Below are 72,089 nucleotides of genomic sequence, written 5' to 3' on the forward strand. Positions count from 1 at the left end.
CCCCCCCGTCAGACCCGGCAACAAGAAAGCATCCTGGTTCACGACGAACTCATGAGCTCTAAGAAGAACTGCCGAGCCCTCGAGAAAGCCTGGCGCAGAGACCCGACACCCGACAACATGACCACCCTCAAGCTCGCCACTCGAAAACACCACCAGCTGATCCACCCCACCAAGAAAACCACATTCAAGGAACGACTAGACAACAACGCCCACAACAGCAAGGAACTCTTCAACATCGTCAAAGAGCTCTCGAACCCTAGCTCTGGTAACAACAACATCACCCCATCGCAAGACCTCTGCAATTCACTTGCCTCGTTCTTCCACAGCAAGATCGCAGATATACACAACAGTTTCAGCACACAGCCTACGCACCCTACGACCACACCAACGCCCACCACCACCACCACCACCCTCCGCGCCTGGACCCCCATCTACAACAAAGACACCATCCGCACTATGAACTCCATCCACGCCGGATAACCAACCGACCCCTGCCCTCACCACGTCTTCAAAAAGGCCGACTCCATCATCGCACCCCATCTCCGAGACATCATCAACGCCTCCTTCAACACCGCCACCTTCCCAGAGAGCTGGAAACACGCCGAACTCAGTGCCCTACTGAAGAAACCATCAGCGGACCCCACCGACCTCAAAAACTACCGCCCCATCTCGCTCCTTCCTTTTGCCGCCAAGTCATCGAGAAGACCGTCAACAGACATCTGGCTGCCTTCCTCTAGACGAATGGATCCCTCGACGACTCGCAGTCCGGTTTCAGAGCCAACCACAGCACCAGACCGCCCTCTTCGCAGCCACAGACGACATCCGAGCCCTGCTCGACAACGGGGAAACAGCGGCACTCATCCTCCTGGACCTCTCTGCGGCGTTCGACACGGTCTGCCACCGCACCCTAGAGCAGTGCCTCAGCAACATCGGAATCCAGGAGAAGGCACTGGAATGGATCTCCTCCTTCCTCGCCGGAAGAACCCAGAAAGTCCGCCTACCACCTTTCAGATCAGAGGCCACCGAAGTCATCTGCGGCGTACCACAAGGCTCATCGCTCAGCCCCATGCTGTTCAACATCTACATGAGCCCCCTCACGGCCATCGCACGCCAACACAACCTCAACATCATCTCCTACGCTGACGACACCCAGCTGATCCTCTCCCTCACCAACGACCCAGCAACCGCCAGAACCAACCTTCACGAAGGGATGAAAGACGTAGCTGAGTGGATGATGAACAGCCGCCTGAAACTGAACTCAGATAAGACGGAGGTCCTCATCCTGGGATCATCACCCTCTGCATGGGACGACTCCTGGTGGCCCCCTGCCCTGGGCAGCGCACCCAAACCAATAGAACACGCACGCAACCCGGGTTTCATCCTGGACTCCTCCCTGTTGATGACCAGACAAGTCAACGCCATCTCCTCGTCTTGCTTCAACATCCTACACATGCTACATAAGATCTTCCGGTGGATCCCCACCGAAACCAAGTAGACGGTCACCCAGGCGCTCGTCACCAGCCGTCTCGACTACGGGAACTCCCTCTATGCCGGAACCACAGCCAAACTTCAGAAGCGACTCCAGCGCATTCAGAACGCCTCAGCACGACTCATCCTGGACATCCCCCGTCACAGTCACATCTCCGGACACCTGAGAGACCTGCACTGGCTCCCCGTCAGCAAGAGAATCACATTCTGACTCCTCACCCACGCACACAAATCCCTTCACAACCAAGGCCCCAGATACCTCAACGACCGCCTGACCTTCTACACTCCAACCCGTCAGCTACAATCGACCAGCCACGCCCTCGCCGCCGTTCCCCGCATCCGAAAAGCCACAACGGGGAGGAAGATCCTTCTCCTACCTGGCGGCCAAGATGTGGAACTCCATCCCCATCCACCTCCGCCTGACACAAGACCACCTCTCCTTCAGGAAGCAACTCAAGACCTGGCTGTTCGAGCAGTAGCGGACCCCCCCCTCTCAAGCGCCTTGAGACCCTCTGGGTGAGTAGCGCACTATACAAATGCCTTGATTGATTGATTGATTGACTGGGTCCACCGGGCAACACCAGATGTTCACCAGAGCTGACACCCTTTAGCCAGAGTGCTCAGGCCCAGAGGCTAGGCGGGGATCTGGAGAGTTCGTCTTGGGGATTCAGAGTGCTCCTAAGGTGTGACCACCATCTTGACGGTCTAGGCCATGCCCCCAACAAATTATTAAAAAATGCATTATATGTACTTCCAAATGCCAAAGGCTCATATGTAGAGACCCAACACATATGGATGAAGAAAGGAAAAGTGAATGTTTTAGTGATAAGCTGGGGAAAACATTAGCAAATGGCTATACAATTGTTACGTGGAATATAGCCAGTCTATTAAGCAAAAAGGATGCACTAGGATGTATAGATTTCATTATTGAACATGACATAATTTGTCTACAAGAAACTTGGTGTATTGAGCACGTTTACATAGAAGGGTTTGCTTCATATGGTCTACTGGAGGTGCCTTGACCTGCTGGGGTGACTTGTCTGGCTCCCACCAGGTTCTGTTACCCAGAATCCCTTGCAAACCTCAAACTTTGTAAAACAAAAAACATATTTTACTCACATTTATTTGGTGGAACGTTCTGGATTCTGCATGGATTTACAAAATTTCACACACCCAGCATTCCCCAAAGTCTTCCGGGAAAAATGGTACCTCACTTTTGCAAAGAGCCTAGCTGTCGATTTTGAAACCTAGCTCTGCCAGCACCTGGGCAAACCAGCAAAACTATGCATTTTTTAAAACTAGTCACCTAAGGGAATACAGCATGGGGTGACTTGTCTCGCTCTAACCAGGTTCTGATACCCAAAATCCCTTGCAAACCTCAGACATTGTAAAAAAAAACACACACATTTTACTCAAATTTCTTTTTTGGAAAGTTCAGAAATCTGCGTGGATCCACAAAATTCCACCCTCCCCACATTCCCCAAAGTCTTCCAAGAAAAATGGTACACCACTTTTGTGCGTAGGCCTAGTGCCTGCGACGGGAAACGGCCCAAAACACAACTTGAACACACTACATTTTCACAGTAAAATCTGACAATATTTTTGCAAGGTGCCCAGCTGTAGATTTTGAACCTTAGCTCACCAAGGTAAACCTAGCAAACCTATACATTTTTTAAATCTACAGACCCAGGGGATTCCTGGATGGAGTGATTTCTCTGGCTCTCATCTGGTTCTGTTACCCAGAATCCTTTGCAAACCTCAAACCTTGTAAAAACTAATTCTCCTGACATTTCTGTGGTGGCTAGTTCTGAAATCTGCATGGATCCACAAAATTCCACCCACCCCGCATTCCCCAAAGTCTTCAGAGAAAAATGGAACCTCACCTGTGTGGGTAGGCCTACTGCCCGCAACAGGATATGGCCCACAACGCAACGCGGACAAACCACATTTTCACAGTGAAAACTGACCCTTTTTTTGCAAAGAGCCAAGCTGTAGATTTTTAACCCTAGCTCTGCTGGCATCCAGGGATACCTAGCAAACCTATACATTTTTGAGAACTAGACTCCCAGGGGAAAACAGGATGGGGTGACTTATCTGGCTCTCACCAGGTTCTGTTACCCAGAATCCCTTAAAAACCTCAAACTTTATAAAAAAAAACATATTTTACTCAAATTTCTGTTGTGGAAAGTTCTGGATTCTGCATGGATTTAGAAAATTTCACAACCCAACATTACCCAAAGTCTTCTGAGAAAAATGGTACCTCACTTGTGTGGGTAGGCCTAGTGCCCTGCGGCAGGAAATATGCCAAATCGCAACGTGTACACACCACATTTTCACAGTGAAAACTGATCCTTTTTTTGCAAAGTGCCTAGCTGTAGATTCTGAACGCTAGCTCTGCTGGCACCTAAAGAAACCTAGAAAACCTATACATTTTTTAAAACTAGACACCCAGGACAACACAGGATGGGGTGACTTGTCTGGCTCTCATCAGGTTCTGTTACCTAGAATCCTTTGCAAACTTCAAACTTTCTAAAACGAAAAACACATTTTTCACTCACATTTCTTTGGTGGAAAGCTCTGGATTCTGCATGAATTTACTAAATTGTACACCCCTAGCATTCCCCATAGTCTTCTGGGAATAATGGTACCTCACTTGTTTGGTTAGGCCTAGTGCCCTGGAACAGGAAATGGGCCAAATCACAACGTGGACACACCACATTTTCAAAGTGAAAACGGACCCTTTTTCTGCAAAGAGCCGAGCTGTAGATTTTGAACCCTAGCTCTGCTGCCATCTAATGATACCTGACAAACCTATACATTTTTGAAAACTGGACACCTGGGGAAATACAGTATGGGGTGTCTTGTCTGGCTCTCACCAGGTTTTGTTACCCAGAATCCCTTGCAAACCTCAAACTTTGTAAAAACAAAACCATATTTTACTCAAATTTCTGTTTTGGAAGGTTCTGAAATCTGTCTGGATCCACAAAATTCTAACCTCCCCGCATTTCCCAAAGTCTTCCGAGAAAAATGGTACACCACTTGTGTGGGTAGGCCTAGTGTCTGCAACAGGAAACGGACCAAAACGCAACATGAACACATCACATTCTCGCAGTGAAAATTGACACTTTTTTGCAAAGGGCCTAGCTGTAGATTTTGAAACCTAGCTCTGCTAGCACCTCGGCAACCCTAGCAAAACTATGCATTTTTAAAAAGTAGACACCCAAGGTAAATTTGGGTGAGATGACTTGTCTGGCTCTAACCAGGTTCTGTTACCCAGAATCCCTTGCAAACCTCAAACTTTGTAAAAAAACAACATATTTTGCTCAAATTTCTGTTTTGGAAAGTTCTGAAATCTGCATGGATCCATAAAATTCCACCCTCCTCGCAATCCCCAAAGTCTTCCAAGAAAAATGGTACACCATTTGTGTGGGTAGGCCTAGTGCCAGCGACAGGAAACAGCCTAAAATGCAACATGAACACACCACATTCTCACAGTAAAATCTGACAATATTTTTGCATGGTGCCTAGCTGTAGATTTTGAACCTTAGCTCTGCCGGCATCAAGGTAAACCTAGCAAACCTATACATTTTTTTAAATCTACAGACCCAAGGGATTCCAGGATAGATTGATTTTTATAGCTCTCGCCTGGTTCTGTTACCCAGAATCCTTTGCAAACCTCAAACTTTGTATAAAAAAACCATATTTTACTCACATTTCTTTGGTGGAAAGTTCTGGAATCTGCATGGATGCACAAAATTCTACCCGCCCCGCATTCCCCAAAGTCTTCTGAGAAAAATGGTCCCTCACTTGTGTGTGTAGGCCTTATGCCCTGCGACAGGAAATAGGTCAAATCGCACATTTTCAAAGTGAAAACTGACCCTTTTTTTGCAAAGTGCCTAGCTGTAGATTTTGACAGTGTCATATTGTTTTCAAAACAGTAACATGGCGTTTTGGTTGGCCACGGTTTATGAGAAGTGTTCGACACAATATTATATGTTTAGGTTTCTGAACATATTTCAGGCGCATGCTAGCTCTGTTATGTCATGTTTCACTGAAATTGTTTGGTACAGTGATTCATGCATAGGGTTTTAAATTGTTTTTATGTTTGGGGGCTTTAAGTTTGAAACATCCTCTTTGGAGTTGTCATGTTGTGTATGTACCATGAGTTTATTAGCACTTGGCCACAAGGTAGATATGGTTAATTGTAGTAGGTTTGTGCCAGTAATGAAACCCTCTGCAAAGTTCTTACTGCAGAAAATGTATACTTAATCCCTAACAAATAACAAACCTTGGAAGTGGAAATACACACACAACACCCTTTTAGCTGCTATCAAAAACAATTACATCAGAGGAAATTGAATGATAAAGATAAGAAATATAAAGCTATAGCAGTGTGTTTCTAGACCAAATGCACCCTTTGACAAATAACCTGTTCTTCATTATGCCTAAGTGGTCTTTCAACAGGGAACAACAAACAGAAACATGACAGTTACACCTCAATGTTTACTAACTGGAAAGGAAAAGCAAGTGTGTGAAACAGGCACCATTTAAATTATCCTCGCTTGAGCGAATTGGCAAGATTCAATCTGATAAAGTGGTCATTTGATCTGTGGTGTGAATCTCTGGGAGGAGATCGAGGAAATGCTTCCAGTATAAATGTAGGTGTCCTGCATTGGTAAATTCACCAAGAGCTTGAACATAGTATTGCAGTCAAATACTCACTACAGTCTCATCTCTCAGACATGAAGATCGCTGTGGTGTTCCTGCTGGTGGGCGTTAGCACTTGCTATGGTAACAAACTTTTATTTTACAGATTTGTATGTACTGCGTTTCTAAGGAAGATCGTTGTTTTATTGTCTGTCCATTTGTTAACTAACACCTTCATTCACTGACTCACACAACTACTTTTAGAGTTGATTAATTAGAAATTCAAGGCAGTGGAATAATGAAAATTGAATTAAGGGAATTCCATGCCCAATATGCTAAGATGCTTCCCATAGCCTTGAACTTCAACTCATATTTTATGGTGAAGACTGGCAGAGGAAGACAGTCATACGTAAATGTAAATATCTAACCTGTATGGAGATTCTAAGCATTTCGCCTTGTTATAACTCCATCAGCAGCAACAAGGAGACTATTAAAGTTTAAAAGGTAGGGTGGGGGTCAAAACTGTGATGTCAGGTGTCAAAAGGAATATGTCTGCACTTCCTTAACTGCTGATATTTTGTTGAATCAATATCAGTGAAAGAGTTGCACATGGAAATGAAAGAATTATTTAGCACTGGTGTGTGGCATTGAAAATACTAATGGTAGAAGCATAATTGAAGCATATTTAACTCGTATTGACCTCAATAACCTTAAGGTCCAGCATGGCACACATACCTAATTCTAAGCAAATAACATTGACTGGTATGGCATGATATAAGATCAACATGCTTCGTGACTCCATAAATGATAATGGGTAGTATATTCATGGAGCCCTCCTGTTAGTGTTTTGTTTCATTTATGCTACTCAAACATGTCATTAACCCCTGCTAGTGCACCAATAATTGTGGCTGGTTTTATAGGGATTTAGCTGAAGGTGGGTCTTCCAACTGAGGTTCCTGTTAACTATACATCAATAATATGGTATAGGCAATAAACAATATGCCAGCTGACTTGGGTCTGGTCATGGTCAAATTCACATAGACACTCTCTTTTCAATGACATTTCGACCTGTGAGAGGTCCCCCTGCTCTGCTGTTGTGTAACTGAACAGCAGATCAGAAATTATTGTGTAACTCGCTAATATTCAAAATTAGGACGTCTGGAGCACACATCTATGCTACTTTTCCATCTTCTCTTGTCTATGGTCCAAATCCACAAAACAGTGGGGATGATCCAGACCCAATTCTATCTTTTCCTTTAGGGATATTAGCCACCTATTTTCTAACTTGAGTACTGTTGGATGATGGACATGCTATTGAAGCATTTTTTCAGTGATAATGTAAATTCATATTTTAGGGTTTTGAATCATTATTTAAAAACTGACTCCCTTAATCTTTTTTAATACGTTTAAGTGAAATATTAAGGATATTCTACCAAAATCGGTCTTGCAATAATGCTTAACTGTGAGATTCCTCAAAATAAATTTGGGAGTTGTAATTCAGGATCAAATCCATCAAATGATCTCTTAAATGCGATGCTATCACTACAGGTAAAAACACAATGTCACTGCTATGCAATCATACATGTTTTTTACATTAAGAATAATATTTTACTACTAGATACTAGTGTTTTAAAATGAATCATGATTCTTCCAACTGATAATATATCTTAGCAGTTCATGGTTTTTAGAAAGTGTATGTCTTTTATGTTCTAGATCCTGTAGTTTATGTAGGAATTGATGCACCAAGTCTAAAACCGAATGTGTTTGTGAGTGGGTTAATGAGAGAGTAAATGATTGACTAGGTTTTTGAGTGAATTACAACCCATATACAGTTCATTCCACACTCCTATTTAACTTCAGATGTTTGTACGAAATCTTAAAAAGCATATTGCAGACTGTCATGTATTTTTGTTCTAGGTTTTGTTCACTCACATGGTGGTGATGATTATGTTCAATTAACCAGGGAGGGTACGTTCTATAGTACAAATTGTCTTGTAACGATTGTTTATTGCAAGGTTCCTCCAAATAAATACATGTATTTAACATAAAAGGCTAATCACTATAATAATCTCTTACAGTTACATTTGTCACTTTGGGCACTACAGAAAAACCTTAGTGATCTAATCATGCATGCTCTCTGTGCATTTTAGTATAATGTGAAGACTTAAAAATAGTACATCTGTTGTAAATTAATTCTTAATCCCAGCAACTGGCCCTAAATCTGGACATTTCATGATTTTATGAACATGATCCAGTTTTAATCTAGACACAGTCAAATATATGTGTACTGTTTTTATAAAGTTTAGAAATGGAGAGATTTCTGAGTAGTGTCAGAAGCTATTTTTTTTTAAATGGAGTACAAGAAAGGTTACAGACTTTTATAGCCGACCAACTGAGATGCCCTATTGAATAATCTGGGTTCCTTCTATATCTATGTAGCACAAGGTGTTAAACAAGGTGCTATTTATCATATCTCATACATAAAGATACTCTAAGGTACGGTATTTATTGGGTTTGATAAATATCGCTAATTAAGAGTTTTGTAGAATAACATGTGGATTTTTATGTTCTCTGGATATGGTATGGTGAATACTGTACACATTTCCCTGTTAAATTTAGGCAGGTTTTCCCTGTCAAAATTTAAGGAAAGTTGAGATATTTAATGTAATGTATGTTTAACGGATATGATACATACCTCCCAATTCAAAATTCCGACCAATACACAAACGGGACTTTACACACAGCTCGGAAAATACCAGCCGATTCAAAGTCAGGCCCTTAGCCTGCTAAACGATGTATGGTAATTAGCTGTAACAAGCTATTAGAGATGTGAGACTTTGAAGATTTAAGGATTTCAGTCAAATCCTGAGACTGAATAAGTTATTGGCCCAATTATGTGTGGGTGTGTGTATATATCTATATCTATCTATTTATCTATATATATACACACACACACACATATATATATATATATGTATATATGGAGTAAGAGAAAGCGTGTGGTGAAACGAAAATATATAAAGTGCAGACAGCAAATTTAACCGTCATTATTATTATTACAGGTATTGTGCACCAACATGAAGGTGGCGATTATGGTCGCCCACCCAGTGGTGTAAAGGTCCCCGAAACAAACTGTCTTGAAATAGTTCTGGTAAGTTCAACACATAAATTGCCTTTGCTTACAACATTACATGAGAGAATAGTACATAGTATATTAGCCTACAGTGAGTTAACTAATATGTAGCTTCTATTAGGATCCATTGTTGTGAGCATTTAAAATGCCCCTTATGATGCCTCAGTGTATAAGTACCTCCATGCAAAGAGGAGAGTGTTCAATGATGCCTGCAAATGGCTATGTCACTTGCTCTAACAGTAATCCCAATAAATAACCTTCACTGAAACTGAGATGACATATGTTCTGCTGTATCCCTTCAAGAGTGAGGTTTTACTGTGCATAGTGGTATGAAGCAAAAACCTATTTAAAGCTGTAGGAAGGGTGTTCTTGAACTAATGTTGTGTCAGACGTGCTGGCTAGGTATTGGATATGTCACAATTTGGTTCTCCATTGTGTTAATCGTATATTAAAATGACAATAAATAGGTTTTATTTAAACAATGTAGACAGGGCATTACGGAGGACAATTCACAGTCACAGTATTAACATACAGGGCGCATTAACTCCAACCTCTGAAATGTAATTGAGTCAAGCATCATTTGGGCATGAGAATTATGCATTAGTGATGATCTCTGGATTCAACATCAAACACTGGAGTATTTGTCCCAATAGAGAAATCCAGCTAGGACCAGGTAACTAATGCATGGTTAATGAATTATTTCTGATAAATGTACTTTAAATTTCTTTTAGAAAAAAGATGTGAAAAATCTTCTGACTGCCTTACAAAAACTATTCTGCTCCTACGAAAACTGCAAGGTAAAAATATTCTCTTCTCAATATATAGATTTACAGTTCATGTTGACATCAACGACCCCTCTGGGACTGTGCAGTCTGCATCTGAGGTATATATGTCTCTCACAGAGGGAACAGGATTGATCTCTTAACCTAGCTCACTGGGCTAGTTGCCTTTTCACAAAATCTGTGTGTACATTTTAGATTAAAGCCATTAAATACATCAATTCCATTCAAATGTTCATATCTCCAAGATGGTGAAATGGAGTACCCTTACACTAGGTTCTAGTAATATTTGCTATTTCCAGAACTATGAAATGTTAAATTGTTTGTCCACGCACTGTGGAAGAACACTGATTAGTATTATTCTCAGGCATTTCTGTAGCCAGAATCTAAAAATCACATCACTGCTTCCAGAAGAATTAGGGTGGTATGTATGCCTTATCACTTTCCACATAACCAACATTTCATCTAGAATTCACACAAATCTCTCTTAAATTACACTGAATGGTGTGTCTCGGTCCTCATATAAATCTCCTGTGAAGTCATCGTTTCAAGCTACAAATGTTCCCCAATCATGATTTTTGCTTTTAGTGCTGGTAGCCCAGTACACTGACCCACGCAGTAATGTTTGTCACTTGGTGTGACCTCTTATAAAATATATTTACAAGGCTGTATCACCTACAACTCCCTGTTTACCATGCTTAGTGCATTTCACCTACCTTCTACCACTGTGTTTTTGTGTGCCCGGCACCTCACTACTGAGCACTGTGTTCCCCATACTTATTGCTGATAGCATTTTATGTTCTGCACCTGGTTGCTGACCATTCTATGTGCTCTACACCCCATTTACACTCTACAGCAGTATGACTCCCACTATATATCAGGGGCGGTTCCTTCATTAGATTTTATAGTGTTTACCTCCCACCTCAGTTGCAAGCCCCCTCACGCATTGCCATTACCCAAAAGTATTAGATTTACTCCTCCATTGTGTTGTTAATGTATCTGGGTGGGATATGGCATGACTAATCCTGCTGATAGGTAGTCAGCAACTACAGCTTGATGCGCAGATCAGGTTTGACAGGTCTGTTACTGTGGTCAACCAGACATGATTACTTTTAGCTTCTAGAACCTGCGCTGCTAAGGAGCCAGAGGGAAACACAGCACAGCTGGCACAGTCTCATTTGAAGCACTGGGTTCATCTGGTCACACTAATTATTTGCTTTGTTCTCATTCTTAATAAAAACCACATGAAAGCAATGCATGTATTTGTTGTTTTTAAAGCTGACCTATCTGCACTGACGAGTGCTTAGAAGGCAGTGGAGGGTACAATACAATTAACAATACAATACAATACAATACAATCCCGTTTAAGAAGTGCACAGATAAACTCCAAGGGGGCATTACAGCACTAGAGATTACTACAGAACATGGCCCATCACTGTATGGCTTTATTTTTAAGCCTTACATTGATTGGTCATACTTTTGTTACTAGCAGAGTCAAGTGATTCATTTCCTCACAGAAGTTTGAAGAGGGCAGATTTTTTCTGTGTCTTCTCCAGCCCAGAGTGTGTGCTTGTAGGCCCCGATGGGTAGCTGTTTTCTGAATTCATATTATGCGTACTCTAGTTTCTCATGATTCTATCTGTCCCTGCGCTATATACTAGCTGCAGTATGCATTCCAACCTCTACAGAGTTGTAAATGTGTCAAAGATGCCTTTGTTTTGTCCTCTGTGTTTTCAGCTTATTCTGGGCTCAAGACATATATAAGGGTAACCATATTTGAGATATATTGATACGCTTTTTCTGGCCATACAACTTTTTAAATCTGTCTTTTCATTTCCAAGGAAGAACAGAAATAATGTGACCCAATTAACAAACGGAGCAGTCAGAACCCAGGGATCCAATTGTAGCAACTAGGAGGCATTGGAGTGGCAAAACATTCTTCATAGTGTATAAGTCCCCTCGCATTCTGCTTCATTGACAGGAGTTTCTCTTGCTCACACATGTTCTCAAGAGCCATCATCCAGTGGGCGTGTTGAGGCAGAGCTCCCAAGGAAGTAATTTCGTACAGGGCACTATCTCCGATAGCTTTTTGAACACATCAAGATATGTAAACCCTCATCTCAGTAAAAACCACAGGAAGACTGTATTGCACACAGGGTTATTTAAGAGGCCAGGAGTGAAAACCATGACTGATGCTGCGTAGCAGAGACCTGAAGGACCAGGGTTTTTTCAAAATGCCCTGGACCCTCAGGTCTTAGCTACATAGTAGCTGTCGCTGTTGTGATTCCCGATCTTCACTTCTCCCAATCGGAACTTCCCAGGGGGTCGGCCATCAGCTCTGGTCTTACGCACTCCTGTGGCCATTTTAGAGCCAAATGTACAACCAATCCATCACAAATTGTGATTTCTTGTGACTTGCAAAGCTGAAGGTACTGATATTTCTTAGTCACATTTTACGATTTCTAATTGGGTCACAAATTACCTGCCTCAGCAATATTTAAGAGGCAGATTGCAATTTGTGACCCATTGGCACTGGGCAAGAATAGAGGGATGTTGACCTGCTGGGGGCAGCAGCCCACCATGTCTGCGTTTGCTTTTTAAATAAAGCAACATTTTTTGGGAATGCAGTCCATTTTCCTCAAAGTGCAAGGTAAGTAGGGCAGTGTGTCTGTGCGAGGGTAGTGTGAGTGATGTTTCTGCATGACTGCAGGGAGAGTGCTGAGTCTTTCTGAGTAAATTTTCATTTTACTTAAAAAAAAACAACAACTTATAGCCAGCTTTCAAATGTACTTGGGAGGGAGAAAAGAGCTTTCTTTTCCGCATCTACCCCCATGTTTGGTTCAAGTTCACTGTAACTTTATATTTAACTTTCTGCCCAATCACATTTTAGTAGTGCCAGATGCCACTGCTCGAGATAATCTAAACCCCAGGAACGTTGATTCTATCTGCACTACAAGTCAATGAGCATCGCTGGCCATCCCTTTGTCTCGACTGTGTCCTTTCTGCCAGCTTGTGCTTTCTGCAGCTTAGCATACATATCCACACTCTTTTCACTCTACACCCTAATATCTACTACACTCTTCACTGTACATACATCAGTATTCACCAGTCTGTGCAAATCGTACCGCAGTGTGAACCACTTAGAGTGCTGTACACATCTTAGCCTTCTAATGTGTGCCAACATTTCTGATGAATTGATGAACTAACTTTACAATACATGTACAGTAAGATTTGTTGATACTCTCACATGCAATGAAATATTGCAATAACATTCACAATTGTGATATTTTTAAATAGTTATTGCACATACATTATTGTCAAAAGTCTCAAAGGAAGTACAGAACTTCAGATGAGTAATTAAATGAAGCAAAGAAGACATAATCATTATATCAAGTTGTCTTGAAGGCAACGTATCTGTTATATAGAAATAATAGTAACCAATGTCTGTGGCACTGCTGGAGGAAGGGAGAGCTGCTCCTCCTGGAACTATTGGAATGCTTTTACTTTATCTATTGAGATCCACACAGGCAGTCAGTACTATGAAACTCAATTAATAAAATATCCTTCCTGCTGAAATCATGCATCCTTTCCTTCTCTTGCAGATATGAACTCTGTATTTATGTCATTTGTGATTAATTTCTGATCTTTTTCTCTAGGACCATGATTGCAGCCTGGAAGAATGGACCAACCTTTTAGCTGAAGTCAAATACACACTGGTAGATTATTGCTAAAATATTTTCGTATTAATTCTCTTTATTTTAAGAGGTGTTTCAGAATGATTTTTCAGTGGCAAAAATAAGATCCATCATTGCAGTATTTTTTAATTTTATAATCCTATGTCAGTGAAACTATTGCAATCTATGATATTTTAAAGACTAGTGTGCAATCATACCTTTGTATTGTTTTAGTCTAATTATTTTGTTCACAACCTATCACATATAAAATTTTCTTGTGCTGTGTCATTTAGAAAGCTTATAGTTATGAAAACATTTGTTGTATTATTTTATTATTTTCAGGAACACACTGGATGTGCTGTGGATCACCTTCTGTTAGGTGGAAATCCAACATTGGTAAGTTCCTAATTGCTGGCTTGTTTTGTTCTCCCATTCCAGAATTATATCTTATCTCCTATTCTATCCTTGACTCACATTTTCAGTCTTTGGAGATGTCTCACCTCGGTACCTCAGTGGAGTTCTATATTAATTGTCTCTGGTGATGTCTCCATTGAGAATCTCAGTTCAGAATTTGATGTCTCTTTCTGGTGATGTCTCCCACAAGTATCGCAGTACAGTACTTGTTGGGTATCTTCAAGGTGAGGATAGCTCTTTTAAAGGGTTTTATAAACCCTCCATTGCAGCACTTTGATAGTTCTGATAAGGCTGCACCAGCTCAATATACATGATAGCTCAACTCTCAGGTGATGATATATAGCCCTCCACCCCAAGAGGTCTAAACCCAATATGGCTCACTTAGGAGTGTGCTTCAGTCTTACTCCTGCGACTAGCCCAGATGTAAAGTCACTTCACTTTGGTGTAGCTGTTATGTACTTCTATAATTATTGCTCACACCCTGATTTTAATAACCCATACAGGGCCTAATTACGATGGCTGACAGACTTCTGTCCATCTGCCATCTTCCCGTGGATGAGGACCGCCCAGCTATAAGGTGGTGGTCCCACATTTGCAATTACAATGTAGCCACCACCACGGCAGACGCAAAAGGCATTTTTTCCATTGCAGTGGCTGCTGCTGGCTGCAGCACCTGCTGCAATGGAAAAAAGGCAGGTTTTGGTTTTCCCTGCACTATGCGGCAGGCACCATGTGGTGTCTGCCACATGGTGCAGGAAAACTGCAGGGGGGAACCAATTGCCCCCCAAGTGCAAAAGCAAACTGCCCCTGCACAAGGTTTGCCCACAACGGGCCCCCAAAGGCAATTCCACTAGCCTTTCCCTGGCGGGTGAACCACCATTGAAAAGCTGGTGGAGAGCAAGCATTATAATCTCACCAGCGGTTTGGCACCATGTCATATATTACAAGTTGAGACACTACACAGAACCGGCGGGCTCTTGGAGCCAGTCGAATACGTGGCAGTCGGTGTTTCGGACCACCACGGTGCTGCCCCCATCCTAATATGGTGTGCAGAAAATGGCCTCACGATGGTGGTGAACCAGCAACCAACAGCCTGTCAGTGGCGGGCTCACCACCATCGTAATGACCTCCATAGTCTTTTGACCCAAGAACTTGATAAAGTAACAGTACTAAAACGGAACATGTGTTTGGAGTTCCTGGAAGTTTTTGGCCCACTTCAATGATTGTTTGCAGCGAAAATATTCATACTGGTTCGCTAATACACGCCATTATACTTTATTGAATCTTTTTGATTCTTCAACATAGATTGGAAGAATCAGTAGCTCTGGTGTTGGTGTCAGTGCTTAGGAACAATCTCATTTGTTGGGTGGAAGCTCCCAATGAGTGAAGCCAGGTTGGTACGTTTTCCCTATCATGTGCATTACTAAAATCTCACATTTTGTCAGTTATGTTTTCCATGCTTCTGTAGTATCCTCATGTGTGTCTTCCTGTTATCAATCTGCACCATAGCACCCATGACTAACTATAAGAAGCTGTGTTTTGTAGACTTCTGAGATGTTTCATGCCTTGCCATGTATTGATTGCTATGAACATGTACCAAATAATCCCTTTGGTGAAATTTCAAAAGGATTTCTTGTAGATGAATACCATGCCCATAACTATGACATTCAGAGTGCTTTAAGAAGACTGGAAATCCATTCTCCTCACACAATATAAGTCTCTGCTGCTGACACTGTGGTGAATGTGCAAGCAGCACAGGGTTGATTAGAGTTTGTAAACTGTGAGCAGACGTGGGCAGCAGGCTCCATTTGATACATGGCAAAAGTCTAAATAAAACTTGGAAATGGTATTTGTTAATGGAGGAATCTGTATTTTCAGAAATCATTAATCTTGAAATAACTTTTCTAGTCCAAATTAAATTTGGATGTGGGAAAGTTAAAAATGTCTGTAGCAACATGATGGGATGGTTATCAAATTAGGATTTTCATGGGGTCCGAAGCAGTAACTCAGTACTAAACAGAAACAAAATTAAAAGCATTTGTTTATGTAGGTTTAAGAGCTCTATCTCACATAAAGTGAGCACAGACAGTGCTAACTTAAGAAAGGTCTGTGTCACAGTTTTGAGCTGACTGAGTTCTTAAAAAGTTAAAATACAGCAGTTTTTTACCACTTTGGACAAAGGATAATAGCTGTTTGTCACTGTAAATGTAAAACAAAGCTCTCCAAATGACTGGGAATGAGGATGACGGCGTTGATGTATTTAAAATAAACAACAGCATAGAACAACACAACTGACACATAAAGAGAACACAACAGTCAAAAGAGAATACAACACAACTTCTGGAGTAAGAAAAATCAACAGCACAGTGTAATTATAGCAAAACACAACAGCCCAAACTACAAATAGAATATCACCAGATTAAAACTGTCAACACAACACTTATATATAAGCATTTATTTACACATATTGCCAACCCCAAAATCTGTTTTTGTAATATAGGGGTAAAAGTGTTTGCGCCAAGCACTTCCTCACTTATCACCAAGGACATATAATAGCCAAGGGCAAAAATGTTTTGTGGTTCAGCTCAATTTATTTCATGTATGAGATTCATGCAGTTAACATTCTTTGGATTGGAGGACAATCCAAGCTCACATCATTTACAGTTTCTCTGTTGTCTTCTAGGAGACAATTGCGGCTGAAGTTGGAAGGGCTCTGCAAAAACTCCGTGACCCAGTCAGAGATCTTCTGGTAATAACTTATTTGTGTTAGAATTGCTGCCCAATTTAGCTTTTGACTGACAATTAAATACATAATTTCCTGATGCTTTGAAATATAAGGACCAATGTAAGCAAACAAGAGAGGAGGCATGAATCTTCCCTGACCCCACACTGTATATGCAGGAATTGCTGGCTGAAATCTTAAAATAAATATATTTACATGTTGTCCCAAGTTTCCTCTTAAATGAAAATGCATGGCTGTATTCAGAGCACCCTTTGGCATTTAGGCTTCTACTTTGCAATTAAACTTGGAAATTAAAGAATGTTTCCATTAAACCTCACTGGCTACAAAGAAACATGCTCAAACTATAAGTGTGTACACTAGGAAAGGCAGCCCTTAAACTGCTACAGTATCCTCCGGAGAAGAAGCATATAAGGATTTTGAAGATTTTGGCTCTGTCTCCAACCATCGCTCTTTACTGACCACCACTAGATATTCTAGCCAGAGCAAGATGCTGACTTTTAATGCTGTACTCACAGAAATCCTCACTATTGTATCTTCTAAAGCTCTTTACTGTTTTGACGTTAGCTGCACTATGCACTTCTTCATCCATGACATTAGCAAATTTCTTGAAAATACAAGTGGTCATTTGATAAAAGAAATACAAGCGCTCCAAAGGCTGGCTGTCAAATGCACTTTCTACACTCAGTTACGACTGAGATCAATACCCAACTTCCATCGCTACTTCCCTGTTAAGGATCCATGTCCTTGTTCAGATCTATTGCCACAAAATTTCTCCTAATTGCCTCTCACTGTCAGAAACTTCAATCCAACTCAAATCTCCTTCACTCATCCATCAAACTATTTAACAACCCTCCTTCTTTCAAGCTTTCTCATTTTGGAGGCTTTCTGCAGAATGTTGTCTTTGGACAGTCATCTAGAACATTTTCCATCACGCTCACAGATACATATGGGCATGATTAGTTTGTCTGGAGGATTCAGTGATATGTTGTGTTTCACTAATTCCCAAAAATAAATACACCACATTATTGTTTTTTAATGAGTTACACATCTGGGGAAAAAAGTACTCTTATGAGCCAGAAATCCTCAGCTGAAGAGGTTTCAGTAAGCCTACACTATTTTCCCAGCAAGGGCTGATCGCTGCAACTTTGCTCTACTTTAACAAACAAGGTTTAACTATGCAGGGTATTCTGCATCTATTGACAAGTTCTCCCTATGAAGGGCCATGCAACAGGCTAATTCTGATCTTCAAAGGGTCCCTTATGTCTAGAGTGTCACAGTGAGCTACAAAATATTGTACTGAGTGAGGCCCTGCATTATAACCAGTGGTTGATGTTAATTCAACATTCCACCCTTCACATTTTTGTTTCTCCCATTTAAGGTTCAGACCATAATTAAACTAAAAAGTGGTCACATTTTCTGTTTGAAACTGTTATTCTATGTAGCAGCAAATCTTGTTGAGAGGGTACCCGGCCTGGTGGAGCTGTCCTTGGCTATATCTTAAAGCCTTAACAGCTGTACAATTTCAAATTCCAAAAAGAGACTAAGCCCGAAAATGTCAATCTTAACTGAGACTTCATCTATTGGCTCTCAAAAACAATGCCTTCTCCTTGGACACTGCCTCATGCCTGGTCCATCTGAACTGCTACAATCTCAGAGACTTTTTGCGGAAATTTCTTCTAAATGCAAAGGTAACCGGGCCCAATCCACTATTTGGATCCAACTCATGCCCCATTCCTGTCACCAAATATATTTTTACTTTTCTTTTTTGTAGATTTATATAGAGCAAACTCGACCTGAAGGTATTGAAGCGCTTTACATGAGTACTGGTTACGTTACTCAAGGACACATTCCAATTTTTTTTTGGGTACGCACGGGGAGATTAAGCGATTTGCTCAGAACCACAGGATGTGGATGCGACCCCGAAGCTCAAATCATGGTTTCCGAGCTCCAAAGTTTGCAGCTCCAGCCGTCAGACCAGATCCTCTCCCTTTGATCAGATCTTGCACAATTAGATGTCTGCGGTTGGTGCTTTGATATGTTAAGCACTCGTTTTCACTACAACTTTAAAAATTCATATCTCTGCTACTACTGATTGGATTATGGTGATTTTGGTGACACATAGTTTATTAAAATGTACTCTATTTATCTAAATTCATGTGGAATTTTTCTTGTGTTGTACTTTCACTTTATTAATGGTTGTGAGCTGAATACATAATTACACATTGCCTCTAAAATCCCCCTGACTGCTTTGGGCCAAGCTTCCAGAGTGTTAAGCACAGATTAATTTAGAGACTTTGGTGGTTCATCCTGACAGGGTTTGGGCCTGTTCCTTGAGCAGGATTTACACCCCACTCTACCTACAATGCGATTTCTCACAGTGGCTACGCTTGGACATTAGGGTAGAGGGTCCAAGATCAAAGAGGCTGCAGCCACTACATTAACCTTGCTGCATTTTATCAATACTAGCAATGGCTCATTAGTTGGCCCAGAGTTCCTAATGTGAACCATATGCTCCTCCAATTTGTTGGAAGATTACAGATGTGCCTCAAACGTTTGGTACAGTGGGGTTCCTCATATTAGCACTCTTCACCATGTTTTATCCTTCTAAATCATAGCCTAGTACACAAAGTTTGCAGATGATTTTCTGCACAGTTTTGATTCCACAGGCGGAGGAACAGAGAGGCAAAGTCATTGCTAACAGATATGCTAGGGGTGGGATTCATTTGCTTTTAGACATTATAACTATGGCAGAGTCATGGTCTACTTTTTTTTTGCCCTTTATAAAAGGTCCCACTGAGGCAGCAGTATATTCTCAGAGGGTGGTAACCATACATTCATTGTACGAGCAGCAGCGGGCAATCTGCTATGTCATGAAAAAAATTGCTGGAACAATACTTGTAAGGGACTCTAACATAGATGGTTCCATGGACAATACTGTGCTTCATAATTTTTTTAATCAGGCATATACCTTTGATTTTATTAAAATTACATATATGTAATACTTACTCACAGACTGTTTAAACTTGCTCTCTTCATCCATTGGTCAGTCAGTGTGTCATTCGCATTTTTGTTCCCCCAGCACAGCATACAGCATAGTGCACAGAGTCAGCTCACTTTTGCCATAGGCTTATCTCTCCGTGAGTGATGGCAGTCTGATCTTGCACAATGTTCACTAACATGAAAATTGGATACAAAAAATGCATTCAAGTTTTACAGTATTAAAAATGTTATTCACAAACAGTAGCAAAGGTTGAAAGCCAGCACCAAACCTATTTACTTTTACAATGCCTGTTCATTTTGTAATTTCTGGAGGCTAACAATGAAACCAGTTTCAGGCTTTATAGGGACCCAAGTCGACCAAGGAAAACAGAAAAACAAACAATGGTAATACTAGTAGGTCTGGCTTTAAAGGAATATTGTATAGTGATGTGAAACACTACAAGACAATAGAATGGATATGTATTTTTGTTGAAGCAAAGAACTGTAAAGTAACATTTGTGTAGGTTAAAAGGTCAGGTGAGCTTTCAATTAATACCTAAACATCCTTGTAGGTTGATGACTGCCCTCCTCCCAACTGTGCTGCTGCCAGAGAAAAGCAACATAAATTATGTAGTCATCTAAGATACTTTAATAGCATTATGTTGTCATGCATGTGATCCTGAAAGTTCAAGCTCAAGCAGCTGAATAATTAAACTGATCACAGCTGTGTAGAGGACAAGCACTGTTTTGTGAAATCACATATATTCTACACAATCTAAATATGTACTCTTGTCTCCCAACATGTGGGTGAAGCCAAAGTTCCTCTCTAGTGATGTTCATATACCTGTCAGGCGACAGCTGCACAGGCTTATCAAACGATAGGAATCAACCATGATCAGAACTATAAGAAACAGACCGTGAAGAAATGCATCGTTCGATTTCTCATGACTGTTGTTCAACTATTGAGTATTTTTTAACTGGCCCCACTGGCAGAATTTTCACATGATATAATTTGTCTTTGTTGATGATACTCCTTTAAGCAAGTGCAGTTTTTGAGCACCTCCCTCCATCTAACTACATTGATATTCTAAGTCTACGCCCTGTCCTTCTGAGTTTGCCCTACGACCTCTTCCCCCACTCTGATTCTGCATCTAACTACATGTAGGATCATCCATGTGTTTCAGCTTGAGCTTTAGTTTGGTCACCATCGCAAATATTGGAAGTCAGGCAGACACACTTCTATCATACACACACGCTTGGAAAAACGATTCCCAACTGTGATGAAACTTTTGATTCTATTCTGCTCATTGCATGGTTAGGAACCATATTATCTACCCACATCCATCTGTCACCTCCCACCACCACCTGCAGCACTCTGATGGCATTTAGAATGGTATTGTGGCTATGCTTACAGTGGCACATAATGATAAGCCACACTGTTTTTATAGCTTACATTTTCCTTTTGCTTTATGCATTACCCTGCCTGATATGGGATGCTGATATTGTTTTAATATACATGATGGTCTTGTCATTTTCGTTTTGGAAATAATTCTGGAAACTTAGAATTAAACTGCTTTTCACAGATGCACTATTTTAAAATGATTACTTGAGAATGAATATATATCCTTTTTGTCCATATATATTTTGTTACAAATTATTTTTCTCATATCCAAAATGAAATAATATGTCACATTGATTTACCTTATTATAAAAAGTAACTACTTTTTCTAATTGGAAAGCAATGCATTGTGCTATCCTGTCAAACACATCTCAGTGATCCCCTTTGCTACTTTCTAGATCCAACTTAAAGTCGAGAAACCTGTGTTTGATCTGATATGTAAATTGCTGGTAAGTTGCCCTTCTTAAGTTTTTCTTGTGGTTACCCTTAATTGGAAAGAACTTTGGCCTGTCACGTGTCTCAAAAAACACACCTAGGGCATCACTTATTTTATTTGTGATGGGGAGTAAGGGTGGGCGTAAAATCCGTTTCGCGGGCGAATTTGCGGATTTTCCGTGATTTCGCGATCCGCGAATCTCACGAAATCGCGGTAAAATCTGCGAATCAGCGGGGACGAATTTTCAGCCAAGCAAGGGTTACAGCAGCAGGTGCAAAAGTTGAACCTAATTTCTTTGTAACCTTTTACAAAAGGGTTACAAACAAATTAACTTCAACTTGGACACCTGCTGCTAATTGCTTCCTGGCGCCTCGTTGCCTACTTGCAACTATTCTCTGACCCTTGAAGCAGGGTCAGAGAATAGTTACAAGTAGGCAACGAGGCACCTCTCCAAGGAATTAAACCTCATCAGGAAGCACTTACAGATATAAAAAACAGGAAGAAGGGAGAGGATGGCAAATACACCCATTTTGAGTTGTCAGGAGGGGTTAAACTAAAAGAGACCTTTACAGCACAATTTTCATACGCATTTTGCTAAAAATAAAAAGCTGTATGTTCTGTAGGGGCAACTCAGGAATCTGGCCCTTCAGAGATCCGGCCTCTCTTTCTTTCTCTCGTTCTCTCTCTCCCTCTCTCTTTCCCTCTCTTTCTCTCTCTTTCTATCTATCTATCTATCTATCTATCTATCTATCTATCTATCTATCTATCTATCTATCTATCTCTCTCTCCCTCTCCCATAAACGACTGCATGGGTAACTTCGCTATGCAAGCGGCTCGCGAAGACGCAAAAATCCCTGCGAACACGCAAAAAACCCTGCAAACACGCAAAAAACCCAGCAAACATGCAAAAAACAAAAATCCGCAAATTCGCACAAATCCGCGAATTTTGCGGATCGGGAATTCGCAAATCCGCAAATTCGCAGATCGCGAATTCGCAAAATTCGCCCATGCTTAATGGAGAGTCTGTACTCCTCCGGTCTGTGTATTGTTGTGTGACTGGTTGAAAGCCTACTACTCTAAGAGATCACACTGCTACAGCCCTTGTGTCTCTGCTGGGAAGCCACCTTAAAATGCATTACAGATAAACTATCCACCTATTTGTTTTTCTTGCTGTTTACTTCAAGTGGTTGATAGATTTGACTTTGCCCTATTTTGCGCCTACAGTGAAGAAGACAGAATGAACAGCAGATTTTTGAAGCACAGACTTAGCCCAAGGGCCCTTTGCTGATACCTAGATAAAGGGCATTGCAGTAATCTAATCTGGACAATTTTAATGCAACAACCACCCTTTTAAGGGCATCAAATGAAAGGAGAACTGAGAGATTTTCCTTATAATCCAGATGAGCCCAAAGCAGGTGGCCACTGTCCTAGAGACCTGCAAGTTCAAGGATAAGGAGTCATCCACCACCACTCCCAAGTTTTTACCATGGGAAACAGGAGTAGGACAGGTGCCCAAGGAGTCAGGCCACCACTCTCTAGACCAGATGTCTGTTCTGTCTCCAAAAATACGGACCTCCCTTTTCTCGCCATTCAATTCTAGATAGTTATGACCCATCCATGACAAGACTGCTTGCATGTAGGTTTTAATATTCTGTGCAGAGTCATTGACATTCTGCGTGATCAACACCATTATTTGGGTGTTGTCCGCATAGGACAACACTTCCAATGCAAATGATTTCACCACTGTTGCAAGTGGGGCCACATAGATATGAAACAAAGTGGGGCTCAGGGAGTAGCCCTGAGGCACTCCACAAACAAGGAGGGCAGCATCCGAATAAAAACTTCCCGGTTTGACTGTTTGAGACCATTCACCATAAAAAGGAGGCAAGCAGGTCCAAGGCCAAGCCCCCAACACCTATCTCCCTGAGACGCTCCACCAATCTCAAGGGAGACAGGATATCGAATGCTGCGGTAAGATCCAATAAAATCAAAAGAGTGGTATGTCCTGCATCCACCTGCACTTGTATATTATCGAGAACCGTAGTGAGGGCAGTCTCCGTGCTATGTGACCTTCTGAATCCATGTTGTGAGCAATCCAGAATGACATGCTCCCTCAGGTAGGCACTCAGTTGAAAGTTCAAATGGGATTCTAGGATCTTGGCTGGAACCGGCATCGGACGCATGGGACAGATTTTTTTTAGATTTGATGGATCTAAAGAGGGTTTCTTAACAGTAGCCTATCTCTGCTGCCTTCCAAGTCAGAGGGTCACTGGCCCAATGATATGGCGAAATTTAGGACCGTAGTGAAATGCAGGATAAGTGCCGCTTTCACCAATTTGAGAACCTTTAAAGGACAAGGATCCATGGGCGATCCCGATTTAACTCTTTCCAATAGGTGCTCAACTACCTCGGGAGTAAGCTTTGGAAACGCACATAGACTAGGAAGTGCCATGTAGCTGGAGCTATAAATGGGAAAGATTTCAGGCAGGGCATCAGATATCTGATTCCGATTTAAAATCTCCAACCGGGCATGTGTATCAGATATCTTGGAGCAGAAAAAGGAAGCAAGACTGTCGCAAAGCTCCTTAGATGGCTCCATGGAGTCAGAAGCCGTAGGCACAACCAGGGAGTTAAAGATGTTAAAAAGTTCCTTAGGCAATGAATGAATAGCAGGTTTTTAAAGCGCAGATTTAGCCCAAGGGCTATGGTTATATGTTAGCAAGAAATTCATCACAGCATCAAGTCTCATTTCACTGACAAGTACAACAGAAAAAAAAGGCGCTTGTGATGTGTGCCCTTTCCACATCAGGCTTTATATGCCTCCAAATTATGATCAATACAATGTAGTTCCACCTTATGTGTAATATGTCGGTTACAGTAAATTTCAGGCCCTGAAGTAAATCTTCATATCAAAATATCAAATATATAAGCCTCACACCTAATAGCTAATAGAAAACAATGTATTAGGGTCTAAGAGAAATATCTGATGCATCAGACAAATGCGTTGACCTTAAGACTGCAGATTATCTTTGTTGTCAAGCTAATGATATGTTCCCAAAAGAGGGTTTATTGGAACCGTGCCTGTGAAAATGTTAGGTGAGTAGTTACGTTCATCCTCCTAGCAATGAATAGCTCACTAGGTCAGATCCAATTTGGACAGTAGGCCTTACTGACAAAAGATTCAAGTTGGAAGCTGTAGCCGTCAAATTACCATTTCAGTCTAGACCTTGGGAGGATCTACTGCATTTTATGCATTCTTCTCCCTTAGAACTCTATAATACTTGTATTCTGTCTTTAACCAGCCTTGCGTGCTTTAGGCATATAATGAATGGATTTCGGATACATACCAGAATATAGTCTTTGGAGAGTTCGCTTTGCCTACAATATAAGCAAAAGGAAGAAATGATGGATGACATGCTGAACAATGAAACATTCCCCCCCAATTATAAAGACTTGTGTTTAATCCATTGTTCTTTTGCTGACCCCACCACCCCAGTTTGGATCTCCTGGGAGCAGTCCAGCCCAAACTGCCAAGTCAGATCCTCCCTGAACTGGAACAAAGCAACCTGGAACCACTTAGTGCGCATACCCTTCCTACTTAGGAACAAATGATGAATGGAATGCTGAACAATATAAACATTTACCCCCAATAACAAAGATCTGGGTTTAATCTTTCAGTCTTTTGCTCACCACCCCACCCATGTTTGGACCCAACCAAATGCAAATCAGTCTTTTCCCTTCTCCTCATGGGAACAGCCTAGCCAGAACTGACAAGCCAGGTTCTCCATGGACTGGAAACAAGCATTCTGGGCCCGGTTTCAAGCCATAACCCCTTATCAGCCAGCCTAGCTTGAATCCAGTGGCGTGGTGAGCATGGGACCCAAGTCGGGCCTACTCTTCCCAATTAGAGAAGCAAAAGGAACAAATGATGGACGAAATCCTGCACAATGCAAACCTTCAACCCCAGTCACAAAGATATGGGTTTAATCTTTCGCTCTTTTACTCACCACACCAACCCCATTTGGACCCAGCCATATGCAGATAAATCTTGACCCTGCTCTTCAGTGGAACAGTCTAGCCTGAACTGCCAAGCCAGGTCATCCCGGGACTGGAAACAAGCATTCTGGGACCGGTTTTGGGGCATCCCCCTTAATCTTAATAATAGTAAGCACTGGTACCACATCAGGGCAAAAATAGAACAAATGATGGACGGAATGCTGAACAATGCAAAGCAGTTTGGGCTGAACTTTTCTCAAGCAGGGTCAATACTGATTTGCAAATGACTGGGTTTTAATTGGAAAGGCATGGAAAGCAAAAAACGATTTAGACCCAGATCTCCATACTGGAGTGAATGTATGACATTGTTCTACATTCTTGCAATCAATTGTTCGTTTGCATTTGTATCTACAATAAGGGCCACAACAAGGGCCACATAAGTTTGGTGGACAATCACAATATTTCAATGTAAATTTAGATTCATGAGGTGGTTACAGAAGTTTGTAAATTGACATATAATATGAAGAAATATTCTTCATATGATAAGAGAGTACAGAGACCAATAGGGAGGTGCATTTAAATGCCATTTGTTTTGATGAGGTAAAGTACAAAGTAAATGAGATAACTACCTCCGTGCATGGACTAAAATACACACCGTGAGGTTTGCTGGTCAGTTTTTAATTGTCTTACAAGCAGAAGTAATCAGATCAAGTAAAGGTTTTGTTTACGGACATCCAACATTCCAGATCATCTACATGCAGATAGCAAGAATTCACAAGTGCAAGTTAAACTTTGTGTATTACAACGTTTAATTTACTGGTAGGTTTCCAGCTAAATTTCCTGAAAACAGGCACACATCCTCAAGGACACGAGTAAAACATTTTCAGGAGGAAGGCTGGGTTGGAAAATAAACAAAATTGATAAGATGCAGGAAAACGATTTTCTCTAGAGGTGGAAAATATTTTACCCTTGAGAAGTGAAAAGTTACTTGGTGCAAATACACTGAGGTGTTGCTTAAGGGTATTCTTTTAAAATGCAATTGTTTATGTTTGTGAGTTTTCCTTGGAAAATGAAATATTAGCAGATTTGCAGAGTCGGCTGCCTATGTATTTGAATGCGCGTTCACTCAAAGTTAGAAATCTTGGACTGTTTTCTTTTCATACAATCTTTATAATAAAAACTAGTCCAAGATGTGTGCCCTCAAGAGCTGATGCTAAGCACTTAATGCTGCCATTTTGCAAAGTTTATCTTATTTTATTATTCTTTACCGTTACAACGCACTGCCTCCAAGAAGTTTGGACATCTTGGAACGCTAACGTTATAATAAAGCAACCAAATGAAACATGAATTTGAACAGGAGCTTCTCCAATATGCTCCACAGCAAATCCTGCTAAATGATTAGTGTGAAATGGACGTTAATCTGACATATTCCAAGTTTTTTGAAGGTATTCTGCAGAACGCTGCTGTAAGTCCATTCACAATGTAACCATCACAAATAAACAGTTTTATGCAAACACTTTCCATTTAAGTTAATAGTCTCCAGCATCTTCCTTGTAACAATTATATTTAAAGTTTCTTTTCAGTACTGATGTTGTCTATAAAATTGTTTCACCAATTCTACCCACAATGCTCACAACCCATGTCTTGGACATTGCATTACATGTGGAAAGTGGATATTCTGTACGTATGCTTTTAATTTCCCTTTCTCATTGATGAATTGTTCAGTGATCTATAGTGATGTTTTCTGCAATTATTCATTTTGCACATGTTCATCAGAATGTGCCTCCTGTGTGGATGTTCTCATCATGTGATTTAGCTTTTCCGACTGTCATCAAACGTTGTTATTTTCTCACCAGGGCGATGTTTTGCTAAAGGTTGGAGAACTTCTGGTAAGCCTAAGAATATTCTCCTTTTGGTATATTGGTAATTTTTAGGGATAACGTGCATGCTGCATGAATACATATTTTACCATTTTAGCTGTTGAATATAATTTACAACTCAGAATATCAAAGTTCGTGTTTTTCAACAAATGAGTTATCCATTTGATTCTGTAAGACAAGGTTGTGTAAATACAGTCTCCATCAATGCAACAATAAAATGAGATCATCTAGAAAGATGCTATGTGTGCAATTTCTTATTTTCAATGCAGTAACAATGTCATTGCATTTTTAGGACAACCTGACTACCAACTGCCCTCACCCCATGATGGAAGGTAGACCGTTAGAAAGAGTCCCAACATTTGACTATTTAGGGTTGACTCTAACTGACAATATGGGGTGGGGAGCACAAATGGCTAGGGCAAACCTAAAATTAGTACAGACAACTGGGGGAATTTTAAAAGTTCAAAAAACTGTGCGAATAAAACTATAAGTGCCCCACTGGAAATCTTCAAAGTTCAAGCAAGATCTTCTTCCCTATATGGGGCAGAACTTTGGGGACATTCCTTCAACCGACCTAACCATTACAGAAAACAATTTCATTAGGCAAATTCTAACTCTGCCCAGAAGCACTCCTCTAGTCCCACTCAGGCTAGACCTGAATATTAGGCCTATTGCCGAAGCTATTGCATCACGCCCCCTTCTTAATTGGAGGAGGCTGTGGAGCACCCCCGAGCTGGAAAGCTACAAAAGGGAATTAAAGGTGCTCCTAGCCTCCCCAGGAGCAGGTAGAATTCCATGGCTACGTTTTGCAAGACAGTCTCTTGCCCAAATTGGATACGAAAACCTGTGGCTAAATCCTGAGGTCACATCCTTAACTATTTCTAAGAAAACATTGTCCGGTGCTGTGAAGGACTTTAGTCTCGGGAGGACCATTAGCTCAGTACCATCAATGAGCCTGACTGGCACCTTCCTGAGCCATAAGTCCATATACAGCTTTGAACAACAAATAGATGCAATCCAACCTACTTTAGCGAAGAAGCTGTACTTACAGTTTAGATTTGGAACGCTGCCCCTTTACTCTACGATAGACAGGTGGACGGGGGGTCCAGTACATTTATGCCCTGGCTGCAGAATCGAAAATGAAACCACTCTGCATGTTATTCTTTTCTGTCCAGCCTATTCACTCATAAGAAGAAAGTGGATAATACAATTATGTAATAATTTGGGCATAAGGGACTACCAAGTCTTCTTTAGGATTTTGAAGTCTGACACGAATCCCTTGATAGTGTCTGCTATAACCAAATTTCTGTTTTCTATGTGGTCTATTCGAAGGAAATCACTCAAATAATATGGCACTTTATGTTTTTATTTTGCTGAGACGTGAGAACTATTTTGGATCAACAAATGTTATCTTAACTTTTTTTAAAATAGAATTTTAAAAATATTTACATTTTTAACGTTTTAATAATTTGTCTTCTCCCCTCCGATTGCATATGATGTATTTTAATTCTTATACTTACAAATGAACTGTGGAAAAGTGAAAATGTATATTTTATGTACTTTTATGGTTAAAACTAACCAAAATAAAGTTTATTGAATGAATGAATAATTTACAACTCAGAATATCAAAGTTCGTGTTTTTCAACAAATGAGTTATCCATTTGATTCTGTAGGACAAGCTTGTGTAAATACAGTCTCCATCAAAGCAACAATTAAAATGTGATCATCTAGAAAGATGCTATGTGTGCAATTTCTTATTATCAATGCAGTAACAATGTCATTGCATTTTTAGGACAACCTGACAGGGAATATAAACCTCGGGGTAAGTCCTTTAACTTTCCCTTATGTTGTTTGGTCACCTGAAATAAACCACAGACTTCTTTTAATTAGAATATCAGCCTCTTTTACTAGAGACATTTCCAAATTTGCGACAGTTTGGAAAGTTGGAGCTGGCATACAAGTTCCCTCTCCCAGGATCCTCTTCCATTTTCCAGTCTCATCTTCTCTCTATCAGAGTTTCCATTTCTCTCATCTATTCATTTTCCCTCCCTTTATTGTTTTCAACTCTTCCCACAGTCTTACAGTGTGCTTCTCTCCACAGACTCAGTTTTTCAATTTCAAAGCCTGATGCATATTTTATCTGCCATTTATTTTAATTTTATCTTTACAAAGAAGAAGTGGATATTTAAAAGACTCTATTACTTATTATAATGGAAAGACTACTCTGAAATGTACATTTAGATTATCTGTATATGCCTGTTGTGCTATCAATAACAGGTCAACTATTTGAATTTAAATTCAAATATATAATAATAAGAGAGAACTACGGCAATGTTGGCGATGACAGTATAATTCCTTTTTGTTTCTCTAACACGTTTACATGTCAGAAATCAATAAATTGGCTATCATAAAAACTCTAAAATAATTGAGCATACTTCTTGAAAAGTTATAATCTTTAAATAACAATGATGACGTTATGCTGACTAATATCTTCTGACTTAAAATATCATGATTGAGTTACTCTTTGTCAACATTAGTACCCAGTACATTAAGCTCTTGACTTCTTTGCTTGCTAAAGAAAGTCTTGAGTTGCAAAAACTATAAAATATCAGGCATTTCTCTTCTAATAACTTTTGATAACCTAAATAGATCTTCCTGGTGACTGAAAATGTCTTTCGTGTTCAGGTTAGAGTTACACTTAAGATGGCAAGCCCATGTTCCAGATAGCAGAACACTTGCTAAAGTGTTTATATGCAACATTAATGTAGGAATAATGATCAATGTCTCTGATTACAGTTCTATAACACTGTTAGGAAATGGTGTGTATTATATGGTGGGGTTGTGCAACCTTTAGGACCAGTCATTCTATAACTCTTCTCCACAGAGATTGTAAGTGCTCATTAAAGACGGTAGAGAAGTGTTTGATTTGAGATAAGATGTAGGGTGTTCCGACATCAGTTTTACCATCTGTTCACTAGGATACCTGCTGTGAACATAATTACTCAGAGACTCATGCTAACTTAGCCTGTCCCAGTAAAATTCAGCAAAAGAGCTCAGTGAGATAAGTGCCTCTAGAGGAAATCCTAATAACAAATTACAAGCCCCTATACCACTGCATTATCCTTTGATTCTTCCAATTACATTTCTGTTCGGTTGAGTACTTATAAAACCTAATATTCAAAGTCCTAGAAACAATGTACAAATACGTTTTTGTGTGTGCTATAATTAAACCCTTCTACATGATTATTTTGCTGAAAGTCTACCTTTTAAGAGGAACAAATCATAAAAATATACAACATTATCCAGGTCAAGATGGCCCTTGGATCTCAGCTTTCTCATTGTGAAATAATGTCATTGAGAACTAGAAGGATTTCATCCTCAGCTGATAATGTTTTTTTCTCAAATTAAATTTTTTACGGAAACCAACTTCTCTGGAATAATAATACTTTTGTCTTCAATATAAGGGCATCGCTGGTGGTCTTGTCGGTGGTGGTCTTCTTGGTGGTGGCCTTCTTGGCAAATGAATTCAGGTAACACCAACTTTTAGTTACAAATATAAACATGTGCTGCATTTGTCATGATCTCATCCTTGCATCCCACCTCTTGCAATCCATCTGTGTGACTGACAGAGAGATGATACCAACATAAGGCATTGCTTAAGACAATATCTAGCTTAAACAAAAATCAGACTGTGTTGATCACACCTGGTAGTTGTCTCAATGTCCTCAATTATCCCAAAGGCAATCAAAGAACTGTTGTAATATCACCAGGAACTACCTACTCTCCTCCAAAAAAAGAGGCTAAAGGACTAAAACCACAACCAAATAATAGGGCAACTTTTGTAACTCTACCACCCAGAAATTTACTTTTTGACCTGATAAACACTTAACAACAAAAGGAATGGTTCCAGGTCCACTGCTAGAAACACTGGCTTTGCCCCTAACCACCATTAATTTGCAAAAGGTAAAACAAAAATACATAATTTATGCAATACATAACCTTCATTTGTACAGTAATTCAAAAGCATTTCCATTGGCACCTTATCCATGCATGTGGCCCATATATAATGCTTAAATACCTATTTCCGATATTCATAGAGAAACTTGAGTAACTAACTACTGAAATCCTGAATTGTGTTCATTATTTAGGTGTAGAATTATAACATTTATACCATATTACATCCATTCCCATGCAAATATTTTGATTTTTTAACCCGTTCTATGCTCATGACGGAGCCGCTCCGTCATGAGCCTCAGTTGAGCTGTGCTCATGACGGAGCGGTTCGGTCATGGCCCGCTCGGCGGGCCTGCACGGCGCGAATTTCGGGCCTGCACTGGACGTTCCATTGAGCGGGCGGGGCCATGACGGAACCGCTCCGTCATGAGCACAGCTCAACCGCGGCTCGTGACGGAGTGGCTCCGTCACAAGCATGCGAGCGCCGCTCGGCCCCCCCAACCCCCTAGCGCTGCGGCGGAATTCCCGCCGCAGCGAAGGGGTTAAGTAGTCAGTTGACTTCACACTATCTATAACACAAATTCTCCCACCTATTTCATAGTAAATATTCCCAATTGCTTCAAGAGTATTTCAATACAACCCTGAAGACTAATTTATTTGCCATATTGTAGCCATTCTACAAATTTGCAAAATCCTAAGTGACAACTACTTGGTTGCTCGATATTTAGGTTTTGCATGTTGGGGGCCGATGACATTCATGGAAATCGTTTTTCTCTTTAGTCAGTCATCATCAATGATTAGCTTCTATTGCCACTGAAATGTCAACTTAAGAGACTGTTAACCTTCAATCAGCAAACAGCACTATCTCAGTCTCACTATTCTTCTATTGGCTATTTGCTTGTGTCCTTATATCTTCACTAGAGTGCCAGAGAGAGCATTATACATCTGAAATCAATCGGAGAGTGGCCTGGTAACAGTGACCGTGGACATGAGCAGCTGAAAAATGGATAGTCTAACCCTTTTTCTTGTGGCATCTATTTCAAGATGTTTGTCTGTGCTTTAGTTCAACTGATTTGATGTTTGCCCTTTCCACAAGCCATACACACATCAAACCCATTTGCTTTAACAATGCTTTTTTATGTTTGCATTTTTTGAAACTTCAATCCCTTCATCTTTACACCCAACTCATAAACATGTTACATAATACTTATGTACATTACACATACAAGATGTTTCAAATGTTATGACTCTTGTGTGCATGGATTTAAAAACGTTCTCTCCCAGTTAAAGATGTGACTTACATATGGAAAACGCATTGACTCTGTTCACACTCATAAAACTAGTTAGCCTTTTCAGCAATATGGAGTGGAGCCTTGCTGCTGAGGGGTGGTTAACATGTGCTTGCATCCCATCTCTACCTTTGGTGTGCAGCTTGAAAGGCTCACAGGTTGCGAGTCACAGTGCTGCAGTAGAGTAACTTGACATGGAGTTAGGTACATCATGCCTTTAGAAGCGCGCGTTCTCTATATGGGCAAAAGATGCAGATGACATTCCTAAAAGGAAGTGAAGTGTTAGTCCCTGGAAGTGACGCACAGTTTGGATGCTGCTGAATATCTGTGCCTGCACAGCAGGCCAACACTAGCGCCAACCTTTTTGATTGCTTTTACATTAAAGAATGGAGGAGAGAGGTGTGACGCTTCCACACCCTTTTGCTTAGCATGACATTTCAGTTTATTTTATTGCATTGTGTCTATACTAGGGCTGATGTGATCTCCAAAACTGTTTATTTTCATTCAAAACCAGACAGAATGTTATACATTTGGCTCAAGAACTGCTCAATTTACTGTCATAGTGTGCCAATCCACTGTAAAACGTCTGAATAAAGTCTACCCGTGTTTCTACATATTTCTAGTAAACCAGGAGAGTGGAAGGAGCCAATGACATTTTTTACAGAACATTTCAGGGGGGGGATGGTGCTGCTAAGATGTTGCCTGAGAAGTAGCACTCCAGTCTGCGAGCCTCGTCACTGCTCTGTCATCACCTATCACTGCCCACACTTGGCAGCTATCCCTCTGCAAGCCTCGTTCCAACTATCCACCACATGGGTTCCCCTTCTAGTAAACATGTTCTCAATTAATGTCAATATGGACATGTGTGGATGGAGAACACAAACCTCAGGACTATAGATCAGGAACTATCCAGCAGGAACATCCTCAAGGAGCATTACAATGCCCTATTCATGTCACCTTACAAACTGGATAGTAATGGAGTGCTTTGAACTCAGTACAGGTGACTTCAGGCTACAACGAGTGCAATAGAGGTGAGCCCACAACATTTCAGGCATTGCAGAGGGATCCCAAGCCACTAATTGCCTAAAGCAGTGGCCCAAGTAAAATACTACCTGTACCTTTTCCCTAACTGGATTACTCATGTTCACACTATATTATCTGGTCTTGGCTCCTACTGACTTTGACTGGCTCTCATTATTCATATGCATTGCCTGACACATGTGCCCAGTGTCCCTACTAGCTCTGGGAGGTACCTCAGTGACCTTCTAACTGAGTGTTATTCCTTAACTTTAGTTTTCACGACATAGTTTCTCAATACACACGAGATGCAGAAGAAACACTGTGAAAATATAATGGAAAACTATGGAAATTAATTTCTGGTGATTTTCCAACAACATTTACTATTTAGTCCCCCTTTTTTCAATACAGTACTTAATGCATTTCCTGCACTAAATCTCTTGTATCATTTTTTTCTGCCTTTTATTTATTTTATACGAATGTGCATTTATCACAATGGAAAACAACTGGCAGAATGTAATTAAAAATGCATCTGTGTGCTGTTGGTTACCAACAATGGTGTAATGTCCTAATAGATTGGCCAATTGGACCAAACAATCAACCCATGACTACAGGATTATGCTAGTTAGTCCAATTACACAACTTTCCGGGATGGACTACATTGTGACATGTATGTAGAAAACTCTTGGTAAAAAAAAACGGGATTGAAAGTCTTTTGTTGAAAAGACATTTTACATTATTTTGGTGTAAACACTTACTAGATATAGCATAAACCTCTCATTAATAATAACTGAAAGCCATATTGTTTTATAGATTGTGGTATAATAGCAAGCTTAATATCTGTTTTATGCTGTATTTCTATTCTCTTCACTTTTCCTCAGTGAGTTGCTCAGTACTTCCTGCTGTTTTCTCTTTCCAGGGGATCACTGTCTCTGACCTCTGCACCAGTGGGAGGATTCTGCTGATGACGACCACATCCTCTCCCTTCTACGTTTCTTTGCATGAGATATCCTCATATTAAAGTACCCACACAACACATGTTGTTCAGTGTGAACTTAATTTTATCCTGCTGTTCTTTGTGCTAGTTCTCCAATAAAGTAGGAAAAGCATAAGAAATACAGCCTCATCCGAGTTATTGTCTCTTCTCAGTGTTTTTCAGTGTACAAATACCACCATGCTAATACTTAAGATTACTTAAGTTACTGTGCTAATTGGTAAAGCATTGTGGAATGCATATGTAACCCTGTTATTTACAGCTCTAACAAAATGCAAAAATATGGTACATAAGGCTGTGGATAAACAATTATTATTATATTATTATCATTGTTATTGAATGTTTTTGGTTACAATAGTTCTGGTGGCACACTGCGAACTCTCTCTTAATGAGATATTTTGCACTTAATGCTGACATATTTAGCATAGCATAAGAAATGCATTTGGGTATGTATGGCACTTCCAAATGAAGTATGGTAAGAGTCATAACATTTTTCAACTGTGTTTTTTTATAAGTACTTCACACATAAACCCTGATGTAAAATACTGTTTTGCAGTCACGAAGTTGGCAATTCACAAAATCTTAGGCGTTGCAAGTTCAAAACGCAGTTACACTGTACCAAAGGGACTGTGATTCATAAAGTGCTTCTCAAGACTCATTTTGAATCATGAAGAGAAGGCACAAAGGGGTATGCCGCTTCTCATTAGGAATCCAAATGAAATGTATCAGTGGTTTTCAACCTCATTGGAGCAGACATTTGTTCACTTGGGAAAATAGGCGAGTGGATCACGTGACCACAGCCTACTCCTCCCATGCCTTCCCAAATAATAAAATATGTTTTTAAATCATCACTTGTTCTTTTAATAGACAAAAGTCGGCTTAAAAAATGTTTTACATTGAGCAAAGCAAGTACAAGAAAATAGGTTTGCTGTCTCTTGCAGACCATCATCCCTGCATTCATAGCGATTCACAAGGTTTGCAAATTGTGTTCTAACTAATTCTTATGCCTTAGACAGGTCTTGCGACTGTGTGAATACAAAATTTGCAATGTGACTCCTTGGTTCATAATTCACATTGCAAATTGCATCGCTGCTCACAATCAATTGAAATACAATCTGCACATCCTGGTTTGTGAACAGGAATGTATTATACTAAGGAGATATCCTGCTATCATGAGCAATGTAGATCTACAAGTCACAAGCATCATGGTGACATAGCCAGACATGGCATACTTTCCTGCTTCCAACAGCAGAGAATTGCAAAAACGACAGTTGAAGGGCAAAATGCGGAACAATCTCATACATTCATCTCAGTACCGAGATCTGGGCCTAAATCCACAGTTTTTTTGCTCACAATGCCATTCCAGTTTGGACACAGCCATATGCAAATCAGTCTTGACACTGTGCCCCATGGGAACAGGCCAGCCTGAACTGCCAAGCCAGGTCCTCCTTGGACTGGAAACAAGCATCCTAGGACCAGTCTAGGGCTTTCAGCCCTCATCAGCCAGGATAGCTTGATTCCAGTGGCATGGAGAGGAAGGGCCTCAAGTTTGAGCATACCCGTCCCACTCGGGCGACAAATGCAAAAACAACAGTTGAAGGGCCGAATGCAGAACAATGTGATACATTCACACCAGTACAGAGATCTGGGCCTAAATCCATCTTTTTTTGCTCACCATGCCATTCCAGTTTGGACACAGCCATATGCAAATCAGTCTTGACCCTGTGCCCCATGGAAGCAGTCCAGGCCGAACTGCCAAGCCAGGTCCTCCCTGGACTGGACACAAGCATCCTAGGACCGGTTTCGGGATTTCAGCCCTCATTAGCCAGGATAGCTTGATTCCAGTGGCATGGAGAGCACGGGACTCACGTCTGAGCATACCCGTCCCACTCGGGGTGAGAAATGCAAAAACAACAGTTGATGGACAGAATGCAGAACAATGTCATACATTCACCCCAGTACAGAGATCTGGGCCTAAATCCATCGTTTTTTTTCTCACCATGCCATACCAGTTTGGACACAGCCATATGCAAATCAGTCTTGACCCGGTGCCCCATAGGCTGGACTGTTTCCATGGGGCACATGGTCAAGACTGATTTGCATATGGCTGGGTACAAACTGGAATGGCACGGTGAGCAAAAACACTAGTGAATACTAATCACTGCTGGGGGACATTGACTGTATGTTGTTTGATCTAATAATAGCTTTTACATGGAGATACTCTTTTTCAAAATGCCTCCCTGAGTTTCCTTTCGGCTTGTGGTCGTGAAGAAGCCCTCAGTAGTGAAGAAAATACACCCAATTGGTGACTGGATTCCTAGACACCCATGAGCATAATCCGTGTTTTTTAATTCTTTTTATTACATTTCCTCTTGGCCAGAGTCAGGTCTGTTGTATTTCAAGGAGCAGATGGAGTAGATCACTGGGAAACAAATGACTTCTTCGGAAAGGTAATGAAGGACATCACAAGAAAGGTGGCATATAGAGCATTGATGATCCATTTATTACACTAATCCACATAGTTGTCGATACTACCAGGAGACTCAGGCACAGTATGCTCTAAGTAGGTGATCAATTTAGGATGGTCCAATTTAGGCCATGAGTGATCAGAAATGTTACTTGACTCATTGGTTTTTATTTTGGCTTCTATCCTTAATTGACAAAAAATTGCTTTGTGGTCCATCTATGCCAGTTCTAAAGTAAAAAGAGTGTTCACTAAAGCTTGGCAGAACTAGCTATAGGCATCCATCAGCACTGAATTCAGACAATGCACATAAACACGAATCCGTTGGCAATGCACATAAACATGAATCAGATGGATTTCCAAACTCATTATTTTAGGGGCAATAGGGTACATTTTTGGCCACGTTCGCATGATCAACAGGCAAAAGAGAAAGTCTGACTGACTGTATGCATCAACAATGCTGCTGCTTTGGATCACAAGATCAGGTAACATCCTTCAAATCCCTACACAACTAAGGCTGTGCTAACAGAAGATGCAGAGGTTGTCTATCGGGCATGTGGTAAGATGCAGGTAACTCCGTCACATGGAAAGAGACAACAAACACACAAAAAACTAGGTTATAAACAAAAAGAACACAAATAATGACTTCTAACAGTACACAAAGATACCCAAGAGATTAAGCAGACTACTTGCCCATTCATATAGGATAAGGACAGAGCTGACATTCACCCATCCATCCTTCCTTCTTTCTTCTTTCCTTATGTTCTCCCTCCACCCCTTCTCCAGAACCAAAACATTTATTCATCTCATGTGACTGACTAATCAAGAAGGGGAAGGGTGTAGGATTTGGGAAGGGAAAACACAGAACGCTCATTGAACATAACATTAACCGAAAGTGAAGAAGGGAAGGGAAAAGAAAGAGGAGCTTTGAGGGTGCCAAGCTAATATAAAAGGGTCTACTTCAGTCCGACAAATTCCCAAAATGAAAAACACAAGCCTGAAAAAACAGGCTTATGTATCTCCATTTTGGGGAAATTCCTATTAAGAGGAAAATCCAATGTCATGAAAACAATCATTTTAGTGGAGAAAATATAGTAAGCTCCGGTTGGAATCCCAGATTTAGTATAATTATATATATAAAAAACAAAACAGGCTAACATACAAACTTCATACAATTCCGAAAATGAATAGGATTGGAAGAACAATGTATTTAAAAAAGGGGTGTAGGGTTTAAGAAAGAAGAAGAACAGGAGTCATAGACTTTTTTCTATGTTAACTGTGACCCAGAAAGGGACGAATAGAAAACGGAAAAGAAAGAGTAGAAGACAGTTGCAGAAGACAGAGGAAAAAAGATAAGGCAAGTACAGAAAAGACTAGTCGGGCAAGAGAACACACAGTACATATACCAAAGGCAAGTGGGGTATAGGTGTTTCGGTGATAGGAGAGGAGGATCAAAAATCTTCGCAGGGATGTAGAGGTTGGGGAATGTCAGCAAAGAAAGACGACTAAGGGGTATAACTGAGGGGTGGATGGGGCAACCACCTTCCTGAAAACAAAAACAAAAAATTCCTACCCAAGGGAGAAATATTCCCCATCGTCTTCCACAGGGATAACATAGCAATATGAGATGCAATGTCTTGCCTTTTTTATATGGATAATAGGGTTGTCTGTCAAGCAGGCTGTTAGAGTAGATTTTGTGCATCCTATTTGAATTGCTTGTCTTTTATGTTGGTTGAGAGGATATTTGGTTGGCTGAGATTTTTCTTTTGAACACATTTATTTTTCATTGCTGTGTAAGTAGCCTGAGTGTAGGCTGCTTTCATGATCTTTGTCTGGTGGCTGTTTGGTGACTGATACGATCTTCACTTTATGGCCCATAGAAGGTTTACAGCTTAGTGACTTTGTTCAATGGTATTTGCTTGATGCCCTTTGAATGTTTGGGATAGTTTTCAGCTGGTGATATTATTTTAGGTGTCCTACCTTGATGGTTTGATTGGTATGAGCTTGATGTATTTGAATCCCTTTTGTCCAAGGTTCCCCTTAGGTAGGATGCTTTTTGGACCTCTGGATATTTTAGTAACTCCTTGTTGGTTGAAAAGTTTTACTCTTATAACCATGTATTATGTAGATGCTCTTAGTTGAGATGGTTTTGTTAAGTGCCTCCTTGGTGGATCGAATTGTTTTTTGTCTATTGAAAATGATACGTGGTTATTGTCTTTACTGGTTGACTACCGGCATGGGAACATTAGCCAATTTAAATTTTTTTGGCCAAATCGCTCTTGGTTACTTAGTTGGGGTTGTCTCAACTTATTTGCTTTTGTGTGGAATGACTTTAGTTTAATGTGAGTTTGTCAAGTTGATCTTGGGTAAGCCGATTGATGATGTTGATTGGAATTGCATTCTTCTGAATGCTTTTTGAATGGACAGTGGCTATGCAACTGTAATTTGGCTTTGGCTCTGGCCTGATGCTTCATGCTTAATTGGATTGTCTGCTCTTTCTTTTTGGTTACACTGGTCAAGGTTTGTTGATTGGTCGTCATGGACTTTTCCTAGTGGCCTTTGTTTTGTTTGGATTATTTCAGACCTGACGGTGTTGGTTAAGAAAGCTTGTTTCTGATGAATTTTTGCTTAGTGTGCTCGGCAACTCTTACTTAGGATGGTCTTGTCTGATGTCTATTGTGTGGTTGTAATGGTCTTGGTTTGTTAAGTTCTAGTTTGTTGTGATTTGTTTGGTTACTATGTTTTGAGTGATGCTTGATTGGCTTTGTTTTGGTTTATTCCAATTGTTTTTGCTTGATGGCTCTGGCATATGTGGATGACTTTTCTGGTTTGGGGTGGGAAGAAAGGGGTGTTTCTTGACCGACTGATGGTTGGTTAAAAACTTTTTGTGTCTCAGTAACATGCTGCATTTGGATCGTCCTGTGATGCACAGAAAAAACAGAGGCGTTGACATGTTGGGCTGTGTAGAATGTAATTAATGTAATACATTTTTGTGCCTGGCCTTTTCAGTGTGATTGGCAGTAGTGTTGTCAATCTTTAGAGTTCCAGATTTGTACCCTGTTTGTTTGAATACAGTACCCTCTTTGGTTTTCTTTTTTCTTCTCTTTCAGGAAAGTGCCTATGCTGTCCAGAAACTCCTAAATCCATTCCTTTGTAATATCTGTACAAAGTTTTGTGTGATTCAGAAATGTATGCTTTTTCATAGTTTGGCATGTCTGATGCTTGGCATTCCGTTCTTTTAATGTACTTGTTATGTGTGCCTAGTATTAGTGATTCCCTTAAACTATGATAGAGCTGCTTTGGCTAATGCATATCAGACATCTGATCAGATGGCTTTGTAGTCAGAACGACACTGACAACCACAACATTTCTATGCTGTTTCACATGTCCACTCACCTTGTGCTGAGTCTTTAAGCTAGAATTGTGGGCTTCTACTGCTCCAACACTTGGCTCTGCCAGACTCCATGGCTCCCCACGCTGCTTTCCTCACCTATGCTGTTGCTCTTCTTCCATCACACATCCTTCAAGCACGGCCAGGATTCTTTCATTTGCCACTCTGTGCTTTTGACCTTGGATTATGGCAATATTTTTGCTTTTTTGAGATTGAGGATCCAGAGGAATACTTCTTAAAAGAACAACAATGAAATGTGAAAATGCCTGACTTGAATGTAAAACTCAACTATCACACAGTCTGTGGGAGGCTTTTTGTGTTTATGCTCATCTGTGACTGTGAAACACGCTTTTATTCTTGCCCCCTTGACCCTGGCTTTTCTGCAAGATGCGGTCAGTCTCTGATAATTATTTTTGAAGGGGTTTGGGGTTAAGGAGGGAACAAGGTTTACTGTATGTGACTGAGTTTAAACTGTCACTGATTCAATAAAATCTGTGTTTTCTAACAAAAAAAACAAAAAAAACAACAAAAAAAAAAAGAACTAGCTATAGGCAAGAACACGGCCTGCTAAGTGAGTTGGTCCTTGTACAAGTTACAGCAATTCAGAAGATGAAAAAATAGCATCTCTGTGACTTCCTTGTCAGATTCCCTGTCCACATGGAGATTTAGGGCCAGATACATTACCCATCAATATGCGACTCACAAATTGCGTCGCAAATTGAGATGTATAACAGTGTCTCTGACACTGTTAGGGTTCCTAATGGGGTCGCATATTGCATGCCTCATGAATATTAATGAAACTGTGGGGTGGTGGCATGCTGGGTCAGAAAACCACTATGTCTGGGACTGTTTTTAAAGTCCTTAAAGGAAACCGGGATGCATTTAAAAAAGAAAAATGAAACTTTTCAGTTTAAGTGTTTTAAGGGCTGGCAGTGGTCCCTGGGACCCCTGCCTGCTACTAAGAATATTTTCGCACATATTGACAAAGGAAATGGGTTCCCTGGGGACTCCAGTTTGCAAGTGGTTTACCGCCTACTTACAGTAGGTGGTAAATGGCAATTGTTTTGTGGCAGAAGATGTGGTTGCAAAACAATTGTACATGGCATGGTGACTCACAATTAGGAAGGCGGTACAAAAGGGGGTGGTGACGGATGGAGCATCTGAACCAATCCAACACTCACACCTAGTCAACAGATCTGGGTTTAATCCATCACCGTTCTTTAGCCCACTCTGCAACCCCAAGTTAGACATGGTCATATGCAAATCAGTCTGGCCCTGTGCCTCATGCGAACAGTCCAGCCCGAACTGTCTGAACTGGGTTGGCTTGGTGAGCAAAATAACGATGGATTAAACCCAGATCTGTGACTGGGGGGTGAATGTTTTGCCATTGTGCAACATTCTGTCCATCATCTTGTGTGTTTTGCTGTTCACCCTATGAGGGAAGGGTATGCCCAGACATGGGTCCCGTGCTCACTAAGCCACTGGAGTCAAGCTATCCTGGCTGAAGACGGCTGATAGGCAGAAACCGGTCCTAGGATGCCTGATTTCGGTCCAGGGAAGACATGGCTTGGCTGGTCAGGCTGGACTGTTCCCATGAGGTACAGGGTCAAGACTGATTTGCATATGGCCAAGTCTGAACTTGGGGTGAGTTGGTGAGCAAAATAACGATGGATTAAACACATATCTGTGACTGGGGGGTGAATGTTTTGCCATTGTGCAATATTCTGTCCATCATCTTGTGTGTTTCACTATTAGGAAGGGACATCCCTTCCTAATAGCGGGAGTTGCAAAAGCTAGTTTGCAAGTCAGTGACTCTCAAAATAGCATTTGTAAATGCCATTACCCTTTTTTGCAGGCGCAAATGGGAGGACCTCCTGTTTGCGGCCACAAAAAAGATTGTACATCTGGCCCTTAAATCTTAAAGCAAAATAAAATTGTTAGTTTCTAGACTACAGAGATCGACTCCTGTATTGAAGTAATAACCTTCTTCAAAGGCCCAGAGCTTCTGTAGATTAATACCATTTTATTGGATTATTTTCTATTAATTGGAAGTTTGAATGAGAAATTTTGAGAATATGTTCTGTAAAAGAAAGCAAATAGTCCACGAGGAGGCAAAAAATCTACTTTTGTAAATAATACTCCATTGTCTAATTTGAAAAGATAACCAGGAGGAATGTAAGGTCAGGGGATAAGTCCGCTTGGTTCTGGTTATAAACGCCGAATCAAATTGAGTGTCCCAGACTCCTCCCCTCCGTCTCAGGTTTTACCATGAAACAGACATTGATTAAAATGGATGTTATATTATGATGCTGACAGGTATGATATACGGCTCAATTAGAAATTCTAGAAGATAAGGGGGGAAAAATGAAATGTGTGTGCTGTGCCTTAGATATTTAGTTGCACTAGTGAGGCAATTCAAACTAATAGGTTCCTTGTGGTGCAACTTCAATGGCTGTCCCGTTAAATGGCCGGGCGTTATCTTGGGGAGGTATGCTCAGAAGCTAAACCCTGGCTGGTGCTGCTATTCGCTGACTACTTTCACAAGTGTTGAAATCAAAAGCTAGTATGGCTAAGAAGTCTCTTCTGGGGCACTCTGTTCTAAACCCCTATACTGCCCCTTGTCAGTTCACCCCAAAGCTGGGGCTATTACATGGGCAGAGAATTTCGTACCTGGACAAGGCGCTTGCTTCTTGAAGTGGAAGCCCTTTTCTCTTAGGGCAGTTTCTCCTATTTACCCAACTAGCTGAGGAGAACTGGCTCCCTCCAAGGCAGTTCCTCCTCCACAGGCAACTCATATACTCCTGACAGTGCCTCTGGGATCTGTCTGGGGGTAAACCAATCACACACCCGGTGCTTCAGGCTAGCCTTGGGACCGAGTTGTCACCTCATCGCCTGGCTGTACAATGCCATACATGAGTTGTCGGCCACACTGCAAGAAACACTTAGCGAAAAGTGGGAGGAGGAGTTCGGGAGAGTGCTTCATGATAAAGAATGGAAAAGGCTCTAGAATTCCCCCCAAAAGTCTCCAGAAACTCATGTTTGAAGAACATACAGTTCTTCCTCCTACATCAAGCTTAACACCAGTGCAGTTCCACAGCCACTTCCCAAAGTCACATTTTGCTTACCCCTCATGTCAAACCCCGATGTAATGCTTATTCACATGTTTTGGTCCTGCTCAGACCTACAATATTACTGACGCACCATCCACAGAACTTCACGGGAGATCACAGGTCTACAGTACATGTACGCTTGTAAAGCCTGTTCGCTAGGTGTCTTCAAGTGCAGGAAGCAACACAAGGTGCACACATGCTTCGCAGTCCAGGCCCTACTTTTAGGCAAGCATGAAATCACACTACACTGGAGCACACCCACGCCCCCTCAGTGGAGTCATGGGAGGGGGAGATGTGCAAATGGGCCACTGCAGAAGAGGAAGCACTTCTATATGAGGAGGTGTGTCGGATTCGTCAACGCCCTATCTCCACTGCAATGGGCCATTTTGCCCACACAGTTCTATCAAATATGTGACAAAGATCTTGCACCCCGTCACCTTGGGGCTCATTAGTGGCATCCAGGCAGGCCCTCTTCTTCCTAAGTGCATAATCATCCCCACCATTGTCAATTACAAAGGAGTACCATAGTCTCCCAGCTCCTAGTCCTGCGTTCCATATTGGTACTAGAAATGTGTCTGCCCTCCCTCCACTGTGCCGCCCCCCAGTGTTTTCTTCAAGTTAACAGTTTAGTTTTGCTTATGGGTGAGACAAAATAATGCAACAACTACCAACTACTGTCACCGTCTGAAGTTTCCATCATAAAATGGAATAATCTGCTATGTCTTTGGACTACAACTGTATTCTTATGTAATGTACTTTGATGCATATGGTTATAACCTGTAATGCTCCTTATCAAACCCAATAAAATTAAAAATAAATAAAACAAAGTTAAATTAAAACAGCCATTTGTTAAGCCAATAGGTCTCATCTACGCAACAGATATAATCTTTGCAAATGTGATTTAGCGATGTGCTCTCCAATGGACTATCCGGCAATTCACCCTATACTTCTCAATATTAAGTGTGGGCCGAGAATTCATTTTCGATAGCGGAATTTGCGGATTTTCTGCAATTTTGCGATCCGCGAATCTTGCGAAATCGCAGAAAAATCTGCGAATCCGCGAGCAGGATGAATTTTCCATGAAGCACTTACAGGGTTACAGCAGCAGGTGCCCAAGTTGAAGCTAATTTCTTTGTAACCATTTACGCGATTTCGTGGGAAAATCCGCAAATTTGCAGACTTTTTCGCGATTTCGCGCACATTCGCAGACATCAGATTTGCAAAATTTGCCCATACTTACTCAATATATCATCTACCTCCACTCTCTGACTCATCCCAAATCCCAATTTTTTTCAAAAATGTTAACCAAAATAACCATTTCTAGACTCTTCCTTATTCTATCCCTACTTAGGTCACTCCAAACCTCATATTAATACTATGATCTCCCAAACAACTCATTTAAATTCTCCCCTTATCTACACCTCCTTTGACTCATCCCAAAACTCACTTTACTACTATGATCGCCCCAGTCCATTTCCAGAGATTCTTACCCCTCCATCTCTCCTTATACCCATCCAAAACCTAATTTTCTACTATGATCTCCCAATAAACACTTTCTAGATTCTGCCCTCTTCCCTTTCCCAATTATCCTTTTTAAAACAATTAACAGAAGCAATGTCCACTGCTCATATTTTCTCGAATCTCACTATTCTAATCCGCACTAATCCTTTTTAGGTTACAGAATATCATGCTACTCACCAAAAAGCGCTTTGACGCCTCTTCAGGGGTAGTAAGTGTTATATAAATACAATTACAATACAATACAAAACACATATGTGCTGAGGGGTAACCTACCTGACATTTCTCTCCTCATTAAAGTTGCAGCACATTTGAGGAGACTACTTGTGAAGGACTATAACCTAATCACCAGTTCTGAAATGACAAAGAAATTCTGACACTTGCTGAAGCTTTAGTAGATGACTGAGATACTCATATCCCTTGTGACATCATGGTATCAAGTTAATCCTTTGCCTATATTTAGCGCAGGGTACTGATTAATCTCTAGGCACAGGCGGGTTTAGGATTGGCAAAGAGATATTCGAATGTTGATATAAATTGGATAGTCAAACACACATAAAGTGAAGGGAGAAGTGCTAGTAACAAGTACAATTACTGGCAATCATTCCAGTAGGATTCATGCACATCATTCACCATACCACATCAGTTTGTACCCTGCCGTAGGCAAATCAGTCTCGCCTCTGCTCCAGTAGGAACATTCCAGCCCAATCTTCCAGGTCAGGTCCTCCTTGAGCCGGAATGCAAGCAACCTAATACTTGTTTTACCTTGACTGGGGCTTGTCAGTCAGATGTAGTTTGGTTTCAGTGGCACAGTGAGCAATGACACCCACGTCTGGGCAAACTCTGCCACTTAGGGAATCACATCAAATACACAAAAGATGATGGAAGGAATGTTTGACAGCAATCTAACCACTGTGAATCACTCCAGCAACATTCCAATCCATTGTTCATTTGCCCACCATGCCCTCTCAGTTTGGACTCAGCCAACCAGTCTTCAGTTGCCTATGTTCTAGTCTAGAGAGTACCCGGCTTTGCCGTTCAGGCTGGACTGTACCTATTGGAGTACGACTGTGAGAAACTGGGTTGTCAGCTGACTGGGGTTTGAGCCCTGGTCAAGCAACAGCCAGAACTCTTGCAGGGTGAACCACAAAAAGTCAGTAAATTATTCTGTGCCTAGCCCTGGGTAACTTGGCACAAAAAGCAGTCAGGCTTAACTTAGAGGCAATTTGTGAAGTATTTATGCAGCACACAAACAGTAATAAAGTGAAAATACAACAGAAGAAAAATCACAAACCAATTTTAGAAAAATAGAGTAAGTTTTCACCAAAACAGCAAAAATCTAATCAGTAGAACCATAGTTAATAATGTTGAAAGGTTTAAGCAAAATCTAGTGTTTAAAAGCTCTAAGCGCTAACCATGGACATCCAGCTGCATGAGGCCAGGTCAGAGTCAAAAGTTATGGCAGACCCTGCAGTAGGGCGGTTCGGATACAAGAAGTGGATTGGGCCTGGTCAGAGCTTTCCTTCGGATAAAAAACAAGCATTTACAATGCAACGGTTTCGCCTTTGGAAAAGTTGGAGCTATTGGCATTGTAAATGACAAAATTTGTATTTATGTATTGGTTTTGAAAACAGATAAATAAATGGCATTGTCATTTACATTGCCAATAGCTTAATCTCTCGCAAATGTGAGACCTATTGTACCCTACGGACGATCTCAGCAGACAGCAACTGTGGTTCTGGGCAAATTCTCAATCTCCCCGTGCCTACCACACATATGAATGTGTCCTAGAGCAAAGCAACTGTTGCCCATGTGGCGCTCCAATCCTTTTGTGTCATGTTTGCGCTATATAAATCTGCAAAATATAATAATAAATAAAGCGTTATTTTAATGTATATAGATGCATGATATGGCTACCTGATGCGCCAAGGACCAGTGTTCAGTCTTGGACTTTCCTTTGGCAACCTGTTTCGCTAATGTCAACCCATTGTCAAGCATTAACATTCGCATTACGTGGAACAAATAATATAGGAAAAACAATGGAACAAATAAAACCGGAATTTTTAGTGAACGTAATAATCAATGAGAGTTATCATTTTTTGAGGCTCATTCCATTCAAGTCTTTCTGCATAATGTTTTTTTTACAAATGAAGGGCCCCACTCATAGACAGTAATTTACTCCTGCTTCAAGTCAAGGTCTTTCGAATTCCCTAAAAATTGTAGTGAACATTCTACAAAGCAAATGGGCCTGATTCACAAAGATAAACCTAAACTTTTATGTAAGTTTACAAGTGCTCTAGTAACTTTACTACTGTTTTGGTATTCACATATTACGAGTGTAATTTTACTTTTAGTCACTTTACCAGTAGTAAAATTCCACTCACAGTTTATGAATCAGAAAAAGTAGTAAAGTTACTACAACAAGTGTAAACTTACAGAAAAGTGTAATATTACCTTTGTAAATCAGGCCCTGGGAGTTTTAGATTCATTGGAAAGAATGTAGTGGGGAGTCTCAGCGATAGCCAACTGAGAATCAATTGCAGCTCAGAGAAATCTTTTATTAGAAGCCTGGCACGTGGATGCAGCACAGAAACCGACAGTATTTCACATGTCATTCTAAGGGATTCACCTCTTTGGGGCAGAATCGACAACTTATTCAAGAAAAAGTCATCTTATTACAACAGTTAATGGAATGTGGCTTGCTGAAGGTTTCAACTTCCCCAGACTTGAAGAAGACTTTTCGTCAGTCATCCAGAAGACAGCAAGTAATGGCAGGGAAAAGGAAAGGGATTTAGGGTAATATCTAGATTAAGTTCTGGCAATCTCTATTAATCCCAGTTCTAACTGTCCTATCTCTGCCTTTACAACCCATCTGTCTTATTTTTGACCTGTCTGGTCTTCACAACAGGTTTGGATCGTTGAAAGAATGCTGAGAATGTCAACCCCTTGGGGGCAACCATGTCAGGGTGGGTGAGCCTTGCATTTCAGCATGAAGTTTTTCCTGTGTCAAGGACGTGTGATCAATTTCTCGTAACTTGGTCAATGACAATAAGACTAGGAGTAATGAAGATTTCCGGCAAGTATTCAGGACGCTATTTACTATGGGAGAAGCAAAAATAGCGCAAAGTGGATTTGTACGTTTTTTAACCTGTCGAAAACTATTCATAGCGTCAGTCTATTTTTTGACTTTACAGTATCGCAGTCAAATTTGACATGGAAGGAAATACCCAGACAAAGATTGTGTTAGGCTTGAGTTACTCGTGTTATTGTTATGGGGAGAGTTAAATGGGTAATAATCATGTGCAAAGTCAAAGTTTTCCCTCCTAGCGAAAACAATTGTTTTGGTATCTCTTCTTCACTAAACACATGACCTATTTCTTTTAAATGCTCACTCTCAGTGCAAGCTTCAGCTGTCCTGTGCGCTAAAAGGATACATTTAACAGAAGTAATTAGATACTTCAAGATTGACTACTCTTACCCCAGACCACGTTTAACATCTCTTGATCAAATGGTCAAAACAGAAGACTTATTATAACACTGGAATGCTGGGAGCTCAGTTGAAGACAGTGAAATGGCTCCGGGCTAATTATGGCTAGTATAAGCCTTTAGCTTCAACAGTCCAATGTTTGCCCTTCTGTTTCTCCCTTTTTAATTTCAAACAAGTCTACACTCAGTGGGTGGAATGTTCTAACAGCATTGTAGCAGTTTCTTCCTCAGGCTATATCAGTCATCAAAAGGCGCCCCCTTCTTATAGAGCCTCACCTGTGGCTCTGGACTATAATTTGGGTTCAGGACCTTTAAGAACAGGCAAAGTTCTCTACAGCTGGCTTTAAGGTTATATTTGAATACGTTGGAGGGGAGGATTGGTGGAACTAACTCAAATAATTTTCAGAGCAAAATATTATTCTTATAAAGAATCTGTCCATTTTGTACAAACACTGGGCACATTTGTGAGGGATATAATTATTACTTTTGACAAATAATTATTCGCATTAGGCATTTCACCACCCATCCCCACGTGGACCTCTAATGAAAAAATCATATGTGTCAGGGAATAATACACTGAATCAAGCAGTGATGTATTTCATCAAGCAATATCCATTAGCCATTAACCAGTGGTCACACACGTATATGCCAGCATCCCATCAGCCAGTAGTCAGCCATTAGAAAATTATCTTGCTGAGAATCAAATGGTCTATCGTCCACCATATGCACCCCTTATTCTAAAAGTCTATCTCTATGGTGCCTCTTACCCAATAGTCCTATTGCCCTACCTACAGTTAACATTTCTTTAACCGCTTCTATGCGGCTGGAATTCCCCTGCCGTGCGGGCGAATTCCACGCATGCGAGGAACGGAAGGCCCCCGGCCGTCCTCCCCAAACGCCCACCTTGACGTAATGTAAGAGGCTAACAAGAATGGGCACTCAATTAGGAAGTTATTACACCATCAGACCATACAGTCATGAAGAAGTCTGTGATAGCTGATGAGGGATTTGAATGAAGGACTATTAGTTTCTACCACCTATAAGAAGTCTCCAAACCAACCATAGCTGTGATGCATTGGATCTGAAGAGCCACACACCCTTCTATCAGTTCTAGTGCCATGTCAGACACCCTTGGAGTCTGACTTAAATGATGGTGAAGAACTGTCTGCAGTCTTCGGTAGCCTAACCCACAGCCAATTCCTCTAGAAAGAGCTTGATCGGAGCTATCAAAACCAGATAAACAGCTAGACTATCAACCTGGCTGTGCTACTAGCTATCTTAGTGCTTCTTTCTGGCTGACTTCAAAAAGAAGGCTCAAAAGTCTTGACCCGCCAGCTCCGGTGTTTGATTTTAGCTGGCCGGTGGAAAGCACATGGAACAGCTAACCCAGAAACCTTCCCCAGCCACACTGCATGAACAGACTTGAGTTATGGCCCAAACTCTGATGTCCTTACTGACTCCAACCCAAGGTTGACTTGAGTCACTTGGGGGCAGTAGAAGTCCAGCTCAGCAGTGCACTATAGCCCAGTGCCAAGACAGGGCTTGAGTTATGTGTATGGTGGCCAGAGAGAGAGTTCTAGACCAGAATTCTTAGCTTAAACTGCAGGCTCAAACCTGTATTGTCGGTCTACAGGGGAAAGGCCTTCACTCACAGAGCTGTAGGGTTTTACCTGGAGTGGGGGCAATGCCTGCATCCTAGATAAACCCCACCTTACCTCCAGTGGGGGCTACAGTCAGGGAGGAGAGCTCTTTCTTCTGACAGTATGAAGGAGAACAGTTGCCTCCAGTGGTGGGAGGACACCTGCAGTTTCCCCAGCCCAGCCATCCTCCTCTGCTCAGCTTTGCTGCACAGAGAGGAAATACATGTCTGTTTTGGACAGGCATAGCCTTAGCACTGGTCCAGTTTAAAGACAGAATGGTGCTAGGTGTCCCAGTCATCCACATTGTAAGAAGCTGTGTTGTGTTAATGAACAGTGAAAACATACTTATTAGTGATTATTACCTTCTACTAAAGCCACGATCGCCCAACTCGTCTGGAAAAGGAGAATTTTAAACTGCTGCATATTACATTATCGAGGTAGAGGATGGGAAAGTTATCAGCAGGGGAGTTGTATCCCGCAACATGTTTTCCTATTCTGAAAGAGGAGCACAGCAGCTCTCTTTATACTAACATTTGAAGTAAAAAACATTGCTTATTTTAAGAAGTCGGCTGTATATATAAATACAATAAAGGAGAGACTAAAAGAGGCAACAGTCAGAGAGGGGCACATACCTAGGAAACATCACCTGCGAACTGTTTAACATTGTCTCATATCTGTAACAGAAATAATTTGAAACTTTTGCTGGGAGCCAACTTCACCTTGCACAGGCAGGGCCTCCCTAATGTTTGCGGCGTTTTAGTGATATACTCAAAACAGTCCCCTCGGTTGATCTTGAATTGTGCCCATAAAGGGGTGTATAGAAGGGGCCCTGTCCCTGTGATAACCTCAGCTGCATTCATTTACAGTTAATTGTTCTCATGGGAAACGCTGGTTGCCCAAACAAATCGGAAACGTCTCAGAGTTACACTGGCTTGAAGCAATGGTGTCAATTGTTTCCTGTCAGTCATTCTGGAAGGGAAGGAGCGCAGACATATTATCGCAAAGCCCACTGCAAAGTAAATAAAGGCAGAACCGAACCACTTCCTTTCATGAGGGATCATATCTCATACAGAAGGGAAACTAATGCATTGAAAGTGAACGCTTTGTGCTCGGGACGAGAATAAATTAGACCTCATCCGTGCTACAGTGAAATCTACAGCCAGCACGGGCACTGAACGAACAGCACGACACCCAGCACGAGAAGCACAGACACCCAGCACGACCATCGGCAGAACTTCTCCGGTCCAAGAAAAACGAAAAAAACATGCACCTACGAGCACACGGACAGCGGGAGGGGGGGCGGGAAAGGAACGGACAGAGGGAGGGGGGCGGGAAAGGAACAGACAGCGGGAGGGGGTGGCGGGAAAAGCAAGGAAGGCACTCACCTGGACTTCCTCCGGCGGCAGTCGCGCTCCCTTCTCGTGGGCTCAGCTACGACAGCGAAGTACAACCACGCCCAGGGAAGAAAACGCGGGAACGCCCCCGAATCTGGTAGGGCCTTGACGGACAGATCCGGCTTCAAATGGCTAGCCTCCATTTATGGAGCTAGCCAATGGGAGCCGGGGGCGGGTCATCGATCCCACATTATACTCATAAGGTTTTTTTGCGCGTGCGCACTTGCAGGCAAAACCTAAAAATGACTGAAGAAAATGTTCTGAGAAGGCATAGCTCAGCTGGGCAAGGCTACTGACAGAGGAGGGAGGTTTGTTGTTGGATGGCCTTAGGTCAATGGCGCAGTGTAGATTTGGACTTACAGACTTAGTGACCGAAATGGAAGTCAAAACTCTCCAGCTTGATGATGCAGACGGTTGTAGCCAAAGACAGTTCCACAAGGTTGGATGTGCCTTTGGCAAGGACCGCTGAAAAGGATTTGTTGCTCTGGAGAAGAACGTAGCGGGAGAGACTGTGAAGCCAATCTAACCATCGATGTACATCGTGGAGTTCGGTGAGTAGGTTGTTCCCAGCCTCCTCTTCATTCTCAGAGCACTAATGAGCCAACATGTTTGTACGTCCTCAGTTTGGGGAATTGGCCTTTTGGGCACTTTAGCACCACAATCAAGGGTCCAGGACTGATGGGACACCTCTTGAAGGTTCAGGACTACTTGGCTGGGTCCAGATGCTGATTCAAATTGGTGGGAACCTTTTATGTCCCTGTGGCTTTCAACAGGAGGCCAGAAAAGCAGCCCTTCAAGTCACTTCTGGTACTCCTGGGTGCATGTGAAGATGCAGAGCTCAACAGCAGAGCGGGTCTATTAGGTCAGGCTCCAAGCAGCAAAGCAGTTCTGCCATGTACAGCAGTAGTCTGAGAGAGTGCACAGCAGGTCATAGCATCAAGCAATCTTCTGAGAGTCCTTCTGCAGGTCCAGGAGTGAACTAAAAAATATGTCGGAAGGTCCTATCTTTAATACCCTGGTACCCTTCTTCTGGAAGGTGGGAGAAGCTTCTGGAAAGCTTCTCTGCAGTGCATTGAATTTCCTGACTCCCCTTTCCTGACTCCAATCTGACTGCAGTGACAATCCAGGGTTAGTAGGCCCTTTGTGTGAAGGTGTAGGTGGGGCTGTGCTCAGCTTCACCCATCCATCCACCCAGCAGATAAACCCTTGAGGCGCACCAAATCCCTCCTCTGTGTGACCGGTTGGGAGATATTAAATATGTGAGCTAACCAAGTCATGTGACCCAAGACAGGCTATAGACCCAAAGGGCAGCAAAATAATAACTTACAAAAACTAATATAAAAACAATTGATGAACCGAATGTTGAAACAATGTCAAACTTTCACCCATGTTCAGAAATCTGGGCCTAAATCCATAATTTGCATGCCATTCCAGTTTGGATGTATGACGTGACAACGCATACTGTTACCACGCATACCTTTACAACGCGGTATTTACAACGAATACCGTTACAACGCATAGCGCTTAGAGGTGCTGGATAGTGGTAAGTATAATTTTATATTCCAACTCCAGTCCCCGTGGACACTAGGGAAGGTGTTGGATATAAAATTATACTTATTCCCTATCCTAGAGCTCCCCCCAGCGCAATGCGTTGTAATGGTATGCGTGGTAATGCCTGCGTTCTAATGGTAGTGCGTTGTAAAAATTCCATTGTAAACGTTGTATACCTTCCAGTTTAGACCCAACCATATGCAAATCAGTCTTGACCCTGCTCCCCATGGGAACAGTTCAGCCTGAACTGCCAGGCCAGGTCCTCCCTTGACTGGAAACAAGCATCCTGGGACCGGTTTTATGCCATTAGTCCTTATGAGTCAGGATAGCTTGACTCCAGTGGTATGGTGAGCACAGGACCCACGTCTGGGTATACCTTTTCCACTTAAGGTGATTAATGAAAAAAGAACAATTAATAGACAGAATTCTGAGACAATGTCAAAAATTCACCCCAGTACAGATTCCGTCAATCTTTTGTATGAATTTTGCTTTCTCATCCTAATTGTGCCGGGCAAGCCCAGACCTCCATCCTGGGCTCACGGTGTCACTGGATTCAAGCTAGGCTGACAGGGCCTGTTTTGCATGTACCAAGAGAAGCCTTCCTTTTGCACTACTGTTTTGGTAAGCTCAAGAATTATTTCATTTTATTTGCACTCCAGCAGAGTTTGTGCACAATGAGAAAGAGTAGGGCACGTCCTCAATTAAATATAGGTCACAACGTAAATATGTGCACAGTAATGGTTAGACTGTATCGTAGGAAGGGGTGAAAAAACACTTCCAAAGAGAATATGATTAAGAACACTCAAAAATCGATAAAAAAGCAAGGGTAAGTGAAGTTGTGGTTTTGTTTCCTCATAACACCGTAATGTATGTTCTGAAATTCACTGAAAAAAACAAATTTAAAGTGCATTTGTGGTTAAAAAAAATGTAATTTGCCAATTTTGGTTGTGTAAACGAACATATCTTGCAAACTTGTCATGCACCTTCATGTGACCTCACATGTGACATCACTTGTGAGTGATATGCTTAATGGCATTATTGATGACATTAATGATGAAGTCTCAGATGTTGTCATAAAATTACACCAATACTCTTTTATTTGCCATATGCACAAGGAGTTATGTACTAGGCCCGTCCTCTGTGACCAACCAATCCACAAAACCTTTGTTAACAAATAGCATAGATTTCCCACTGAGTTTACACCTGCAAAAAGGCCCCATAGGAAATCCTCTGCCCCTGATTAACCCCCATTTTATTGATTTATGTATTTATTTTTTTTAAAGGTTTTATATAGCGCTGGCTAGACAGAGGGGTATCAGAGCGCTTTATAGAAGTGTGTGGACGTACAGTAATCTAAACTGTAGGTCAAAAACAATGCAATAAGAACCAATATAACAAGGAAAGCAGATAAATATGAATGCTATTTTCAAAAGAACAATAATAAGCTCATAGGGTGGAAGTAATAGGACTAGGGTGGGTGTAAGGGAGTGAAAAAGGACAAGATAAAGCAGGGGGATGATGAGAGTAGAGGTAAGGGGAATAGGTCAATGGGAGATCAGTGGGAAGCTGTGTGTGAGGCTAGATGTCAAAATTAAAGGTAGAGGCAAGGAGGGGGGTATGAGGGAGGGGTAGGTGTGGAGTGAGGGAGGGGCGTTAAGAGTGTTGCAGGGATTCTGCTCATACAAAGAATTGTGCACAGAGACCCAGGACCTCAGTGAATTGTGGTGGACCAAAAAACTCAGTACCTAGAACCCCTAACGACTAGCATCAGTGTCACATTGGCTCTTCGTCCTATAGCAAAGGAACCAATGATAAGACAACCCAGAACATGCGACTTAGGTTACTCTCAGGAATGGTGGGAATCAAGAACACTCTTTTGTTTGTTATTCTCATACCAGTCCACAACATGCGGTAAAAAAGAGACACTGTAAAGTTTAAAATGTTTATTTTAACGATGTGCTCTAAGATGCAGTATTTTTGATAACATAAGCAGGCATATGATTAAAAATAATATGATCAGCATCTGTCTGTCTGTCTGTTTTTTGATGATGCAGAATAGTTCTCTAGGTCTATTCTTGGCCCTATCGAGCTGTGTGCGGAAGGAGGCCTTTTCATTGAGGATGTGTTTTTTGTAGTTGGCCCTAGCAGATCTAAGGAGGGCTAGATGGGAGGGGGACGGGTGTTGCCTCCATGTTCTTTTGGACAGTCTAAGGAAGCATCTTTCATTGTTGAGATCAGAGTTGAACCAGGATTTGGAAGACTAGTTTCTTTGGGCTTTTATTATAATGTTCTGTGAGTGCGTTAGCATTATGGGAGAGGGGAGCGAGCAGTAATTAGGCTTTGAGTTTAGTGTCTAGTTCGCCAGGTGGGATAAGATGAAGGTTTCTGGTCACTTTCTTGTGTTTGAAGCTTTTGGCGTGGAGGGGGGCCGTAGAGGTGATCGTAAAGAGGATGAGGTGATGGTCAGACCAGTTGAGGGGTATGATGTTGGAAAGGGAGGCCACATCATTTTTAGTGATGATGGCATCAAGAGTAGCCCCTTTGGTGTGAGTTGGAGAGTGACAAATGTGTTTAGGGTCACTAATCTCCAGAAGATTTGTGAGGAGATTAACTACATGGTCTTTGATATCATTCCAGTGGAGGTTGACGTCACCAAGGATGAGGTTTTTAGAGTTGGAAAGTGAGGATTTAATGAGGAGGCCGTATCTTCCACTGCGAAGGGAAGGGATTCACCAGTCGGATGATAGATAATATGTAGGCAAATAGGTGGGGCGCCCTGAATTTTAGGTTCTGCTCCCAGGTATTCAAAGTTGGCAGGGTCAGAGTTCTTGACAAGCAAGAGTTGAAGATTGTTTTTAAAGATGATAGCTAAACCACCTCCAGTTCTATCAAGTCGATCTTTTCTGAGTATGGAACAACCAGGGGGGGCGAGTAGGCCAAGGATAGGTGTACAGTGGACCTTGAGCCAAGTTTCTGTAAGGAAGGCAATGTCAATGTCTTCGCTGAGAATGGTTTCAGCTATTTTAGTTGCATGCCGGACAGCTGAGCGGCAATTGGCCAGCATGCATGTGATGAGTTTCGGGTTGTTTATAGGGGGAGGGCCTCGATGGATAGCAGTAAGGTGTTGTTGGGGGTCTAAGGGAGACAGGGGAGGAAGGGATTCTGCATGTCCCCAGGATCACGGGAATGGAAGAGTAGGGGGTGGGAAGGTTAATTGGGTATTTAGGGAGGTAGGAGTTACAAGGGTCGAGTAGGTCTGAAGAGGAGAGATGGATTGAGGCACAGGTGGGTCATTAGGAACAGCCGCAGCGGGGTAAGGTTCTCCACTGTTGAAGGTTGGAGGTATTTTGTACGTCAGTGCTAGGGGAGATCGCACGGTTTAGGAAGATTTCAGAGGAGAGCAAATTAAAATCTTTCCTGAGTTGAGAGAGTTCAGATGACTAGGAAAGATCTTTCCTGAGCTGGGAGAGTTCAGACAACAAGGTGAGAAGGTAGTTTTTCGATGTTAGATAGGGTTGTGTTAGGTTAGGAACCAAGTTTTCTGGGGAGAGCGGTCTGTGGAGTGTGTGGGTTGAGGGTCCGGGGGGTTGTGGATAGGCGTTCTCAGGTTGATGGATGAAGGGAGGCCTGTGTGGTCGGAAAGGGAGTGTATAGAGTTATAATCGGTGTTCTGAGATGATAAGGGGTCTTGAGTGGAGAGAGGGGAAATAAAATCCTGGCTTAACAATCTGGCTAAGGCAGTTTGGAGAAGGTGGGATTGGTACAGGCAGTCAAATAATCGGGATATCCGGATGAGGAAGCTGGCAGGAGGAAGTGAGGGAGGGGGTGTCCCTAGTAGTGGGTGGGGAGATGTCATTAGAAAGAGAAAGGGTTTGGAAGACTTGTCATGCTGTTGAGGTGTCTGGAAGAGGGAGGTTTGCTAGCGTAGGGGGTAGTTGGAGGATTGGGTTTGAGAGACATCGCACGCAGTTTAGGTGCCTGAAGGATGAGGGGTTGGGGACAAGGAAGGGGAGGGTGAGAGGATATCAATCTGTTGGGAGGGTGAGATGTTAGGAGTGGGATGGATAGTAGGATAAGGTGCTGAAATGTTGTTCAAAGATGGTGAGGTGATTTTCTGCAGCTTGGATTAGGATGTTACTGGATTTGAAAATGGAGATGTCTATTTCACCAAGGAAAGTCGGGGAAGGGGAGGTGGACAATTTAAAACCATACAGAATTTTACCTGATTCAGTGATGGGGAGGTGGTGGAGAAAGATGTTTTTCCATGTGGAGGGGAGTTTGGTGTAAAAAATGTAGTTGTTTTTTATTGTGGAGGAGAGGCTAAGGTCATTATCGACAAATAGGGTTTCATGGTGTCTAATACGTTTTTTGTGTTTAAAGTTTTTCTTAGCGTTTTTAGAGAGATTAGGCGGGTAGAGGATGGACTATGAGATTAGGCCATGTCTAGTGATGGGTGAATCCTGTGCATTGATTCTGTAGTCTGTTGTGATGAGGGGGTGTGTGAGAGGGCATGGTAGTTGGATTAAAGAGGCTAGGGGAGGAGGAGAAAGGCTGGTGGGCAAAGAGAGGTGAGGGGGTCAGAGTAGGTGCAGGGTAAAAGTAAGTGAATGGGTAAGAACCAGAAGGGGGGAAGGCTGCGTTAAGAGAATGGAGTAAGAATGGAGAAGGAGGATGGTGGGAAAACTTGATGTGGGGCGAAGAGAGTTGGTGGTCAGAGTGGGAGCAGGGTGAAAGTGAGCAAATAGAGTGGGGGAGAGCCACTTTAGGATAATGGAGTAAGAGGATTTTTTTTTTTTGGTAGACCTTCATTGCAAAGAATACAAGTACACGGCAACAGGCCTACCACCCGTTGATAGGGCCGGCCGTGATCAATTTGGCAGCGACAAAGAGAAGCACATAGATAACAGTACGTAGTGGTATTATGAAGGCAGTCTCTCTCCGCTCCCCAGGTGTCACTTGTATCTTACAATAGCATTGTACACATTTGTGCTTTATACAGTTAACAATTCAATACCCCAACTTCCCACCACCCCACACCACATGAGTCAGGTTCTGATAGCCGTACACAGTGCTTTAGGTTTTAGATCTAGCATCAAACAACATTCAGCTGTAAAGGACATCAGGGAAACGCATCTCAAATGCTCTTGATTATTGACAACTGCGCACCGAGCATGGCGGCATCACACATCCAAGTTGCCCACACGGCTCTACAGGTGAGCAGCCGAAGATAGTCTGTGAATTGGAGAAATCGCAACACGCATCCAGCACTCCTCTGTAGTGGACCCCCCTGCATCGAATTACCCCGAGCCTCCCTCCCCTAAAAGGGAGCCATCATGCACACCGCTAGTGCTTCTGTCTGCATCCAAAGAGAGCATATACGCCGTATACGGGCCCCAGATATCGCGCGGGCGCGAGTTTGCAGGGAGCCCCTCGTGGTAGCAAACCAGTTGATCCCTGCAGTACGCCATGTCCTGCAGCCACAATCGTACCTCTGGTGCTCGCCTCCCTCCCCAGGCCATAGCCACTCTACGTTTAGCAATCTGTAATGCCAATAGTATCAATCGTCTCACACTTGCAGGCACTCCAGATGCCATGCCCAATAGGCATAAGCGGATATCTAGCGTAACCTCAACCGACGTCATTGTAGAGAGTGCATCAGTCACAGCGACCCAAAAAGCATACACACGCACACAGCCCCAGGCCAAGTGTACAAAGTCCGCCCCATCTGCCCCACATCGAACACACTGAGATGTCTCTCGAAGACCATACCTCGCCAGCTGTACTGGGGTGTAGTACCATTGATGCATAAACTTATAGTGTATAAGGTGAAAGTTGCCTTGGCAACAAAACTCCCAGTCATGGAGCAACACTCAGCCCATTCATCATCTGTTAGCGCGTCAGGCAAGCACGCATCCCACCTAGCTTTTGCTGTCACTGCACCCCCCCCCCCCCCCTCATCCTCCTGTGAGGCTTTATAGAGTCTGGAGAGCAGTTTAACTTTATCCGGCGCGGTGTACAGCAACTGCAGAGCACCCAGCAATAATGGTTCCTTCGGATATGTAGGATATAAGGTGTGTATGGCAGCTCGGAGCCGGGCATATATAAATGTGGACATAACCACTTTCGGGGAACGATCTGTCATATCCCGTAGTGAGAGAAAAGGGGCACCTGGATAAAGGTCCCCTACCTTGTTGAGGCCTACCCCCTGAAGGAGCTGTAAAGCCCCAATCTCACTGGAGACCGAGATGTCCGTGTGATACAGCAGTGGCATATCTGGGGCGTATAGCGGCAGCCGGTCCACCCGCCTACCCAGTTCTTGCCAGGCGTTAGCGGTGGATCGCACCGTGTCTACTTCCCCCTTCTCAAGCACAGAGTGTGAATTAATGATCATTGCTTTCAATTGAATAGGCAGAACTGCACTGGCCTCAAGCGCCACATGTGGCGTGTACGGCGGGGCTGACAACCAATAAGCAGCAAACTGCGCCTGAGCGCATAGGTAGTATAGCTTCATATCCGGGATGGCGAAGCCCCCCAAAGCATATGGTTTAGTCAGTACATCCCATTTCACTCTTGGTTTCTTACCGGCCCACACTAGCGTTATCAGTAAAGACTGTAATCTAGCAAAAAAATGTGATTTAAGCGGGATAGGAATATTAACAAAAAAATATAAAAACTTTGGCAGTATTACCATTTTAATGAGAGATACACGGTCAGCAAACGTGAGCGGGAGGCGAATCCAGCGCACCACCTGATCCTCAAGCTTAGCAATAGCCACGCCATAATTAGCCCTAATGACTTCCTGACTGTCCCTGTGTATCAAGATTCCAAGGTAGCGTACCGGTTCCTCGGCCCACTCCAAGGGGAATTCCAGTGGGAAGGGAACTGCAGTGTCTGTGAGTGGTAATATAACAGACTTCTCCCAATTGATGGAGAGCCCTGAGTGATGGCCGAACCGAATAAACTCGCGCAGTACAGGCTCAACATACCTCACTGGCTCCCGCACATATAGGACCATATCATCGGCGTACATGGACACCGCCAGAGACCGAAGAGGAAACCTCAGGGCAGCGTCCGCATATTGCTGCCGCAGGACACATGCTAGGGGTTCCATCACAAGAGCGAATAGTAAAGGCGACAAGGGACAGCCCTGCCTCGACGCACAGGAAATGGAGCCGAGACATGGCCATTCACCCGAACCCGCGCCACGGGATTCCTGTATTGTAAAGTCACCAGTGACGTAAAAAAAACGGCACTCCCATACGATGAAGTATCGCTATCATGAAGCGCCATGCGACCGAGTCGAAGGCTTTTGCAGCGTCTAGCATGACAGCCACCGCAGCCAGGTCCGGTTTGAGAAGATGTAGCACCGCAAAGAGAGCTCTCAAATTGTGGGTGGTGGATCAGAGGGGAATGAAGCCAGACTGGTCCGGCAAAACCATGTCCGGCAGGAGCGGACGTAGTCTGGTCGCCAACACTTTCGCTATAATTTTAACATCAGTGTTCATAAGGGATAATGGCCGATACGATTTGCATTTGTTTGGCGGCTTACCCGGCTTCGGAAGAGCAACCAACAGCGCCTCTCTCATTGTGGCCGGAAATTGACCCTGTTCCACCGCCTCTTCCAGAACCATCGCCAAATGCGGGAGCAAGAGATCCACATATTCCTTATACAATTTGGATGGCAACCCATCAGTGCCCGCTGCCTTGCCATTTGGTAAGGACGCAATTGCATCCCGAAACTCCCCCTCCGTAATATGGTGCATAAGGAACTCCTGCTTACCCCTTGAGAGCCAGACCAGCGCGATATCTTCAAGATATTGTGTGATCTCATCCTCCCCCGCCGCCCCTTATACTCATACATTCGTTCATAGTATTTGGTAAAACAATTCAGAATGTCAGTTGCATTAGTGACAGTGGTATCCCCGTCCTCTATTTCCTGCACCACGCAATGCCTAGCCCAAGGTTCCTTAATACGATCTGCCAAACCCCGCCCTGGCCGTCCCCCTTCACCATAATAGCGTGCTCTGGTTTGTTTGGACAGAAATTTTACCTCCTGGTCCGCCAGATCATTTTACTCAGTTACTTTCACATAAATATCAGCCAGTAAATTCTCCTCAGGGTGTTCTTCTAGCTGCCTTTCCAACATCATCAATTTGCCCTCAAACTTGGTCATCGTGTCTCTCAACGACTTAAGCACACTCGATTGCAAGCCTATACATGCTCCCCTCACCGTCACCTTGAAGGCTTCCCACACCGTGCACATACTGTCAACAGACCCAACATTCTTGTCAAAGAACTCCTCAATAACTGTCCTCAGACGCTCACGCAATACCAAGTCAGTCAGAGTGCCCAGCGGTAGTCTCCAGGTAAAAGGGGCTGGCACATGCGACGGCATTCCTACCTCCATACACACTGGCGCATGATCAGAAAGTGTTCGGGGAAGATGCCCAACATCCAACACCCATCCGCTGACATCTCGGGTCACCAACCAATAATCCAGCCTGGACCACGTGTCATGAGCTGATGTGTAACACGTGCCCTCCTTCCGCCCAGGATGTTTCAACCGCTATGCATCTACCATTCCAAGCCCTCCCATGCCATCTAACACCGCGTCAGCTGTTCTCTTTCGCGCAGAAGGCCTATCCTGTTTCCTGTCCAATACTCCATTCAGAGTGACATTCAAATCTCCCCCACAGATTATAGCTGATGGGGGCAATAGGTAGACCCTGTTCCATAGATTGACATAGAAATCGGGGTCGTCAGCATTGGGGCCATAGACATTTATGAGCGTAACCAGCGTACCACACAGCTTACCATGCAAAATAATATATTGACTGTCCTCATCTATTTCCTCATGCATTGAGACAAACGGTACATTTTTCTTGATCAGAATCATAACACCTCATGCATAGGCCGAATAACTCGAGGCTAGCCGAGTACCAGCCCACTGTTTCCCCACAGTTTCAGCCGCCCTCCCCCGTAGGTGAGTCTCCTGTATGAAAGCCACGTGTGCGCCATGCCTGTTCAGGAATGCTATTCAGAAAAGGGGGTGGTGATGAACAGAGTGTCTGAATTAAGCAGACCACTCTTACCCAGTCCAACGATCAGGGCTTGATCCATCACCGTTATTTATCTCACTACACCATCCCAGCTCAGAACCTGGCTATATGCAAATCAGTCTGTCCCTGGCCCAGTGCATCATGGGAACAGGGCAGACTAAACTACCAAGCCAATTCTTCACCAGAAAGGAGACAAGCTACTGGGGACCGGTTTCTGGCATTTCAGCCGTCTTCGGCCCGGCTTGCTTGAATCCTGATGGTGCAGTGAGAAAGGGACTCATGTCTGAGTATACCATGCCACACCTATAGTGGCCAAAAACGATTCAGAAAAGGGGGTGGTGATGAACAGAGTGTCTGAATTAAGCAGACCACTCTTACCCAGTCCAAAGATCAGGGCTTGATCCATCACCGTTATTTATCTCACTAGACCATCCCAGCTCAGAACCTGGCTATATGCAAATCAGTCTGTCCCTGGCCCAGTGCATCATGGGAACAGGGCAGACTAAACTACCAAGCCAATTCTTCACCAGAAAGGAGACAAGCTACTGGGGACCGGTTTCTGGCATTTCAGCCGTCTTCGGCCCGGCTTGCTTGAATCCTGATGGTGCAGTGAGAAAGGGACTCATGTCTGAGTATACCCTGCCACACCTATAGTGGCCAAAAACGATTCAGAAAAGGGGGTGGTGATGAACAGAGTGTCTGAATTAAGCAGACCACTCTGACCCAGTCCAAAGATCAGGGCTTGATCCATCACCGTTATTTATCTCACTACACCATCCCAGCTCAGAACCTGGCTATATGCAAATCAGTCTGTCCCTGGCCTAGTGCATCATGGGAACAGGGCAGACTAAACTACCAAGCCAATTCTTCACCAGAAAGGAGACAAGCTACCGGGGACCGGTTTCTGGCATTTCAGCCGTCTTCGGCCCGGCTTGCTTGAATCCTGATGGTGCAGTGAGAAAGGGACTCATGTCTGAGTATACCCTGCCACACCTATAGTGGCCAAAAACGATTCAGAAAAGGGGGTGGTGATGAACAGATTGTCTGAATTAAGCAGACCACTCTTACCCAGTCCAAAGATCAGGGCTTGATCCATCACCGTTATTTATCTCACTACACCATCCCAGCTCAGAACCTGGCTATATGCAAATCAGTCTGTCCCTGGCCCAGTGCATCATGGGAGCAGGGCAGACTAAACTACCAAGCCAATTCTTCACCAAAAAGGAGACAAGCTACCGGGGACCGGTTTCTGGCATTTCAGCCGTCTTCGGCCCGGCTTGCTTGAATCCTGATGGTGCAGTGAGAAAGGGACTCATGCCTGAGTATACCCGGCCACACCTGGTGCAGTGAGCTAAAAAACGGTGTTGGATCTAGCCCTGATCTCTTGACTGAGTGAGAGTATTCTGCTTAATTCAGAAACTCTGTCCATCACCACCCCTTGTTGTTAAATATTTTGTCCACCCTAAGCGTGGAAGGGTATACTCAGATGTGAGTCCCTTGCTCATTGCACCATCAGGATTCAAGCAAGCCGGGCCGACGACGGCTGAAATGCCAGAAACCGGTCCCCGGAAGCTTGTTTCCTTCCCAGTGTAAGAATTGGCTTGGTAGTTTGGTTTGCCCTGTTCCCATCATGCACTGGGACAGGAACAGACTAATTTGCATATAGCCAGGTTCTGAGCTGGGATGGTGCAGTGAGCTAAAAAACGGTGTTGGATCTAGCCCTGATCTCTTGACTGGGTGAGAGTATTCTGCTTAATTCAGAAACTCTGTCCATCACCACCCCTTGTTGTTAAATATGTTCCGGAATGCTAGCATTTGTCTAGATTTCTGTGGACGATTCAATCCTCTCACATTCCAGGTAATACAAGTCAGCTTACCCCCCCTGTTCATTGAACCAAAACTCAAGTACATCCTGTGAGCATTTGAAAAGGTGCAGTACCCCACATATAGTGCATAGCAGATGATAAGCAAGCGAAATACAGACAGCAGGTGCTGCCGCACAAGTATCGTCTCCCAGCGACCAAAATCGACTCAATTTCTTTCCCACCCAATCCAACCCCAAATCAGAACACTGACCACAAATCGCCCTGACCCTCAAGACCAGAAAACCCAACATCCCCCCTCCACCCACTTCAGCACCCCAAACCTGCCAAAGCTTCCCCACCCCCACAGACCCCAAAGCCCCAACAAGACAACCATTAACGTGTGGGGATCTCCCTTATGACGGGGGCGCAGAGTCGCCCAGCTCTCGCTAGCGAACTAACGAAGAGCAGACCGTGGAAACATGTGTACATCCCACCTCTCCCACTCCAGCCCTACAGTAGCTAAAAGAGCAAAAATGCAGTATGTAACAGCCCTCAGCAATTGGCGGAAGGAGAGCCGTAATAGCATCACCCTACCCCTCGCAGCACATGACAGAAAAACTGCGCCTTAAGACAGCATCTGATAGCCTTCGTACAGTCCAGCTGCAGACATACTAGTCCAATACAGGCCCACCCTGACGCAGCCACCTCCCAGTGCAAATTGTCCTATGAGACCTGGTCTATCGGCAATGCAACATAATAAACGTGCAATCATCAAGTCTCAATAAACTCAGCATACATAATAGGCAAAGGTGTCCGCTGATAAAGGAAAGTTTAGTGTGATCAGTGTTTTTGCAGGTCGAGGAATGGGCCTGCCCAGTATCAGGAAGCCGAGCAACAGTCCGTGATTGTCCACCATTCGCGAAGACCAACTGTGAGATCACTTAAGCCACCTCCTGCTGCAGAACGTCCTCACCGTCCTGCGCCATATTGGAATCCCTTTTACGTTTTTTGGCATAGTCCATGCCTGCCTTAGGGGAGGCAAAGATTTTGTTATCTGAGGGAGGCCCAATCCGAAGCCTAGCCGGATACAGCATGGCGTAAGGGATATTTTCGGCGCGAAGAAGCTGTTTTACTGAGGCGAATTCCTTACGCGCTGTTTGCACCGCAACTGTGAAATCTGGATAGAACTCAAGTTTATTTCCCTGATACTCCACAGTCCCTTTTTCCCGGGCAAGGCGCAAGATAACATCTCGGTCTCTATAGTTGAGAATACGGGCGATGACAGGGCGAGGCTGTGCGCGTTCCACAATGAACACACTCGATAGTTGGTCAGCCCTAAAAATGTCCACCAGCATGCGCTCCATAAAATCCTCCATTTTACCCACATTCGTGGATTCCGGCAGGCCCGTGGCGCGGATGTTATTGCGTCTGGACCTCCCTTCCAACTCCTCATTCTTAGCCTGAATGACCGCTAAAACTCGCTCCATATTAAACACTTTCGTGGTCACTGTGGCCAGCCCATCCTCAGTGGCAGACACCCTTTGCTCCACCTCGCCCATGCGTTCATTTTGCCCGTCAAACTGCGTCGCCATGTGGTCCAACCTATGGTTAACCGACTCCATGGTGCCCTCTATGGATTGAAGTGTCTTTTGCATCGCCATCAAAGTGGCTTCCAGGTTAGGGGTGCCACCGACCGCCCCGGGGGGGGTCATTGTCTGTAGGGCCCTGCGATGATGACATCGCCGTCTTTTTAGCGTCAAAGTTTAGCTTGGGTTGGTTTCGCTCAGGCCTGCCCACCTCGAGACTCTAGGTCTTCCGACCAGCCCGGCACCTGTAGTACAAGCGTGGTCTCCCAGTGCTCCACTCTGTGCAGGGCCTCCAACTTACAAGAACCAGTGAGGCCGGAATGCACCTGACCCCCCCTGCCGCCTTCAAAATGCAGCCGCCTATCGAAGATCCAAAGCGCCGATCCACACCGGCCAGGGCCTCTCTCCCAGTTCGTGCAGCAGCCCAGCCAGCAGTCGATTATGCAGGCAGCGACCCCCCACTCGTGTGCAGCATTCAAAAATGGTCCCCGAGATCCCTCTCAGCCAGAGCAGCCGCTCCGCCCGTGCCCACGCCAGTCGCGGCTCGCTCGGCGCGGCCTAGTGTGGCCCAGTGCCACCTCCGCAGCCCCGGGCTCGCTTAGAGCCCCACCTCACTCACCGCTCGTAGCAGGGCCGAGCTCCGGCTCTCGAGGTCCTCGCTCATCTGCTCCTCGTCGGGTCCCGCTCTCTCCGCCATAGGCTTTCGTCACAGGCACCTCGTCCGTCCCCGCAGATCAAGGGGAGCACCGCAAGTCAGCAAGGCGGCCGCCGGCCTCAAGCCACAGGACCGCCCACCTCCAGAGCCGGCCCGGCGTAGCACCGCACCTCCAGAAAAGCAGGTCCAGCGTCCCGCTCGGCGGCAGAAAGACGCCTTACCGCTAACCGCACCGCTGCAGCTGTCAATTCCCGTCGGGCTGGGAAGGCGTAGCAGCAGGATTCTCAGGATAAATGAAGGATTTTACACGGTCTTGGCGGAGCCTCACATATGTGCGGCCATCTTGCCTGGCGCCCTCTAGCGCCCCCATGGAGTAAGAGGATAGTAATGGTGGAGAAGATGCTGAGTATGATAAATAATGTAATTTAAATAAGGCGGTGGAATTATCAGAGAGCAACATTCACTTTCTAAATCAGGATGGAAATGGTGAAGATTCAAAGTCATGGGTCTCTTTAACTGATTGTGATTCAAGATAAGGAACAGAAGGGGAAGATGCTGCGTATGACAAATAATATAAATTAAATAAGGCGGTGGAATTATCAAAGATCAACATTCACTTTCTAAATAAGGATGGAAATGGTGAAGATTCAAAATCGTAGGTCTCCTTAACTGATTGTGATTCAAGATAAGGAACGGGAGGGGAAGATGCTGAGTATGACAAATAAGTTACATAAAATAAGGCAGTGGAAATGTCAGAGAAGGTACAAAGCTGTGGGCCTCTTTAATTGAATTGTGATTCAAAATAAGGAACAAGATTCATCTGGAGTGGCCATTCTGAGAAGGGGTTGATAAATATAGTCATGACATGCCGATTACTAGAGAAACAAAATGTAAGGCAAACTGGGGAATGCAGCTGGGGCAAAAAAGAAAGGTTCCAAACATGTAAAGTTCCAAATATGTAAAGTTAAAGTTAAAGTTAAATATGTAAAGTTATAGTTATAGTTTAAGTTAGGGCCACAGCCAAGAAATGCAATCGTTTAGCCGTCCGAGTTTAGTAGAACACCATGGCCTGCCCCCAAGTCAGGCTGTCTAGAACGCCTCAGTTGTTGAGACCTCTGCGTCATCTATGTTAAGTTCCGATCTCCCGGTTAGGGGAACAGGGTGGAGCAGTAGAAAGCCACTTACCCCGTCATCAATGTGAGCAAGCGGCCCTGAGAAAATATCTTCTAATTTCCGGCAGGAAGGAGGATGTGGTGCAGGGGGCTGTGTGTTGTGGCCCTCATCCATGGTAGCAAAGGCTGGTAGAGGTTCCTGAGCGGGGTTACTGGGGGCAGTGTGCAGTGGCCCTCATCCACGGCAGCAGGATCGGGGCAGCAGGAAGAGTTTCCCGAGCAGCAGAGCCAGGCCAGCAACATCTGTCCCGGCGCTCAGGTGCAGGACTGTGTTAGAGGACTCCTACTTGTGGCAAGTAGGGTGCTCGCATCGCCTGGCAACGAACCTCCAATGGATGTCACAGCAGACGACAAGCAGTCCAGATCGTGAGCTCGTCACGCAGCCAGCAGGTGCCCGCAGTGGAGGCTGCACCGAGGAGAGGCCTGGGATCTGCACGGAACTCTCCCCACCCATACATCCTACATCAGCCTAATCTCTGAAGTTCCAGCGTGCTTCTTCCAGGAGGACAGGGCAATGCGACTAAAAGATGGAGGGAGGTCCACACCCGTGGGTCCCTTCAAGTAGGCAACAGTCAGCGAGGCAACGAGACGAGACACATTCAAACCTGGAGCCCGATCACCGCAGGAGTATCATGTCCAACAGTGGTGCAACCCCGCATCGGTGTCTCAGGGGTTGTAAAAGATGATTACCAGTCGCACATCTGGCCGGATCCTACTGTGGAGCAGAGAAGGGGGCAGGCGAGACGGCAGAGAGCCCGATAGCTGTATAGCTCATTCAGGTAATCTTTTTGTTGAATGTAGTCTTAGTAGGTTCCTGGTAGGGTTCTTGGTAGTTTCCTTGTGGAATTGGCAGTGGATTGGCGGTGGATGTGCTGCGGGGAACCTGCTCATGCACAGAACTATGCACAGGAAACCAGGACCACAGTGAATTGTGGTGTATCATAAACTCAACTCAGTACGTAAAACTCCTATCCAACTAGCATAAGTGTCTCATTCGTTCTCTGTTCTACAGCGAAGCTACCAATAATTGGGCAACCCAGACCAAGCGACTTAGGGTACTCTCAGGAATGGTGGGAATCAAGAACATTCTTTTGTTTTTATTCTCATACCAGTCCACAATGTGAGTAATCAGAGACACAGAAAAGTTAAAAATGTTACTTTTTAACTACGTGCTCTAGGATACAGTATTTTGGCTAACATAAGGAGGCATATGATGAGAAATAAAACAATCAGCATTGTTACAATTCCATAAAACACAAAGGGAGAAATCATGTTACAGTGATAGTGGAAGGTCTCTAAGCTTAAACGGGGAACCCCATACTTCCGCGATCAACTGAGGTGAATTACATCACAGGATCAGCAACGCTCTCTCTCTGGAAAGGTTTTTTCTCCAAGTGCCTGAATCATGTATGCAGTGCAATATTAAAGGCACTTGAATTTCAGTTAGCTACAGCTGTGTGCATGTTGTGTCTAGAGCTTGGGCCAATCAACCTGAATCAACAGCATACATTGTTATTATGACCTTGAAGACTTCTGCACACAGTGTACAGACTAAGATAGCTGTGTAAGTCTAGGGATGTGAAAAACAGACTTTTCTCATAAGAAGAAAAGTAAGCAGTTTAACTTACAACAACAGTTACATGTAGTGTTGTGTGCAAAAGCGGAAAAGTGGCAAAATGGCATTTAAACATCTAATACAGAACCCTGCCTTCACTACACTCTATCCTGATCCGACCACAAACAAAAATGGAAGTAATTTAGGAATGCAGAGTTCAAGTTCGAGTGAGACAGAACCAACTTCTTATCTTGATAAACTGGATAATTTGAAATGATAAGTTCGAAGTTTGTGAGGTAAAAACACCAGGAAGGGGCAGTATACTGCTCATCATGGAGGGAACAAAGTAGTAAAAAAATCATTTGTGTACAGTACACTTTGAGGATGTTCAAGTGCCAATTTAATCCATCAGCTTATAGTCACAGTATATTGCAACAGCCTCCAAGAGGAAGTCATTGTTAACATCAGTAAAGAATTCAGCCATCCAATTTAATAAAGTGAATGAACATACAAGTTCTTCGATAGCTGGAGCCTCTAGCACCATCAGAGGACAACTTACGTGTTCTTCGAGGTAACTTTGTGCCTGGAAGTAGTGTGCCACTGCACATATATTCCAATTTCCTAGAACTCCATGCGCAGCCGCACAGGCTATATTCCCGACACCAAATCAAGCCAACTCATGAGCCACAAAGGGACTCATCAGTCAATCATATTCCAGGGCAGCAGACACTGTATTGGAGAGACACAAATCAAAAGCTCATTCAAAACAACAAGAAAGGCAATGGAAAACGGGTTACACACAAGTAAAGTAAGAGAACCAGAAGGATAAGCCATAGGCTACACTCAAAGTGGTCAGAGGTAGCGTTCCATAGTATTCAAGCATCCGGTTGCAAAGCTGGAACAGCCAGGGAAGGCTGTCTTGTGACACAGATTGTGAAGCTCTTTTGGAGCAAGTAGATCAGTAGTAGCACCCGGGCAGCCAAGGCGAGAATTAATGGTAACCCACCGAAGATGCTGGAAATAGAATGAAAAAATTGCGGTATCACACCAAATAATGTTTGGAACAAGGTCACAAGGGTGGAGCCCACAACTTTGAAAAAATGTGCCAAGCCAGTTGTTGATGAGGCATTGAATATTGTGTGATTCAGAGCTCTGAAATGAAGTGGGAGATCAGTATTCAAAAGCGCATGCACCTCGGTGCGGGTATTAGCTACATGAAGGACAAATGTTCCACGAGAAGAAATTAGGGCGACTTCTTTTTGGGACAATAGAGCCCTTATTCTGCTCATCTTGTTCCTCTGCTTTCAAGGTCGGTATGAAAGGCCAGATGGATATGTCAAGCCTCCCATGCGGATGCGGGAAAAGCCCATTTTTACAACAAACTACACGTTGGGAGATGTTTACAATGTACAGAATCCCTACCAGCATGCCACGGCAAGCGTCAATATTTAAAAGCAAATGACTACCGTCAGCTAGTAATGTGAACGTCAGTGTTATAACTGGCACTGGATTTCCCTTTAAAATGCATGCTAAATTTGAGGCTTGGGCGTTAAACGCCCCATACAATTGTATATTCTTGCATACTAATGAGTGATCAGGTGTAGAAGTGCACTCCTCCCTCTTCCAATAAACTTCTTTACCCTCTCTCAGGCACCTGTATGTGAATGGTAGTGACCATACCTCATGGAGAAAAGCGCTGCCCAACTGTTTATATCTGCCTATGGCATAGTGTTTCATATATGAACTGAATTTAAACAAGGGGAAGGGCAGTGTTTTAAACCCATGAATGAGCCACACAGCTGAATTAGATTCGGCAACAGAAAATGGTAAAGGTTCCAATTTTTCAATATGTAAAAGTGAATATGTTGCATCCTTCATGGACATGAACTGTTGTTTTTCAGTCAGATTAAATGGAAAAAAGATAGATGAGGTATTCATGTATCCCCAAGGCCCTTTGCCAGATTTAAAAATTTGTAAAGTCCAAGCAAACTGCATTACAGAATGCAATTGATTTTGACCATAGAACAAAACAGATAGTTCATCCTGTGCAATATTCACGACAGATGAAACAATATTATCTAATATGTACATTCTGGAAGAAGACGTATTAATGCTTTTATCAACGACAGCAAGCACTTTTTCTAAATTAGCTTGATCAATAGTCCTTAATCAAGAGGCAGCTTCAATTTGAGACAATTTCCAATCTTCGTTGTAATTAGCATATACCCATCTTTTGAACCTGTCACCTATAGGGCCTTTACGAAGTGATTCAAAACTACACCATCAGTCAATTGGGACAAATGAAGTTTAATTGATGCTAAGGTGGAATGTTTAAGCCAGTTTTAACATAATTTGCCGAAAGAATAGGTAGTAAAAGAATGGGAGTTTTCAAAACGTGGGTCCACCCTAACCTGTGTATAGACTGGGGACAGACCCAGAAAATGATGTTGGCATGAATCCAAACTTTTTTGCCATAATAACCAAACCTTGGGATCCAAGCTGGAAATATTGAAGGAGAAAATGTTAGCTAAGGACTGTAATTTATCAAGGGACATATCTGTGTGATTCTCCCATGTAGGATAAGCACCCAGATCAGGAATGGTGTGGGCATTCATATTTTAGAAGTAGCCAATCCAAAGCAAGTAGTTTGTGAAATATTAGAATTAAAAAACAACATGTGGTTAGGGACAAGGGACGCACAATGTAAAGCGTCTGTACCTTGCACCTGCCAGCTTTTAGAACCCCAACAGATTTAATATCAATTGCATCTTTCCACAGATCATAGCCCCCTATAGCTAATTGATCCATAAAGGATTTTGAATACAGTAATTTAGTATGCGTGAGCCTTACTTTGGAACTAGTCTTAGAAGCTGTTTTGAAA

At 42.9% G+C, this 72,089-nt stretch overlaps 1 protein-coding gene across 1 annotated transcript; it reads left to right on the plus strand.

Annotated features, from left to right (window-relative positions):
* The first annotated feature begins 6,185 nt into the window (after nt 1-6,185).
* On the plus strand, nt 6,186-34,934 carry LOC147688965 (uncharacterized). The gene is made up of 11 exons (XM_086939988.1): nt 6,186-6,279; nt 9,198-9,286; nt 10,000-10,065; nt 13,704-13,763; nt 14,064-14,117; nt 16,819-16,884; nt 21,655-21,705; nt 27,545-27,577; nt 29,361-29,390; nt 31,033-31,098; nt 34,748-34,934. Exons 1-10 carry the CDS (start codon nt 6,231-6,233, stop codon nt 31,090-31,092), a joined length of 558 nt encoding a protein of 185 aa, XP_086796114.1. The 5' UTR covers nt 6,186-6,230; the 3' UTR covers nt 31,093-31,098; nt 34,748-34,934.
* Nucleotides 34,935-72,089: the final 37,155 nt, after the last annotated feature.

Source organism: Lissotriton vulgaris, chromosome 10, assembly GCF_964263255.1.
Source record: "Lissotriton vulgaris chromosome 10, aLisVul1.2, whole genome shotgun sequence".
Taxonomy (NCBI): domain Eukaryota; kingdom Metazoa; phylum Chordata; class Amphibia; order Caudata; family Salamandridae; genus Lissotriton; species Lissotriton vulgaris.

Coding starts and splice junctions, on each gene's coding strand:
- LOC147688965 (XM_086939988.1), top strand. CDS start 6,231: ATGAAGATCGCTGTGGTGTTCCTGCTGGTGGGCGTTAGCACTTGCTAT. Junction 6,280..9,197: donor GGGCGTTAGCACTTGCTATG/GTAACAAACTTT, acceptor TTATTATTACAG/GTATTGTGCACCAACATGAA. Junction 10,066..13,703: donor GCTCCTACGAAAACTGCAAG/GTAAAAATATTC, acceptor CTTTTTCTCTAG/GACCATGATTGCAGCCTGGA.